The sequence below is a fragment of the Beta vulgaris genome, chromosome 4, assembly GCF_026745355.1.
Source record: "Beta vulgaris subsp. vulgaris cultivar EL10 chromosome 4, EL10.2, whole genome shotgun sequence".
NCBI classification, from domain to species: Eukaryota; Viridiplantae; Streptophyta; class Magnoliopsida; order Caryophyllales; family Amaranthaceae; genus Beta; species Beta vulgaris.
In genome coordinates, this window is record NC_079205.1 from 19,020,252 (window position 1) to 19,092,340 (window position 72,089).

At 35.5% G+C, this 72,089-nt stretch overlaps 3 protein-coding genes and 1 long non-coding RNA gene across 6 annotated transcripts; 1 reads left to right on the forward strand and 3 right to left on the reverse strand.

The window, feature by feature from the left end:
• Window positions 1-6,916: 6,916 nt before the first annotated feature.
• Window positions 6,917-8,262, reverse strand: LOC125496359 (uncharacterized). The gene is made up of 2 exons (XR_007273025.2): window positions 7,274-8,262; window positions 6,917-7,128 (listed from the first exon to the last, which is right to left on the reverse strand). It is a non-coding gene; the product is annotated as an uncharacterized LOC125496359 (long non-coding RNA).
• A 14,219-nt stretch (window positions 8,263-22,481) lies between these two features.
• LOC104891292 (trifunctional UDP-glucose 4,6-dehydratase/UDP-4-keto-6-deoxy-D-glucose 3,5-epimerase/UDP-4-keto-L-rhamnose-reductase RHM1) lies at window positions 22,482-48,263 on the reverse strand. Its single transcript, XM_048642883.2, is given in 11 exon segments — window positions 22,482-23,126; window positions 23,241-23,720; window positions 23,723-24,054; window positions 24,057-24,182; window positions 24,185-24,271; window positions 24,274-24,311; window positions 24,313-24,370; window positions 24,373-24,399; window positions 24,402-24,506; window positions 24,509-24,813; window positions 48,174-48,263. Coding segments are annotated over 10 exon segments (2,010 nt in total). The 5' UTR covers window positions 24,801-24,813; window positions 48,174-48,263; the 3' UTR covers window positions 22,482-22,661.
• On the reverse strand, window positions 42,937-48,326 carry LOC104885103 (prefoldin subunit 2). Of its 3 annotated transcripts, none has more exons than XM_010669807.4 (2): window positions 48,185-48,326; window positions 42,937-43,685 (listed from the first exon to the last, which is right to left on the reverse strand). In XM_010669807.4, exon 2 carries the CDS (start codon window positions 43,677-43,679, stop codon window positions 43,230-43,232), a length of 450 nt encoding a protein of 149 aa, XP_010668109.1. In that variant the 5' UTR covers window positions 43,680-43,685; window positions 48,185-48,326; the 3' UTR covers window positions 42,937-43,229. The 3 variants fall into 3 exon arrangements, with proteins under 3 accessions (XP_010668109.1, XP_010668110.1, XP_048498845.1); XM_010669808.4 differs by having other exon boundaries at window positions 48,174-48,314; XM_048642888.2 differs by lacking the exon at window positions 48,185-48,326 and adding an exon at window positions 46,443-47,830.
• Window positions 48,327-65,639: 17,313 nt separating this feature from the next.
• Window positions 65,640-68,491, forward strand: LOC104891354 (uncharacterized). The gene is made up of 3 exons (XM_010677038.1): window positions 65,640-65,942; window positions 67,713-67,844; window positions 68,060-68,491. Exons 1-3 carry the CDS (start codon window positions 65,640-65,642, stop codon window positions 68,489-68,491), a joined length of 867 nt encoding a protein of 288 aa, XP_010675340.1.
• Window positions 68,492-72,089: the final 3,598 nt, after the last annotated feature.

Genomic DNA, 72,089 nt, shown 5'->3' on the forward strand with positions numbered 1-72,089 from the left:
CCCACTCCTTCCTTCATTTTTATACTTTTGTATCCAACTCACTGGATCAGGAAGTTTTGTTCTTGAAGATTCCATTTTCTCTTTAAGTACCAGATACTTATTTAAAACCTTTTCATGTTCGAATTTTAATTTCTCAAACTCAGATCTGGTATTTATAGAGGGTCTAGTTCCTTCAGGAACAAATAGTTTCAATTCAGACATCTCCATATTCAAGAAATAATTTTCATTTTTAGCATTTTCAAAAGCTTCTCGAATACGTCGGTTTTCATCAAAAACTTCAAAGAATCTTTCCTCAATATTAGCATTTACTGTTTTAAACCAATTTGAATGTCCTTTGGTGACTTCTAAGGCTTTTTCTAAATTTTCTTCTCTAACGCAAATGGCCTTGTAGTCATCCAGAGTTTCCAAAAGAAGTTTTATTAATTGATTCTTTGAAAGTTCTTTTAACTCTTCTACAATAACATTAATGCGTACCTTATTGTTTGGCAAGTCTTCTTCCTCGTCTGTCATTGCCATTAGACACAAATGAGCTGTTTCCTCTTCTGGTTGTTCCTACTCCTCGTCTGAATCCGATTCTCCCCAGGCAACAACCATGGCCCTTCTCATATCAACTTTTGAGAACGGTTTTTGTTGTTCCTTTCCCTTCTCCTTGTATTTTCCTTTGCCCTTGTCATTTTCCCAGAGTGGACATTCCTTTATGAAGTGTTCAGGACTTCCACATTTGTGACAGCTTAGCTTCCCTGGTTTTTTCAAGTTCTTTCCTTTGTAATTCTTGTTGAAGAATGATGTGTCCAAGTTATCCGCCAATCTTAGGCGGATTTCGGGGCGTTTTTGGTGTCGGTACGAGCTTAGTTTCGGGATTTAGGAGAGATTTGACGTTAGGAGGTGTTGCCGGAGGATGTTGTGATTTGAGGAGTCTAGGGAGTAGTTTACATGGTGGCACACTCGAGGGCCGATCTTAGCCCTCCGATCACTTTTTGTATCCCGGAGTCCTTGTTCGTAGTCCTTTATGATGCATCTTCATTCGAGTTTTCCGAGCTTTGCCCGAGTTCCGAGTTTCGAGGTCCGTGGTTCGAGCTTCATTGTTATTCGTCGCCCGAGGATTGATCACACTTCAGTTCTACAGCTCCATGGCTTCCTCAGAAGCCAAGTTACTCCACAGTGGTGTTGGCCCTAGGATGCTTACACCCATGGTATGCAGATATAGTCAATTTTCTTGTTTCTAACTGTTTTCCTCCTCATTTTTCCAAGGCACAGAAAGATAAGCTCAAGAGCGATGCCCTATCTCTGGAAGCACTGTGCAGATCAAAATAAGGAGATGTATTCCTGATGAAGAGGTAGCTTCTATCCTTACCTTTTGTCATTCCCATGCATGTGGGGGTCATTTTGGAGCAAAAAGGACAGCACGAAAGGTATTGGAATGTGGTTTTTATTGGCCGAGTCTTCATAGGGATGCATTTCATTTCTGTAAATCTTGTGATAATTGTCAAAGGGTCGGGAATATATCCCAAAGAAATGAAATGCCTCAAAGTGCGGTTTTGTATTGTGAAATCTTTGATGTATGGGGTATTGACTTTATGGGACCTTTCCCGAGCTCTTTTGGTTTCATGTATATTCTTTTAGCAGTGGATTATGTATCAAATGGGTGGAGGCTAAGGCCACTCGTACTGACGATGCTAAGGTGGTTGCAGATTTTGTGAAATCTCACATATTTTGCAGGTTTGGAATTCCAAGGGCATTGATCAGTGACAAGGGAACCCATTTTTGCAATCGAACTATAGGTGCGCTGCTGAAGAAGTATCATGTCACTCACAAGACCTCAACGGCCTACCATCCACAAACAAATGGCCAAGCAGAGATATCTAATCGTGAGATCAAATCAATCTTGGAGAAAACGGTGAATCCAAGTAGGAAGGATTGGAGCTTGCGATTAGAAGACGCACTATGGGCATATAGGACAGCTTACAAAACCCCCATTGGTATGTCACCATACCGATTGTTGTTTGGAAAGCCGTGTCACCTTCCAGTAGAGCTTGAGCATAAAGCATACTGGGCCGTCAAAAACTTCAACATGGCCTTGGATGAAGTTGGATTGCATTGGAAGTTACAATTGCAAGAATTGGAGGAGATAAGGAACGAGGCTTATGAAAACGCAGCAATTTACAAAGCAAAGACTAAGGCATGGCATGACAAGCTAATTATAAGAAAAGAGTTTAAGGTGGGCCAAAAGGTCCTCTTGTTTCAGTCCCGCCTAAGTCTTTTTCCAGGAAAATTGCGTTCTAGGTGGATCAGGCCATTCATTGTCGTGAAAGTGTTTCCACATGGAGCTGTGGAAATCCAAAGTGAAGCCACATCAAAAATTTTGAAGGTAAATGGGCAGCGGCTTAAGCCATACTTTGAAGGATTCAAGCAAGTTGGAGCCGAGGATGTTCCTCTCGGTGACCCGGACTATGGTTAGGCCATATGGTTACAAGTCGTGTCGACGACGGTAAATAAACGAGCTTGTTGTATATAGTGTATAAAATTAGTGTTCGTTTGGTTTTTGGAAGATATTATGATTTTGGTTTTTCGTTTTGCAGGGAATAGAAGAAAAGTTCGTAGCTTGTGAAGTTGTTATGTGTAAAAATGTGGATGCGTGAATTGGTTATGATGTGTGAGAAAAAGCATGAAAGAGTAATGCGAGTCATAGGTGGACAAGAGTGAAGAGGGAGCACAGGAAAAATGAGGGACGTTCTTTAGTTAGGAAGAAAATCAAAGAAGGAAAAGAAGCACACATAAAAAAAAAAAAAAACAGCAAATGCTCACGAGCCGCAATGAACATCGCAGGTCGAGACTGTGCAGGTCGCGACCCGCGACAATGATCGCGACTCGCGATATCCCCAGGTCGCGACTCGCGACAGGAGCCTGTTTTTTTTAGCCGGCAGCTCACTTAAACCCTCCTTTTCTCCCTTAACCCCATTCATTCGAGCCCCCCCCCCTTCCTCTCAACATTCTCTCACACTCAAACTCCTCTTCTCATCTCCCACACTCCAATCTTCACCTCCAATCACTTCTCCTTTTTCTCTCTCAACACAAATTCTACACATTCTACTCTCCTTCACATCATAATCACTCCAAAATTTCTGAAAATTCACACCTTCTACCAAACCCTAAAATTTGGGGGTTTTTGATTTTGAGCACCACCATCCGAATTCAACCTTGGAGGATCATTCTACATACTTAAGGAAGCTATTCACAAGTTCTAATCATCCTACACAACACTACTTGACCTACATTTTGGTATAACATTCTCTTTTCTACTTCTCTTTGATTTTGCTTGAAATATCTCATTCTTGCTTAATTGTAGAGTTGTAGTTTGATTAAGTCATTGTTTGTAGTGATTGATTGAAATTGTTGAGTTGTTTGGTGTTGTTGGTGTGATTGTTGAACTCATTTGGGAATTGGTGGTTGGTTATTGTTGTGTGGAGGGTGTTTGGAGTGTAAGAGTGTCATTGTTGGTATTCTTGTGTTTAACCCCTGCTGTTGATAGTTCTCCTAAGTTGAAAGAACAATGAGCAAAAGAAGCCGAACCGAATCCGTCTCCCACATTAACTCCCGTGGCCTTAAAAAGCTTAGTGACCAAGCTAAGAGGCGTTGGGACCGCCTTGATAGACCGGGGAGGACAATACAAGAAACTAAGTTTGCGGATTATCCTACCCTAGAAAAATTGGGGTTAGCTAGCTCAGTTGAATTTCTTCTTAACAAAGTTGGCCTCAAAAACTTTCTATGGAAGAGGCCCCAAACTTACGAGAGGTACACCCTGGAGTTCCTTTCAACCCTTCAAAAAATCCCGAAACTGAAGATGAATCTGCATTAATCACTTTTTCTCTTAATGATCACCCATATAAGATGACTTTTGATGAGATAGAACGTGCTTTTGATTGGGATTTTTTGGCCGAGGATGATTTTTTGGAGACGGAGAGCTATAATCCTGCTGTGTTTTGGTATAAAATCACTGGTGGTGCACGTGGCATAGCCACTTGAAGAGCAGCGCCATTCCCCCCCCGCCTTACGCTACGTGCACCGTCTTTTGTCCATGACGGTCTTTTGTGCAGGTGAGCCCACCAATTTACCGGAATTTGATCTGAAATGTCTTTGGGCTATGACACCACAAGGGGAGGGGTGTCCAGATTGGGTCAAAATTTTGGGTGGATAAGTGCTTAGCTCAGTCGGCAGAGGGGAAGACATCCGGGAAGTTGAGTATCGGGGGCATGATCACCCTTTTAGCATCCCACTTAGGCGTCCAAGTGCCTGTGGACAGGAAGGGCGACCCCATATTGACCCCCTTAGGGACTGCTAGTGGTCGGTTTTCTCGTGATTCCAACTGTTATTATACCATTGCCTTGAAGAGTATAACCATGCTTAATTTCACAACTATAGGCAATGAGACGAGATATGTGTGGCTCTTTGGGGCAAGGAATGTTAGGTATATGGCTTTACCGCAGGCGCGGATGGCCATTAAGGATCAGACTACCCATGAGGAGCTCTTCCTTTCCCCTGATGAGAAGTATGCCACCGTGGTGGCGGAGGAGTTAGGTCAGAGGGGCCCTGAAGGGGCACAACCCGAGCCACAGCCACAGCCACAGCCACAACCCGAGCCACAGCCACAGCCACAACCTCAGCCACAGCAGTTCCAATACCAGCAGTTTCAGCAGTACCACCAGCAGTATCAGCAGGAGCAGGGTTACCTCCCTCACGCCCAATTTCAGGCTCAGGTGACTGAGCAACTATCCAGTGTCAGGGGAGATTTGGGGGAGATGCAGGATAGGATGTACGGGATGGAGGACCAGATTTATTCAGTTGGTTCCATGGTTTCGGCCATGAACAACTTCTTTGTGTCCCGTTATCCACCTCAGGGACCGGAGAACCAGGACTCCTGGTACTCCGATCCCACATCCGAGATTGAGGCGGCGCGCATTATACGCCGCCAGGAGAGAGAGAGGCTCGTAGGGTTGCCCGCAGGTTTGAGCACGGGGGCTCCTCGGGATCTTAGAGCTTTTCCTTTTCCCTTTCCCTCTTATTTGTATTTGTCCTTTCCACATTGGGGACAATGTGCATAATCAGCTTGGGGGAGAGATTGATTAAATGTGGTGATATTTTAGTTTTTTCTGTTTTGGTTTGTTTTGTTTATAATGTGGTAAATTGATGTAAATTTGAAAAAAAAAAGTGACACAAAGAAAAATGAAGAATCCCGCTGAGTTGAAAACCCGCAAGGGCGGGCGACTCGGGCAAAATTGGGGGCTCGGATAGGTCGAAAACCTGAAAGGGCGGCCTATGCAAAAAAGAGCTAGTTGAGCGGGTGAGTTTTGTGAGCCAAAAGAAGAAGAGAGATGAAAAAAAAAAAAAACAAAAATGAGAAGCTAGGATGAAAACCCGAAAGGGCCCCTAGGCAAAATGAGAGAAAAAAAAAGATAGAAAAGAAAACTTGCTTTGATTCTCATTTGTCGGTGGCGGCGTCATAAGGTGGCGGCATTTGGAGTCGTGTTTTCGGGTTAGCTTAGGTTCTTGTTTTGTGTCCTTTGAAGGCGGGTTAGACATCTCTTTTTGGCTTGTTTTTCTTTTGTTGCTTATGGTATGTTTTGGACGGAGTAAGAAGCTAAGCGTGGGGGAATCACTCACCCTCGTGCTTTAGTTTCCTTGCATTTTGGGTTGGTTGGAGTAGGAGGTCATTGTTGATGATCGTGTCCCGATACCTTTTGGGATTCGAGGGTCATTTGTATAGGATGATTCTTTTGGGGTAGATTTTGTCGTTTGGCTTTTGTGTCTTGTGGAGAGCAAATCCGGAGGTTGGCGAGGTATGGCGTATTTTGGGGCTTGGGTGTGTCGAGTTCTCTTTTTCTTTTACTCGAGATCGAGTAAGGTTTAAGCGTGGGGGAATTTGATGTGTCCAAGTTATCCGCCAATCTTAGGCGGATTTCGGGGCGTTTTTGGTGTCAGTACGAGCTTAGTTTCGGGATTTAGGAGAGATTTGACGTCAGGAGGTGTTGCCGGAGGATGTTGTGATTTGAGGAGTCTAGGGAGTAGTTTACATGGTGGCACACTCGAGGGCCGATCTTAGCCCTCCGATCACTTTTTGTATCCCGGAGTCCTTGTTCGTAGTCCTTTATGATGCATCTTCCGAGGTTTTCCGAGCTTTGCCCGAGTTCCGAGTTTCGAGGTCCGTGGTTCGAGCTTCATTGTTATTCGTCGCCCGAGGATTGATCACACTTCAGTTCTACAGCTCCATGGCTTCCTCAAAAGCCAAGTTATTTCTTCTCTCCTTGTATTTTTGGTGTTTTGGTGCGATTTGAGGTAGAGAGCTCGTCGCGACCCGCGATCAGTGTCGCGAGTCGCGACCTGCCTATTGTCGCGAGTCGCGACCCCTGCCGCATCACTTTTTATTTTCTGTTCCTCCCTTGGAGGGCAAGCAAGTTAAGTTAGCTTTTAGTTTAGCTTTAACTACGAAAGAAAGGTAGAGAGAGAGAGGTATCTATAGGTTTCTCTACTCTTCCTTATTAGATTTGTAATGGATTTTATCACTACAACAAAACTTACATATAGAGGCAATCATAATTTGCATCTAAATGTATGTTTGTTGCCTCTAAAGGTCTTTAGAAGCAATTTTCTCGCTGCCTCTAATAACTCCGTCGCTAATTGTAGGTTGCCCCTAATGCAGCCTTTTGGAGGCAAACAAGTTGTGGTGCTGCTAAAGACACTTATGTTTAGAGACCACCATATGTCTGTCGCTAATTATTGGTTGCTCCTAATGCCACCTTTTTGAGGCAAACAAGTTAGCGCAGAATATTATCATCACTGAAATTTTTATTCACTAACACAAATGAGTTTGATAACCAAATTGAAGTAATAAACTTAAAAAAAAAAAGATATAATTAACACATTTATATAAACTAAATTTTTATTAATGATTTCTAAATAATTAAACATACATACAATTAATAAAACCACAAAAAATACATAACAACTAAAATTTACAAGACTACAACTAAGGAAAGTTCATCAAATTACAAAATTAATAAAAGGGAAAAAAACAACATCATCTACATAATCTTCATGCCAAATCTTCATCACCCAAAATCTTCAAAACAGATCCTGAAAACACCAAAACAAAATAACCAAGAATTAAAGACATTAAAAGACATTGTTTAATTAATAGAATCAACAGTCCAATTCAAAACTAAAAAATCAAAAAATAAAACCCGAAAAAAAAGTGATAAAAAGAAAAGAATAATCATACAGCCTCAATCCAATGCTGAAATGCCAACTTCTGCGCTTTAAATATAACCCTTTGCCCACCTGTATTACACCATAAAAAATCCAAATGAAAAACAGGAAATTTTTCCGAGAAAATGAAAACAAACAAACAAAGAACATCATCTCAAAAGACAAATAAGAACACAGTTAAGAACACAACTGACAGTTGGGAAAAAGAAAGGAGGAGAAGAAGAAAACCTTGGAAACAATTAAGCTAATTCAAATAAATGAGAATTAGAGTCTGACTCAAGACTTTTGTAACTAGCAATGAACAAGTAACAGAAAACATTAATACCAGAAATGACAAAATAAATCGAGCAAATTCATCAAAACTTCCAACCAAATTCATCACATTCGAACCAAATTCATCAATAAACTCTAGTATAACTAATCTGGATCAAAAATTCGAACCAAATTCATCAAAAAATCAACTTCCAAAATACTAAAATGCATAAGAAATTGAACGAAAATCAAAACAAAGGTAGGAATGAAGATGCACAGAAAATTTAAACCAACAAACCCAGAATTGAACAAAATTCACCAAACTTCGACCAAAATTTAATCCAAATTCGACCAATATCACCTAAATTCAACCAAATTTACAAAATCTTACACAAAAAAAACCCTGAAAATCGAGAAAAAAACCATAAATAATCAACTCAAACCCTAACCACCTCCAAAAACCACTTAACCGAACCCAAATATCCCCCATTAACTCGAACAAATCACTCCAAAAAAAAAATTCGAATCTCCCAGAAATTGAACCTACAATCAAAAACTATGAGAATAACAAAAACGAACCCAATTAAACCCCCAAAATCATAGATTCGAACGGTAAAAACCCCAAATCAACGAATTGAACCCAGAAATACCCTAAATAATGAATCTAATAACCCAAAAAATCATAGATTTCAACCGAAAAATCAAATAGATGAACCGTAAAAATCAATGAAACCGAAACTAAAAACCTAAAAAATTTATTCCAGCAAAATTATAGACCGATTCCAGCAAAATTCCAGACTAACAAAAATGCTATACTAAATTTAGCACTAAGATGAATAGAAAAAAACTATACTTCCTCCGTTCCGTTTTAAATGAAACGTTTGCTTTTTCACGCAACCCAACACGCTTCTTTAGTCATTAATATCTTTAGTTGTGTAAACGTAAAAAATATAAAAAAGTTATAATTTGATAGTATACATCGAGACGAATCTAACAAGATCCCACTTGACTATGTTTTTCTTTATATAATAGCGATAAATTGGAGTTAAAATTGATTAGTGAATAGTGTCATTTCATCCAATGTTTCATTTAAAACAGAACGGAGGAAGTATATTGAAAAAAGCAGAATCTAAAAGTAGAAAAAAGAGGATTTCAGTGAAATCAAAGATCTGAATCATACCCGACCCCTGGCAATTGCGTTTGAAGGAATACAATCCCAAAGATTGGAAGAAAAGAAAGAGAGATGCGAGGGCGACGATAGGCATGGTGGTGTCGGCGAGATGGTGGTGCGGTGGTGCAGTGGGGCGATGGTGTCGGCGGGATAATGGTATTGTGGTGTCTGCGAAGTGAAACAGAGGTGCGAGATCGAGAAGAGAGAGTAGTGAGATGTGGTGAGTCTAGTGTTTTCTTTCCTTTTTTTTTTATACAAGAGTCTAGGGTTTTAATGGATAGATAAGAAAATTTAAAATAAAGAGGGAAAATAAAATATTTTTAGTGACATGTGAAATTTTCAAAAACTTTTTGCCAATACACAAAATGGAAAAATTTCGAGTATATCATTGAGATATACCAAAATGGTATATCTAGTGGCAGATTTGTAAATAAGTGTACAAGTTGATGTATGTGTGTGAAAATTCTATTGTGCTTCCAGGAGCACGGTGCACACCATGCACCCGGTAAATTTGTTCCAATCGATAAGTAAATGTTCTATTTCAACAAATGTTCATTTTAAGCAAATTCATGTGACTCTAAATACATGGCTTTAGAGACAACTAACTACAGTTGATGCTAAAAAAAATGGCTTTAGAAACAACTAAATTCATGTGATGCTAAAAATATGGATTTAGGGACAACCAATATTCATGTGATGCTAAAAACATGGTTTTAGGGGCAACCAACATACATCTGATTCTGAAATGTATCTTTAGAGGCACCATAATATACTTGACGCTAAAAACTATTTAATTTAGAGGCAGTTATGTTTATGTGATGCTAAAAGGGGGTTTCAAAGGCAACTCAGCCAGATGATGTGCCTCTATAGCCAATTTTTTTTGTAGTGTATGGCTTTGCTAGCTTAAACTTCCATATTAGATTTGGTTATTGAAGCTCTAATCTACTTGTGAGAACTTCTTACTCTCTATTTTCTTATGGTCATTGTGACGCTTCTTGTATGTATTTCCATGATATTTGCATAATCTTTGCTAGGAACGTTACTAGTATTGTTGTGTGAATCATCTAATGCTAGTTTTAGGTGCATAATCGGATTGTTGTGTTCCTAGATCCATGTAGCATACTAGGTGTTTGATTAAATGCTGAACATTAATCTTGTGCACTTAGAGAAGCATAGCTTATTACTTGAATGTTGTTGCTTTAATAACATTAGTAATCCTATTGTGTTCCTCGTTTTTAATGCTACTTTGGTTTGAACTTAAGTGCGATTCATTTGAGTTAATTCATAGTAAGAGCGGTTCAAACCACGCAAATCGTGTGTTAAACCACGATCTAGGAGGATAGAAGTATCGACTTCTCGATAGGTGACCATAGGAAAGGTTGAGGGTTAAGGTTTCATGATCACAAAGTAGGTTAGGGTGGATGCTAACCGAGTCCAAGGCCTTTTATATTGTAATCCCTTCGTGTTTTAATATCGTATGTAGTTTAGTTTACTGACATCATTCCAAATCCCCCCGATTCGGTTGCTTTGGCCTTAGTACATACTAGGGTTCTTAATTTGATAATTTCCAATCAAGTTCATTTGCTCCCTGTGGATACGATCCTTGCTTCCATTATACTTACTTAGTGTGCATGAAAGTAGGTTAACTATATTTGCTTAGGAGTACACTGCAAACACCTACCAAAGAACTTCTTGAATTTTTTCACGATCAGTGCTGCCTCTTCATCATCAGTTTCTGAATCCTCTTGCTCATCGGACTTGAGAGCCAAAGCTTTAGGTCTACTAGAGTCAACTTCATAAGTTCCTAGATGTATTTCATGAGTCAACAAGGAACCGAAAAGTTGCTCGATATTAAATGTGGTGAAATCTTTTGTTTCAAGCAAAGCAGTCACCTTTACCATCCATTTGTCATCCTGAGGTAGGCTTCGTAGTACTTTTCGTGCTTGTTCCTCTGGAGTAATGACCTTCCTAGGGATTCAAGCTCATTTATTATGTTGGAGAACCTATTTCTTGGACAGACTCCTTAGGCTTCATTTGAAATAGCTCATATTTGTGCATGAGCATGTCAATTTTTGATCTCTTGACTTCGTTTGTTCTTTCGTGAGTAACTTGAAGAAGTTCCCACATTTGCTTGGCAGATTTGCATCCCATGATTCGATTGTGTTCATGGGGACCAAGACCACAGTGGAGAATCTTTTTGGCCAAGTTGTTCATCTCCATTTTATCGAAGTCATCTTTATCATATTTGGAGAGAGGTTTGCGAATGTCTTCACCTTTTTCATTTTTCTCTGTGACTTCGAAGTCACCTATCTCTATCACTCTCCAAACTTAATAATTTTCAGCCTTAATGAAAATTTCCATACGATTCTTCCAGTATGGATAATACTTGCCATTAAACATAGGTGGACGCTGAGTTGAGTAACCTTCTTCCAATCTTTCTCCCGATGTGTTCATCATTTCCAGGAACTAGCTCCTCAGTGTTAACTGATTTTTGGAGGAACCAAGCTTTGATACCAAATGTTAGTCTAGTACAAACACTTAAGCAACTACAAGAGGGGGGTTGAATTGTAGTTGGGGAGATTTTCTAACTTTTTGTGAAAATAAAAGAATGATTGATTAATAAAGAGATAAATGCATAAACAAGAAAGAAATAAGAACACGGGATTTTTACAAGGAAAAATTCCTAGGCCCAATAGGAAGAAAAACCTTGACCACGAGGGATTTTGACTCAATTCTCTTTAATAACTTTAGGCCAAAATACTCTCTTTTGTACAACCTAAACTCGGACCTACTCTGTTCCTCTAGGAACTGGTTCCCAGGCAACTTGTTCCCCCTGAACAATTGACTTTCTCTCTTGACTTTACTCGAAGTCTTTTCTCTTTCTCTCTTCTCTTTCTCTTTCTCTTTTTCTCTCAAAATTATTACAGATTTAGATTCACTCAACCCAATCTATAATACACTAAGTAATAATGAAAGAAGAGTAAAACCGAATACACTTTCACTAAGATATTACACTTAAAATTCTGAAAGCATACATTAAAAGATTATTACACAAAACTATTTGTAGAAGACAATCTTCCCGTGATCTTCTCCACGATCTTCTCCACGATCATAATGGAGCTTGTATTCAGCCACACTCCTTCCATGATCTCCGTTTTAAGTTACCGTTGGGAGTTAGGCGGTTAGTTTCCACAACTTCAGCCACTAACACATGCGTCTCCATTTTCCCACGCCTTGAAAGTAGGTGGGTTGTTGTGGTTCCTAAAATCTAGGAACTACCTCAACTCATCCACATTAGGCGCTTCTTAGGTTAGTTTTTGACGGCTCTTCTTCAAGAATTCTATCCAAAAAGCTGCGCACAAACTAACTTCACATAATATTATGGAATCACAAAATATAACAATTTTTACAACCATAATATAAACGGTTTGTCACAAATAAAGTTTAACAAATTAATTTTTGATTAATCTCCTAATCAATTCTCCATAAGTTAGTTAACATATTATTTGTGATATCTAAAGGATAATAAGCTAAAAAGAATAAATCTAGATTATAAACAAGGAAAAATTGTCAAGAATAAGTCAACCTTTGCGTTGACCGCTTTTAACATGTCAACCTTAATTTATTCCAGTAGCAAGTAAAGCTTGTAACTGAATTAGCTTTTAACGAGTTTTTTTACTTATGACCTGAATAACCCCTACAATTTTGTTCAGTTTTAAGTTTCTCTCACGGAACTTTTATCAAATTCAAGCAGTGCAAATATGTTCTAGAGAACAATTTAATGAGTTCTAGAATACACACCTGTTAAAACTGAACAAAATTGTAGGGATTGTTCAGGTCATAAGTAAAAAAACTTGTTAAAAGCTAATTCATGTACAAGCTTGACTTGCTACTGGAATAAATGAAGGTTGACTTGTTAAAAGCGGTCAACGCAAAGGTTGACTTATTCTTGACAATTTTTCCTATAAACAAAGCAAAAACAAAAATGACTAAATCTAATAACATAGAATTAAACTAATAACACACGAATAAAAAAGAAATTAAATTAAACAAAGTTAATTATTTGTCATTATCAAAATAGTGAAACAACATAATCTCTTGATATTAATCAAGTGGAAATAATAATAATATGACTTGTAAGTCATGAATAAATCTCCTTTCCTCATAAACAACTTTTTGAACATTCAAAGTTCATAAAAACCAATCAACCTTTCCTTGTAAAAATAATTTAATTTTCCAAAAAGGATAACAAAACTTCTATACAAAAACAATTGATAAAATCATTCCTTCTTTTTACTTCCAAGAGTGTATAATAAAATATTGTAACCATTTCAAACCAAATTTCTAAACCAATCCAACCATTAAATTAATAAAAACTTATATATATAAAACATACATATTTCAAAAGATCTAGCTACATAACGTACCTTGATCTTGACAAAAAGTATACTAGTATTTTCACTTAGTCTTAACCTTGAACGATCTCCTAACAAATCAATAATATAAAAATCTAATAAGTAACTTATCACATGAACTTAATCATGAATGTAAACATGAATAACCTATCATGAGCATAATATTTTTGAGTAATAAACATGGAAAATATTTTTCTTTTCTTAACCCAAAGAAAATTAGAACTTGAATAAGAAATATAAAACTAGAATAGATAAGAAGAGAAAGAAGAATCTTGAAGTAAGAGAGTATGAATTCTCCAAAGTTTTTGTGTGGAAAAGATGGCTTAAGGTATGGGGTATTTATAGGAGTAGAATAAGTAGTACTTAATTTTTAAAATTAAAGAGTTTGTAACCCTCACCATAAATTAGGAGATTGAACCAAGATTTGTAGCTTTCATCATAAATTTGAAAGTTCTAGGAAAAAAAACTGGCCCATTTACTTCACAATCCCGTCAAAAATAATGGCCTAAAATATCTTTTTTTTTGGTTTTTTGAATAATTTTGACAAGGATTTAAAACCAAGAGCTTAACAAATCAAATTTTGGCGCCATCTTCCGCCAAAATAATTTAAAACGAGTGAAATTGCTAAAATACCCTTTTTAAAATATTATTTTAGAAAATAAATATTTAATTATTAAATAAATACTCGAAAATACGGGGTATTACAGTCTACCCCCCTAAAAGAAGTTTCGACCTCGAAACATAAGACAAAAAGTCATAATTACTTTCCAAAAACGGATTTAAAATTCAAAATTGCAGTTTCTAACTCAAATGCTCATAACGACTCAAAATTATGCTAAAATGCAATAACTATAGTAAAAGCGCGAAACTCTATCGCATTCTACCCCCTTAAAAGGAGTTACGACCTCGTAAATCGACAACTAACCTCGAAAAACAATGCCGGATGTTTCTTGCGCATATCCGCTTTTCCGCTTCTGTTGCTTCCTCAGTCTGATTGATGTTTGACCATAATACTTTGACTAATCTTAATCCTTAGTCCGAGTACTTCTAACTTTACTATCAAGGATTCTTACAGGTCTTTCCTCGTAAGTCAAACTATCATCTAATTCAATGGTCTCAGGTTGCAGCACATGAGACACATCGGAATATACTTCCTTAACTAAGATATATGGAAAACATCATGGACTTGACTTAAATCATTTGGCAAATCCAACTTATATGCCACTTTTCCGATCTTTTTAACACCTCATATGGCCCGATATACTTTGGGCTTAACTTTCCCTTCTTCCCAAATCGCATCACCCCTTTCATTGGAGATATTTTCAACAATACCTTCTCCCCAACCTGAAACTCTTCATCCCTTCGCTTCAAATCAGCATAATTTCTGCCATCTTGAGCTGCTTGATCTTTTCTTGGATTACTTTCACATGCTTCACCGTCTCTCCGAGGAACTCGGTCCAAGCACCACAGTTTCACTAATATCATTCCAGCAGACTGGACTTCTACACTTCCGACCATTAAAGCCTCAAACAGAGCCATACCAATACTTGCATGATGCTGTTGTTTTAGGAAAATTCTATCAAATCCAAGAAATCCTCCCACGAACCCTGATACTCCATAACACAAGATCGCAACATATCTTCTAAAGTCTGAATTGTTCGTTCTGTTTTCCCATCTGTAGCCGGATGAAAAGTTGTACTCATTAACAAATTAGTACCCAAAGCCTTCTGCAAACTCTGCCAAAAGTTGGACAAGAACCGTGAATCACGATCGGAAACAATGTCCTTAGGCACACCATGATATTTCACCACCCACTTCACATATGCTTTAGCCAATTGATCCATCGACCAAGTATTCTTCATAGGTATGAAAGTTGCGATTTAGTTAAACGATCTACCACTACCCAAATTGTATCATTTCCAGCCTTAGTTCTTGGTAATGCAGACACAAAATCCATTGATATATAATCCCATTTCCAACTCGGAATATCTAGAGACTGGACCTTCCCTTGCAGCCTCTTGTGCTCAAACTTGACCTTTTGGCATGTGAGACACTTAGCCACGAACTCTGATACCTCTCGCTTCATGTTTGGCCACCAGAACTTTTTTTCATGTCCTTATACAACTTATCACCACCTGGGTTCTGAATAAGGTGAGCTATGAGCTTCTTCCATTAATTTCCGCTTCAACTCTTCTCTATTACTTGGTGTACACCACCTCCCCTTGAACCGAATACTTCCATCATCGGCTATCTGGAAATCTGATACCTGACCATCCTGGATCTTCTCTCGAATTTTTTTCTAACTTTTCATCCTTTCATTGACCCTCCCTAATCTCATCATAGATTGAGGGTTGAATCGACAAAGAACCCAATTTCTTCAAACTCCTTCTTCTAGTACCTCCAATGACATTTTTTGAAACTCGACACATAACTGACTTGGCAGCACCATTGCATTAACTGAATGACTCGACTTTTGACTCAATGCATCAGCAACAACATTAGCTTTCCCTTCATGATACTGGATCTCAAATCATAATCCTTGATCAACTCCAACCACCTCCTCTGCCTCATGTTCAACTCCTTCTGAGTGAAAATATACTTTAAGCTCTTATGATCCGTGTACAACTTACACGTTGCCCCATACAAGTAGTGTCGCCATATCTTCAAAGCAAACACTATTGCAGCTAATTCAAGATCATGGGTTGGATAATTCACCTCATATGGTTTTAACTGCCTAGAAGCATAAGCGATGACCTTCCGGTTCTGCATCAATACACACCCTAACCCAAATTTCGAAGCATCACTATAAACATCATACTGCTGCTTTCATCAGGTAGAGCCAAAAAGGTGTTGTAGTCAACCTTTCCTTCAAGCGAAAAAGCTTCCTCACACTCTGGAGTCCAACAAACTTACATTCTTTCTTCATCAGGCTAGTCATTGGTCTCGAATCTTGAGAAATCCTTTACAAATCTTCGATAGTAACCGCTAAACCGAAGGAAACTCCTTATATCAGACACTGTCTTCGGGGTTGGCCACTCACGCACCGCTTGAATCTTAGAAGGATCCACCGAAACTCCTTCCTTTGAGATAACATGTCCTAAAAATGCAACCTCATCCAACCAAAACTCACACTTAGAGAGCTTGGCGTACAACTTATGCTCTCTTAGGGTGGACAAAACTTCCTCAAATGCAGCTCATGCACAGCTCCTATCCTTTGAATATATCAAAATATCATCTATAAACACAACCACATATTTATCCAAGTATGGCCTGAAAATCCTATGCATCAAATCCATGAACACTGCAGGTGCATTGGTCAGACCAAACGGCATCACGTGTAAACTCATAATGACCATACTGCGTCCTAAACGTAATCTTAGGAATATCACCCTCAGCAATCCTCAATTGGTGATAACCTGACCTAAATCTATCTTCGAGAAAATCCCGCTCCTTTCAACTGACAAATAAATCATCAATTCTCGAAGAGATACTTATTCTTGATCGTCACATTGTTCAACTCCCGATAATCAATGCACAACCTCAAACTACCATCCTTCTTTTTCACAAATAATACAGGTGCACCCCAAGGAGACGAACTAGGTCTTATATACCTTTTCCAAAAAACTCCTCCAACTGAAGTTTTAACTCTTTCATCTTAGTTGGAGCCATTCTATACGGAGCCTTTGAAATAGGTCCGGTTCCTGGCATCAAGTCTACGGTGAACTCAAGATCCCTAACGGTGGCACACCGGTATCTCTTCAGGAAACACATCAGGAAACTCAATACGACGGATCTCCCTATTCTCATCTTCCTTTTCAATCCTCTGAACTCCACATAAGAATAACGGACACCCCTTCTTCACATAAGATTGAATTCTCATCGCAGACACTATCTTCATTCCCTTCTCCTTCCCAAGCTTCCTATAAGTCACCCTTTCTTTCTTAGGACCGACTAAGGACACCTTCTGGCCTCACAATCAATTGAGCCTTGAATCTTCCACCAATCCATCCCCAAAACTACATCGAGGTCTGACAAGTCAAACTCAACTAAGTCGGATGGAAAGTTCACCCCAACTATCACTAAAGGTACTTGACTATGCAACCTAGTACAATTAAACATTTCCCCTGATGGCAATGCAATTTCTAATGAAATAGACATGGACTGCTTAACTGGAGCTTTTCTACTAAAGTGCTAGAAATAAATGAATGAGATGCTCCTGAATCAAATAACACTTTGACAGACAAGGAATTAATGAAAAAGGTTCCAACTACTACCTCAGAAACATTCTGAGCCTCACGGCGTTCATGACGAAAACTCTGCCTTTAGACTGATTCCCATCCCTGGTTTAACACCAGCATTGGAAGAAGCTAACTTTGTTGATCATTCTGAGGGTCCCTTACTACTTAGGTCAGGTTTGACTGTAGGTTCTCCACCAGCTTTTCTAAAGCACTCATACTCCCGGTGCCCCAATTTTGACAATAATGGCATGTCACCAAGTTGCCTTGACAATCTTTTCCAGGGTGGTTCTTATCACACCTTTTGCAGAAAAAGGTTCTCTCAGCTTTCTTCCCATTCCCTTGGTTCCCATTAGGCTTCCGACTAGGATACCTATTGTCTTTCTCAGTTTGGTTAAATCCACCATTGGGCTTAGGCTTCTTATCTCCAATTTGTTGGTTCCCATTGTTGTTATACTTCCTCTTTTCCCCAGAGGAAGTCCCTTCATCTCTCTTCCTTTAATCCCATATAAGTGAGCAGCTCTACCATAAATTTCATCAAGAGTCTCAAAAGTTACTCCTCCCAGCTTACTTTGGAGAGTTAAGGTTAACCCTTGCTCAAACCTTTGGGCCTTCAAAGTCTCAGATGGTACTATCTCAGGTGCGAACCTCATTAACTCCAAAAATTTGCTATAATACTCATTAACAGACATAGTCCCCATCCTCAGATTGGTGAACTCCATAGCCTTTTGCTTCCTTAAGTACGTAGGATAAAACTTATCCTCAAGGCATCTTTAAACTCGTCCCACCCAAAGTCCCGATCCTCTAAAAGATCATCTTTTCTTTATTGCACCATAAGTCTGCCTCATCTCTCAAATAATAAACAGCATTATTAACTCTAAGGTTTTCAGGGCACATTATGGCATCAAAAAGCTTATCAATTCTCGGATCCAGTTTTCTAAACTAGTTGGGTCCTCTTTTCCATGGTAAGTAGGATGTTTGACTGATGTTACCTCTTAAAGACCTCACCAAAACTATCAGTCTCACTCTGCTTGGTTTCTTGATTAGCTATCACTCGAGTGATGTTTTCAGTTATCTTTGCTAGCCTTCTAACCATAGAACTCATACTCCTTCTCCTTCTTTCTGCCATTTTACTAGAAGTAAAAGTGTGTGAGTAAAGATATTATATAAAGACATTCATAGAATAATTGCATATCTACCAAACAATTCAATAACTATGTCAGTATAACTAGTTCAAAACATAGCAATCACATATTTCATATATCACGGCCAAATATGAGGCCTTATTTATATCAACTACTAGAACATTTGAGTGTAACAAAATATTCTTAAGACAACTAGGTTGTTTCATGGTTGAAACAAAACTATATATTCCTTTGGTTACTGGAGACTTCAAACTCTGGGTAGCTCGCCTCAATAACATTCTCCAACTCATCAATAGCCATATAATCATATTGGTCTGGGTATTCTCGAGGCGTATATTCTGGACTATCAAGCTCATATGAACCTTCATATCCCATGCTATTAACTGAAAAAATTGTAGATACTGGGCTAGGAAGGTCAATATCAATGGCATCTCCACCCGTTTGGGCTCCATCTATTTCTATATACATTAATTCGGTGCCAAAATGAAGAATAGTGGCAAACTAAACTCCCTGAAATTCATGATTATCTCTGTTCCACTCCCCAGTTGGTAAGACTACATTAGCGTACTTATCATGGAGAATTTGGTATTTGGGTGTCTGAGGAAGGTGAATTAAGGCTAACAGAATTTGGTAGGGTTCCTCACTAACCCATGACTCCCAATCAAATGCATTGATACCACTGGCCTCAACAATATCATCTATAAAATCGGTGACCGTTTTTCCTTCCAAAAGAAGTTCTTCAGAGTAATACATGTCCCTCTTATGGTTAATCATCTGCTAACAAAATTACTCATTAAAAGAAATATAATACACATAATATTGATATTTGCTTGCCAATGCAGCATGACCTCATTGCTTATCCCATACATAGGGAATAACATAAACTTTCTCCTCTACTTCCAACAACAATCATATAAAAGTAAGAAGAATTGAGAAATTACAAGAAATCATAAGAGTAATAATAATATATAAGAACTAAATATAGTTCAAGATTTGTACTAGATGCACCACTATGGCTTAAAATATTTATTTCAATTTTTTTTTAAGTGAACTTGATTTCAAGATATAGAATAGCCAAGGTGATTATAGCTCCCAGGTAAGGAAGTTACCCACAGCGTCGGGGAGAGCCTTCCTAATCCTAGGCAGAGCTTGTCACCACAACATATCTACACCCTTGATCTATATATATATATATAGGGGCAAGATCACATGAGAAATGAGAATGAATCTCAACCATGTGATTGGATTAGAGTTACAACACTTGTTCATTAGAGTTATACCCCCTTAAAAAAATTTGAGCCCAAAAAAAAAAAAAAATTTGAATTTTTTTTCTTCTAATATTCATTTTTTGGAGTTACATCACTTATTCATAAGAGTTATATTGCGTAAAATTCATTCTCATTTCTCATGTAAGTATGCATTCTCATATGAACTCACTTCTATATATATATATATACACCTTTTTGTGGCACTAGTAAGATGCATTTATAAAATCGTTAAAAGAAAACAATAAAACTTACGGTTTTTTCACCATATACCCCTGATTAAAATTTTTTTGCACCGTATACCCTTTCAACTTTCCAAATTCATCATATACCCCTCACATTTCGAAAAATACATCAACTTACCCTTTTGACTAACGGTGTTAGACTTCCGTTAGTCATTAACCCCTAATTCCCCTTAAATCCTAATTAACTAACCTAACTAACCATGACACTAACACTAACCCTAAACCTAACTAATCAAACAACCTAACCCTAAAAGCCCACCAACCCAACCACCCACACCCACCACCCCACCCCCAACTCCAGCCCCACCAGCCCCCTCCCACCACCCCAACCTGTCGCGCCACCCACCAGCCCACCAGCCGCGTCGCGCCTCCCCTTCCCACCACCCAACCTGTCGCGCCACCCACCAGCCCACCTGCCGCGTCGCGCCTCCCCTTCCCACACCCCAACCTGTTGCGCCTCCCACCAAACCCCCAGCCTACCAGCCTCCCCCTCCCCTTCGAATCCCATAGACCCCATCCCCTTCGAACCCCCTCAGCGCATCACCGGCGAAAACCTGTGGCGCCTCCTTTCTCAATCGCGCCTCGTCACTCAGTCGCACCTCCTCAGTCGCAAATCCTGACTCAGTCGCACACCGCTGTGGTGAATCTCGTGTGGCGCCTCCTCAGTCGCGACTGTTGTGCGGGAAAGGGGGAGGGGGATGCGGGTCTACGGGGGAGTCAGGGGAAAGGGGAGTTGCGCGACAACGGGGAAAGGGGAGGGGGCTGTGCGACGACGGAAGAAGGAAGGGGGATGCGGGGAGGGTGGAGGGGGGGTGGGGTTGCAGGGGAGTGGGGAGGGGGGTTACCGGGATTTGATGGTGTTTATAAGTAAATAGAGTATAATAATTTGGTTTCGTAGTGGAGAGTTTAGATGAATTTACTAGATGGTAAAGGAGTAAATGGTATATGGTTTAGTTGTGCTTAACAATTAGTAGCTAGAAGGAACAAGGTGAGAATTAACAATAGTAGTTTTCTTTAACCTTTTTAGCGGAATGTCTAGATGGAAATTAATGGTAGAAATGAGACATAAGAAATGAGAAGTATTGCTGCTATGTTTCATGCCTCTCATAGGTTGATGAAATAATATATAGTGGTGGAGGATGGAAATATAGTGTTGCACTTGGTGGGAATATGTCGTGGAGTTCTCCCCAGATTCAAGGATATCACTCCTCTTTTATAGAGGTATAGTGGGTAGTTACTATCTTCTTGCTAGTGGCCACCTTATGCTCTTTGTTTTTCTCCAACTACTCCTTGATACTCTCAACTTCTTTGACCTTGCTTACCAAGTATTATATTTCACATGTGCTCATTGACTTTGCTAAGTAAATGAAGATAATTATTCCCCAACATAATAAACTACCTTACATTGACCACATTGCCTTTTATCACGTAAAATGAGCCACAACAGGCATTATGGCCCAAAATAGAAAAGAAGGATTAAAGTTTTGTGAAATGTACTAAAAAGTAAATATTTGTAAAAACAAATAGAGTAATTGATCATGGTGGTTTGAGTATGTGAGACGTTAATTAGATAATGCGTCACTGAATGTGTTGGAAAGTTTAAAATTTTTGAAAGTCAAAAGGAAATAAAAAATAACTTGAATAAGGTAAAGAATTTATGTGTACAACAACCCAATATAGAATCTCGAATCATGTAGTCAACCTCTTTTTATTGGAATTTTGAATTTGCCGTTGTTATACATACCCCCATAGACCAAACAACATACCCCCATAGACCATAGTGGCCCATGGCACCACAGGGAGTCGGACCATGCTGTTTTAAGAAAGGTATAAGAGGGCATTGTAGCTAATGTAATAGTAGAAAGTTTTGCACCAGCTCGGTACGGCACGAATTTTCCTAGGCCAGTGCCAACCGTCCCACTACAGCACAGCACAGACTATATATTCCGCTTTGGCATGGAGGGTAGCAGGATAACATTCAGAATGCTGCATTTTATGGCCTTATGGCTAGTAGTATAGTAATAATTCGATACTTAATTCAGTGTATGCTTAGTTGCTAGTTCTAATAGAAAGAATGACAGATCCTTTCCACCTTCTAAAATGAATTTCTACAAAGTAATTAACAATCATTTCCATCAAGAAGTCACGACTACAACAGTAATCTTCAAACTGCAGATTCTATGATCCAAAGGGAGTAAAAGAATGTATGTGCAACCAGAACAAACAATAGTTCTAATCCAAACACATAATACTTCAAATTTGCGAATAGAGGGTTCAATTGAGTGAATGATGATGGGATCAAAACAATGAACAGATGCAACATATTCTTTCGAAACAATTCGACAATAGGTTTATGAAAATTACATATGGGTGGGCAAAGTACAGAATTTTTATATGTAAAACAATCTCGTCGTATTTCCTGAAATAGGACGAGGAAATGTAGTCGCGTTTAAACAGATGACGTTAAAAGAAAAGGGGGGAAAAGATCGAAAATTGAACACATAATAGAATAATTCTAGTGCAAATCTAGGTATTGGAAACAACAAGAAATGAAGCTAATAATGAATGCTTTCGTCCATAAACCACTCGATGTAGCTACTCGACAACATTGCCTACTGGTAAAAAATGCAATCTGTTTACTACAACAATTTTGAATAATGCATAGTTAAAAGATCACTCTCTCAAGCAGAATAGTTGGTTTTTCTTGTTTGGCTCAAAAACATACTTGATTAGCGAGTCCTTGATATGTAGCAACTCAGGGAATTCTTTATTCAACTTGGAGGCATCCATCTCATTGTTGCTTCTTGGGGCAACAATAACCTTGGCTTGCTCTTCAAGTGTGAAGTTCGCCCAGCTGAAGTTCGGGTCCATGTAATTCTTGTACATCTCAAGAATCTCATTGTGGCTAACCACCCCTGGGTTTGTGAAGTTCCAAATGCCCCTGAGATTCCGCTTGGCCATCTCAATGGAAATGGGTAAAAGCTCATCCAAAACTGTCATGCTGTTGGGAATGTTGACCACCTTGCTGTAGCGAGAGATCTTTGTGATGAAGTTCCGTGGGTTGTTGAGGTCTGAGGATATGGGCATTCGGACCCTGAGGGTACAAACATTATCGAAATCTTTCAGAAGCTCCTCCACCTGATAAAAAAGAATAGGTCAGATACAAGTCGAGTAGGTAGGGAATAAGAAAAGACTTCAGAAAGTATATAGTTATATAGTAGCTGCAAATCGATCAAGGACTAGAATAATTACCATAGCCTTGGTCTTTGAGTAGAAAGAACCAGTGAAGTTGGGTGTGTCCTCCTCCTTGAAGCCAATCCCGGAGCCCAAAGGATGTTTAGCATCATACTCGAAGATACAACCAGTGGCAAAATTCATCATAAGTAGCCCATTCTCTCTGCAGACATCAGCCAAGGTCAAAGTACCAGCAACATTGGCACGAATTGTCTCTGTTTTGTGAGATTCACACCAGTCAACATTAGGTCTACCAGTTACACCAGCAGCATTGAAGACATGAGTAGGCTTAAGATTCTGGATATCAGCAATAAGAGATGCTCGGTTTTCCAAACGGCCCTTTCCATACTCAAAAGCAATACCTTGCTTTTCACACAATTGGCCAAGTAGACCACCAATCCAGCCAGTTTTACCATAGATCAAGAACTTGAGAGACGGCTTACGAGGAGAATTGCAGTTCTTGGAAACAGGTACTACATCCGAGATTGGTTGTTGGGGAATTCTGAAGAAGCAGCATTCTCATTGTCAGATTCCTCAAAATGCCTCTCAATGCCACCAGGCATCATTAGCATTCTTGGATGAGGAAGCAATGCTCCTGAGACATCACCCCACCAATCAGGATTACTCGTATACCACTCCATCGTCTTCTTCAGACCCTCTTCCCAAGTGGTACGCTCTGACCACCCTAAGATCTTCAGTTTCTCATCATCAAGGAAGTACCTCTGATCGTTAAATGGTCGGTTCTCAACGAACTTGATGCTTGCTTCCGGATCCATTGAGAACAGTTTGCATACATCCGTGGCCACATCAATGACTCTCCTCTCCTTCTTCGTCCAATGTTGTACACATGGCCAACTTCTCCCTTGTGGAGAATGACCTCAAAGGCCTCTGCAACATCCTCACAGTAAAGATAGCTTCTCACATTAGATCCATCACCATGAATTGGAAGAGGCTTCCCCTCATGGCGAGAAGAATGAATTTCGGGATCAATTTCTCAGGAAACTGGTTGGGTCCATACACGTTGTTTCCTCGGGTTGTAATAACTGGCAACCATATGATCTTCCATAAGCCATAACAAGCATCTCAGCACAGTTTTGTAGCAGAGTAAGGGTTTGTAGGAAGAAGCTGAGAAGCCTCGTGATTACCACAACAGCATCCTCATCTGTCTCCCCATAAACTCGTCTGTACTAACATGGATGAACCTCCTAATCTGCCCAGTGACCTTACAGGCTTCTAGAAGGACATGAGTACCGTAAATGTTGTTCTTGGTAAACTCAAAGCTATACCAAAAGAATTATCAACATGGGTTTGTGCTGCAAAGTGCATGATCGTATCAATGGACTCGGTGATGAGAAGGTAGTTTACAAGATCGGCACTAGCAATGTCCCCCTTGACGAATTTAAAATTCGGGGATGATTGAGAAGGGCGTAGATTCTTAAGGTTTGAGCAGTAATCGAGCTTGTCAAGCACGACAATCTTGTAATCAGGGTAACTTCTAATAAGTCGATTCGCGACATGGGATGCAATGAATCCAGCCGCACCAGTAATTAGAATGTTCTTTGGGGTGTATGACGACATAATGCACCTCCTTCTATTACAAACATGTCAAAACATAATATAAGTTCAAAGAAAAAGCATGACATAACAAGAACACTTCTAAACAAATCTGACATTCAGATCACAGAACATAACTCATGTTTTACTTCATATAAACATCAATAAAAATCCAGATCCAATATTAAATATAATGAACAAATTCCAAAAACATAAAGATGAGCATAAAAAAACACAACAGCGATTAGAATATTAGATTAGCAACAATGCAACATCTATCTACATATGGAGGAAGTTTTCGTAGAAATATTAACTAACAAACCCAATGAAAGATCTAATTCCTACTCAAATTTAAACATCTTTACTTAATTTGAAAAAATGGCGGGGGAATTAAGATGATCAAACAAGCAAATCAAGCAAAACAAATGATTATCCAGATAATGAAACATCATAATTAATACAAATAAACTGAATGATCTTTTAATATAGCTCAAATTTTGAAGTTGAAGCGCAAATATCAGAAAAAACAAATGAAAGAAAACTTACTTCTTGACGACAGAAAAAACTTCCCGTCAAAAGTGGAGGAAATAATATAAATTTGAGGAAATTTTGGGATAATTTGACGACACCAAATTTTTTGGAGGTGAGAAGGAAGAGGAGCAAACCAAGAAGATTTGCGAGATTATACAGTGAAGTTAGGAAAATGGGAGGAAGCCATATATAGAGGTTAAGACAACAAATAACTTTGAGGTGGTAGCTTTGGAGTGTGGTGGTGAGGAAATTTAATCATTTGATGTAAAACATACATATAAATTCAATAAATGTGAGCAATGCTACCTACTTTCATTTCATAAAAAAAAACTATCAACTTTTCATGAGGAATGGCTTGGACAATGTTGTAGTAAATTAAACGGTTTTTTCACCAAATACCCCTGACAAAAAAATTTATTCACCAAATATCCCAACTTTTTTCAAAATTCACCAGATACCCCTAACTTTTAAAAAAATTCACCAGATACCCCAAATTTTTAAAAAAAATGACAAATAATGCCCTTAATGACTAACGGCAGTTAACTCCGTTAGTCATTAGTGTTAATTAACCCTAAAAAACCTAAAAAACCTAAAAAAACTCTAATTAACCTAAAACAAACCTTAAAAACCCTAACTAACCTAACCCCCTCTCTCTCCTCTAACCCACCACCCCCAACAACCAGTCGCGCCGCCCCCTCCCCTTCCCCACAAACAGTCGCGCCGCCCCCTCCCCTTCCCCGTCCTTCGCGCAACCACCGGCACTTCCTCCCTCCCTCACGCACCGAAACTTCCTCCCTCCCTCACGCACCGGGACTTCCTCCTCCTCGTCGCAACGGAACTTCCTCCTCCTCGTCGCAAGACTCGATCGACGCAACATCCACCGGCGATGCTTCAGATCTCCATCAACACCGACGAAGAAAGAACGAGTGCTTCAGATCTGGGGTTTGGCGGCGTTTGCGGGAGAAGGGGAGGGGAGGGGGTGTTGCGCAGTTGCAGGGGGAAGGGGCTGCGGGGGTGGGGAAAGGGGGGAGGGGGTGCTGTGCAGTTGCAGGGGGAAGGGGAAGGGGCTGCGGGGGGTGGGGAAATGGGGGAGGGGTGCTGCGGTAGGGGAAGGGGAGGGGAGGGGAGGTGGGGGTGGGTGGTCGGGAGGGCTGGTGGGGGAAGAGGTGGGATGGGGGAGGGGAGGGGTGGTGGGGGAAGAGGTGGGGTGGGGGAGGGGAGGTGGGTGGGTGGGTGGTGGGGGAAGAGGTGGGGTGGTGGGTTAGGGTTAGTTAGGGTTAATTAGGTTGACTTAGGTTTAATTAGGTTGACTTAGGGTTAATTAGTTTGACTTAGGGCTAATTAGTTTGACTTAGAGCAAACTTGTAAATAAACACTAACGGTGACTAACGTCCGTTAACTTTTGGGGTATCTGGTGAATTTTTTAAAAAGTTAGGGGTATCTGGTGAATTTTGAAAAAAGTTGGGGTATTTGGTGAATAAATTTTTTTGTCAGGGGTTGGTGAAAAAACCGTAAATTAAATGTTACTCTATTCGTCTTGTAATATTTATTCCTTTATTTTTTTTAAAGTTCAAGTTTATCGATTAGCTATAATTAATTCTTGATATATAAATGAAATTTTTGTATGAGATCTGAATAGACATATCTTGATAAAACAATTTTACAATGGTTACAATGAATTGTGTAGTTTAGACTATTTATTTTTAATCCTAGATCGACACTGTTTATATTAATCTTAAATCTCATCATTTATTAAGTTGATTTTATAATTAAACTATAATTAAAACTCATACATCAATTAATTTGTACATTGAAATTTGTATATATCATTTGACTTTATATTCCACAAATCTTTCTTATCGGTGATTTAAAAAATAGAAAGATATAAAGAAACAATAATCCAAAAGAAAGAAAATGTTTTTCTCTCGATTTTTCTATACCTTTTAAAGTTCAATTAACCAATGAATAGGATAAATCTATTAAGTAAAGGGTTCAATTTTCACTAGTTATAATGACTACAACTAGTTATTAAGCCCGGGCTATGCCCCGGGTAAGAAAAACTTTCATTTATTAATATAACACTTTATGATACAAACACTAAATACAACTTAGTCTAGTGGTTAAGACTTTAGTATATGTGTACTTGAGGTCTAGGGATCAAATCCTATACCATGCAATTTCTAAATTTTTTTAATGTAACATGGATTACATGAACTAATACCCTAGGGAAAGTGCCACGTGGTACATAAACATTTTTTTCGCACGCCTTTTAATATATTAGTATAGATTTTATTACAACCATTGAATAATTTAAGTTATCAATTTCTTTTCTTGTAGGAAATTAATCTAGGCAGCTGTAGCGCATTCAAAATAATTGATTCTTTGGAGATTACTTACGTATAATGCTGATATCCTATGTCAGTGAAGATTTTATGTCAATTAATCCATGCTTTTTAAGCACCTATCAAGGCCATATATATAGAATATGTTATATACTTCTTCTGTTTCAACATAGTTGCACCATTTGGCATTTGATCACTATTCATGAACCACCTTTCACAAGCCTTCCTCACCATTATATAAGAAAAAACATAGTCAAGTGGGACTTGTTAAATTCATCTCAATACAAGGATTTTTAATATCAACGTTTTATAATTCTTACTTATACGCAATTAGAGATAGCAACGTTTAAAAAAGTGTCTGGGCAAACATGAAAAAGCAAACGGTGCAACTATTTTGAAACAGATGAAGTTCTCTCTATTTTATAAGGCAAGGGAGGAGGTGTGGTGTCTCCCATTGATGTTACTAGAATACAGTCTAATAATTCAAAATAACGTTTTCTTTTTATACAAAATTAAAAAATGAGAATCAATGCAACTTTCCATATAAGTCAAAAATGAAACATGCAATCACTATTAATAACCTGGCAAAGTAGATTGACACAATCAATTCATGAAATTAATTAGAATCTTCAACCATGAAAAGTTAGTGATATATCGTGACAACATATTGCTTCGTATTTACAAAGTTCAAACAATATGGTTTATTAACATTTATAATTGTTAAAGAACTATACGAAAGTCTCTAAAAGGAATTATTAAATCATTGACTTAATTTTGCAGTGACGATATTAAACAGTTAAAAATCGGTCACCTTCAATTAAAAAGATAATAACATCTACAATATAGGCCATGTTTGGTAAATGGCTTTTTCATTGGCTTTTGGCTTTTGGCTTTTGGCTTTTGGCTTTTGGTCAAACAGCCAAAAAAAGTGTTTGGTTATTGGCTTTTTGGTTGGCTAAAAAGCTGGCTTTTAAACCAAAATGAAAAGGCTACCTAGAGCAGCTTTTTGGATTGGCTTTTGGCTTGTTGGCCCACAAACTCTCTAATAAACAGCCAACAGCCACACTTAATTTTGCCAAACACTTTTGCAAACAGCTGGCTTAAACAGCCAACTTAAAAAGCTAATACATACAGCCAATGCTTCCAGCCAGTCAAACAAGCCAATTGAACCAGCCAAAAGGCAACAGCCAACAGCCGATTGCCAAACAACCCTATAACCTCAAATTTACATCACTGCCAAAATAATTTTAGAATGAAAAAACATGTCAATTCGTATATATTGCTACATAAGGTTGTTGACGCACGCATCGCGTGCATATGCGACTAGTGTGTGTGTGTGTGTGTGTGTGTGTGTGTGTGTGTGTGTGTGTGTGTGTGTGTGTGTGTGTGTGTGTGTGTGTGTGTGTGTGTGTGTCTATATATATTTATATATATTATAGTGAGTTCATATGAGATGTGTGTGTGTGTGTGTGTGTGTGTGTGTGTGTGTGTGTGTGTGTGTGTGTGTGTGTGTGTGTGTGTGTGTGTGTGTGTGTGTTGTGTGTGTGTGTGTGTGTGTTGTGTGTGTGTGTGTTGTGTGTGGTGTGTGTGTGTGTGTGTGTGTGTGTGTGTGTGTGTGTGTGTTGTGTGTGTGTGTGTGTGTGTGTGTGTGTCTATATATATTTATATATATTATAGTGAGTTCATATGAGAATACATATACTTACATGAGAAATGAGAATGAATTTTACGCGCTATAACTCTTATGAATAAGTGATGTAACTCCAATGAAAAAGTGATATAACTCGAAAAAAAGAATATTACAGAAAAAAAACTCGAAATTCTTTTTTGAGGCTCAATTTTTTTTTAGGAAGGTATAACTCTAATGAACAAGTGTTGTAACTTTAATCCAATCGTGAGGTTGAGATTCATTCTCATTTCTCATGTAAGGAGCATTTTCATGTGATCTTGCCCCTATATATATATAAAAGAAGATTTAGGATTGTTAATAAAATTTGACCTTTAAAAGGTAATGCTACAAAATTAAAATGAAAGTATATATGGATTTTATCTTCCATAAAAGCCATAACTAGGCTGTATCTCATATGACTCACAATTTTCTAAACTTAACTTTTTTTTTGGAATTAGTCGATCTCACTAACTACTGCATGGATAATTAACGATGGAGTATGATTTTGCAGACAAAACAGAAATTGAATGTATAAATAGATGATTGTGTCCTTTTTAAAATTCTTCATTGTTATATATATATGATCACTTATTATATACTTACAAGAGTATTCCTTTAGAGCAGTAGAATAGGTGAGATAATTTTCAATCAAAGAATAAGTTTTTTAATGTTTAGATTTCAGATCATAGGTTTGAGCTTCCGAATTTGCAATATCATCATTTATGTTGATGTTAAGGATCATGGAAATGGTGTGGAGTTAGACCTATTGTATGAAGGAGGCTCTCATTCAGAGCTTGAGTGGGGTGATTTTCATGATAACGCTAATGATTCATGTTATTGTTATTTTGCATTTAGTAAGTGATGAAAAATAGTGTGATTAATTTCTATTTCTTGTCACTTAAGTGCGAAGTATAACGATAAAAAAAAAAAAAACAATTATGATCATATGTATAAATCACAAAATGATACTATTTAAATTATGTAGAAGTGTCGGGTATCATATAAATTATGAAATATTTCTCAAAATTTTATTTTCTAAGTTCTTACATCTTTTATACCCTTAAATATTCTATAATAGGGTTTGGCACAAATAATGAAAGATTATTGTAACATGTGCAGAAAGATTGTGGAAACAAGAGCAATGGTTGAGTACAATTTAAAAAGAAAATTGTGCCTGTAAAAAAAAATTGTGGAAATTATTAAGCAACGAAAGGAATATTCACAAAGCCATCGTTGTTTGTGTCGTAATCATCGAGTCAATCGCATGTTAAGTGCGAAAGTTCGTTGTAATTGTAAAAAATCATCAGGACATACGATTATTGGTTGGATCGTCGGAGAGATAAGTACGCAAACAATTAGAATTCATTTTGATAAAAAATACACCCCCTCGAAATCCAATTAGATGAGAACATGGTGTTAGCTTTTTGATGATATTTCAAAAGACTAAGAATGGTAAGATGGAAGAATTGTCCAATCTGTTGCTCGTGATCAGCCAACGAAACACACCGACGGTCAATTGCACCGAAACTAGCATTATTACATCCGCATTAGAGAACCATATTACTAAATTATAGAAATCCAACGTTAAGATGTGATAATGCATTATTGCTTCATCTTGTTTACCAGATTTGCATTTCATTTCCTTTCTTCTTTTGCAATATACTAAGGGGGCGTTTGGTTAGGGGGTTACAAGAAAGGGTAAGGGAATAAGTTGATTCCATTCCCTTAAAACTTGTTTGGATTGGGGGTTTTGTTTCCCCTCTTTTCCTCTCCATTACCCCAAATCCCTCTATTTTGATTCCCCACTACCCCCTCCACTTAGAAATGGGGGAATGGAAAACCCTTGACCATCATATTTGACCACAACCACTTTGCCATGGGAACCACCACCCTAGAACCCCTCCACCGGAAACCACCACTCCACCACCTAAAACCACCACCATCAACCTGAAACCACCACCCCACCGCCGCTCCACACCCGAAACCACCACCCCACCACCAATCCACACCCAAAACCACCACCTAAAACCACCACCATCAACCCAAAACCACCACCGCTCCACACCTGAAACCACCACCCCACCACCAATCCACACCCAAAGCCACCACCTAAAAGCACCACCATCAACCCGAAATTAACCACCACAACCCGAAAAACCACCACCCCACCACGAAAACCACCACAATCCACACAAAAACCACCACCATGCCTCGAAAAACACCTCTTCCTTGCCGAAAAACTCTAGATCTACAAGAGAGGAGGAAAGAGAAAAGATGATTTACCGCAAAAAACAGTGGCCGCGAAGGGAAGGAGAAGGGGCGACGGAGGAGGGAAAGGGGGGCCGCCGGCGACGGAGGAGGGAAAGGGCGCGCGCGGCGGAGGGAAGGTGGAGGAGGGGAAAGTTAGTAGTTTTACATGGTGGTGGTAGTTTTAGGGGAAAAGTTGTGGTGTGGGAAATACTAGGGTTTCCTTTGATAATATCTAAACAAACAACTTTGAAAATCAAAGGGTAAACCTTTCCATTCTCCTTGTAACCCTTTCTCAAACCCTTTCCCTTTCCACTCAACCAACCAAACGCCCCCTAAGTGTATTTGGACCACAATGTTGATAATAAAAATATTGATTTGACTTGGGTCCAAACGATGGCTCAAAAATTTAACAAAAAAAGGTAAATTATAATTTAAAGTTGACATTTTGCCACAAGCATGAGATATAGTTTAGTTGTTAGATACAAAAAGCTAGAGGAGCAAATGGGTTGTACGGATCAAGTCATTCTAGGTCGGGTCAACTTTGCGTTCGGGTTACAATTCTGACGAGTTCATTCAGGTACGAATTCATCTCGCGTCCATGAAATTTTGGGGCAGGTGCGAATTTGATGACTCGGTGAACATTTGGTCGGGTTAACCCAGGTCAGTTTGATTTGCGTATGGTCGCTTACTTTGTGAAACAAACAAATAAAATACATAGTAATCAGTATAAAGTAAGTCAAGTAACAAGAATAGTTCCACTTTCTTCAAAAAAAGAAAAAATAATTTGGATCAATGGCGTCACACATTCATGTTATATTCAGACTTTAATTACTCTGAATTAGAAATTTTCATGTTTCACTATTTATTTCTATTTGCTTGTTGAACTTAATTTCCAAGAAAGTTTAAGTTCAGTTTTTTTAATGTTCGTGAAAAATATTGCTTTGTTATTTTCTTGTTGAGTTCGGGTCATAATTATCGATTCACTTCGGGTTGGGTAGGTTCAGTTCGGGTTGTTTACATGTATAGGTCATATTCGGGTATGGGTTCTTATGGGTGGGGTCGGGTTGTTTCGGGTTTTTATTCTGTTTTGGGTTGTTGTTTTCGAGTGAAAATGGTCTTCATGTCGGGTATTTTGGTTCAAGTATCGAGTACAGATCTGTTTTGCCACATCTATAAAACACGAAGGGGCATAGGACTTTGATTACATAGTTGAAATTTAGGATAGATAAAATTGTAAAAGTTGGCCAATACTACAAAGGCAACAATAGTAGGAAAAATTAACAAGAGCCCTACTTTGAATGTTTTGCCATTTTGGTCCCAACTTGTGATTATCACTCAGTAGTCTCAACTATTGTTCATGATTTTCAAAAATGGTCCAAGTTGAATTAAAAAGATTTTAACATTGGATTAGTGGAGCCTAAACCTTATAGTTTTTCCTATGAACATTTTCATTAAACTAACCAATTAAAACCCAACTCATTATGGGTCCCTTAAGGGGGGAACCTATAAATACCCTTTATTACACAATTTCCAACACATTAAACACACTTTTTATTTTCTATCTCTTCATCCCCAAAATTTCGCCCTTCTCATCCTTTTCTTCTCTATCACTTTTCTTCTTCCTCCAACCGGTTTTCTTATTTCTTTCTCGGACCAATGATGCTGCCGTCGCCGCGAACCGTTCCTCCTCCCTCTTTTTGACAACCGCCCCATTCCTCCTCTTCTTTTTTGGTTATTTTCTTCCTGCTCAAGTTATATTTAATGCAAAGTTTATATTTATAAGGATTGTTTCAATATGTTTATGTTTAAAGTCATGGTTTGATGATTTAAATATAAATCTAAGATTATGTAATTTATATAATGAATTAATTAAATTTTAGATTTATTTGTTATGTTTAAATGAAGATTTTAAGTATCAGATCATGGATTTTTAGGATTTTATGAGTTTGGAATATCATAGTAGTATATTATAGTTTATAAAATTGAGTATTATTATGATTTTCATTTTGTTTAAGTATGTCTAGAAAGGGTTTTATTATATTATAAGATGCTGAAAAATTTATAAATATGCTCATGATGGAAAGTATGAGTTTTTAAGGATTTTTTTACAACTAGTATATTAGTACTATACTAGGTAGCATTCAAACTTGAAATTTTAATGATAAGAAAGGTTTTTAAACACTTTTAAAGAGGGTTTAAGGTATCTTAATATTGCTGGAATTTTTAGAGTACTGATCGTGTTTATGTTGATTATTGTTAGGCGGACAATTCTCTTTAGGCGATTTTTGAGCTTGTGAAAGTGACCTCTTGTTTTGTCTACACAAGGTGCATACATACCTATGTGTTGGTTGTATTAGTATCATGTCCTAATGATGATATTTATGCAAAATCATGCATATGGAACTGTTATTAGTTCAAATCTGATTTATATTCAAATGGGATTTACATGTTTTATGAAGTTTGTTGAATTGATATGATGATATTACGTAATTTGTATGATGATTGATGCAAGTATATGAAATTTGGGAATTTTATTTTATTAATTCACATGAGGGATTAATATCTATGTTGGTATTGAATCGTAATTGAATCATGTTCCATTTGGATTATTTAATTACTTTATGAGTACATCGGACCTTATTTGGTAAGTTAATTATTTCACCAATGAAAGGTTGGTTGGTTGTTTAATTGGTGCAACAAATAAATAAAGTTTAAGATTTAATATTGGAGTTAATCTTGGGCAGTGAAGTTGATGATCACCTTATCTAATCCTAAGATAAAAATGGAAGTTTATGATTCTTTGATGATTATATTATTTGTCCTTCTTGTGAGTCATAACAAGTGAATAAATTACTAATCATGTAAAGTGAAACGTGAATAGCAATAGCTTTAGACTTGTGCATGTCTGAAGTGTTGGAATCGTAAGAGTTGGAGTACATCATGGTGGTAGCCCATGCCTTTTCTTGTGAACGAATTGATCACCATATCCTATTTTTATTTAAAAGGTTTCTCGATATTGTATGTCAGGGGAGTACGGAGAAACTCCCGTACGTACTTCTTCTTCTAGATTGAAGACTGATTTTGGTTTAGACAACTCGTTCTATTGACTATTCCATTTTAATTAATTAACTTATTAGTTGTGGAGTTTAGTTCAGTAAAAGTAGTTTGCTATGTTATTATATTATTATTTATCCCTACTTAATATTTATTAGAATCATGTTTGATTTTATATTTATTTACTATGTAGTACTCATCTTTGCTGGTTACGTGCTTTGTGTGTGTGGGGTGATCATAACTATACCTTATTGATCCTGTGATGACCTAATTGGTGAGCAGTCTCTCGGGATTAATATATCATAGTCGTTTACAGGTTTGAAGATGATGCATCATGGGTTCGGGATTTTGGAGAGCTTGTGTTGACTTTACATTTTATAGTTGAGGTTGACTTTTCTAGTTGCCTTTTACATTTGAGGTTGACTTTTGACTTGATCTTGGCTTGACTTTTGGAGTTGATTTTTTGGCAAAACTAAGTTTTATTTTGAAATTAATTTACTATTATTATTTTCGCTACAAAATTCTGAATAAGCCCATATGTTATCACACGGCCTTATACTTTGACTATTTCTAAGTTTTATATTAAAAAGGTATTTTGGAAAATAGAGAATTGTCGAGGTGTTACATTGGAACTTTAGGTTTTTGTTGGCTTTTCGTGCCACCTATAAATTTTTAGGCGCCGAACTAGTTAGTTACTTAAAATGAATTTTATAGAAATCGAGCTCCTAATTGTGTTCAAATTACTTTTCGAAACATTTTTCAATGTTTCAAGAATTTAATTATTTTTTTTATATGGGTTCGAAATATTTTATTAAGGTTCGATTTTTTTTTTTTACTATTTAGTTCGAATTTATTTTGTCAGAAAATTTTGTTTCATGAGAATTGTATGTTGATGCGATCAATATTGCCAAATCAAGTGTTGCCTTTATAGAGAATGACAAACTTTTTCTCACCATTATATAAGAAAAAACATAGTCAAGTGGGGTCTTATTAAATTCGTCTCAGTACGAGAATTTCAAATATCAACTTTTTATAATTTTTACTTATACGCAATTAGAGATATTATCAGCCAAAAAAGTGTCTCAAGAAACGTGAAAAAGCAAATGGTGCAACTATTTTGAAACGGGTGAAGTATTTGGGAATCGTTAGACTAATACTACCTCTTTTTTGTCATTCTCACTTTTCTATAATATGATGTACATACATCTTTGAACTTAAATATCTTTCAATATATATATATGTAATATCCCAAAATTTTAAACATGTCTAATAAAATAATTAAAAAAGTTAAATCGTTCACTTAATAACTGTTTTAGTTAAGTAAGTCTAACTATGATTTATTTATTTTTGAGCTTTTAAATAAATTAGCTAATTCTATGGAATATTGTAATTGAGGAGTAAGATTACTAATAACAACTAAGGCTATGTTTAGTTTACTTGAAATTTTATGATCTGAACTTATCTGATCTGATCTGATCTGAACTTATTTTTTCTGATCTGATCTGAACTGATCTGATTTACAAGATCTTATCTTTTATAAAATATATTATTATTATATTATTACTTTGTAATTCATTATTATGCAATACATTATAAGATCTTCTTTATAGTATTCCTATTATTATCATTTTATTTCTATTACGACTTTTACACAACTTTTATTATTATTATTAATAATAATAATTATCATTATTATAAGAGCAACAATAATAATTATAATCATAATAATATTATTAATACTAAAATAATTATATAACTCAAGTCATTAATTTATAAGAGCACTTATACAATGTTTCACACTTTCCCTTAAAAAAAATTATTTCACACTTGAGAAGTCGGCAGGCTCAACTCTTTTTTTTCATATAAAATAAAAATAAGATATACAAACAACTATGACTTGCGCAAAAAAAATAAATGCATGCAACTTCAAATAGCTAGAGAGATTTGGAATTCGGTAGGAAGAGGTTACCGAATCTAAATTTATAATTTGTATCTCACACTTAGCTTATTTTGAAATGTAATCCGAACTTAGTAGTTTCGTTGTCATGAATTTGAGTATCATATTTATATATTTCTTATTTTTGCGTCAATCTTATGTTCTTAACACGTGGCTTTTAATTTTCTATTATTTAATAACAACAAAATAACTTAATATAATGATAACAATGACATTTATAATGGTAACAACAAGATTAATAATAATTACCAATATTAATAATTAATAAGTAACAACAACAACAATAATAATCTTTTGAACAAATGTACTAGTAAATAATAATACTCCCTTTGTATTTTTTTATCTTTCTCACTTAGAATCTTGACACTATTCACAATTAGAGAGAATCTTTTAGATTTTTCTCAATATATAAGAAAAAATATAGTCATGTGGGTCTTGTTTGATTCGTCTCAATGAGTATTTATTAATATTCAATTATATAATTTTTACTAATATGTAATGAAAGATATTTAATAGTAATAATGAGTTTTTAAATATAAGCATGATCAGATCTGGTCTGATCTGATTTGATCTGATCTGAACTTATTTTTTCTGATCTGAACTTATTTTTTTTGATCTGATCTGATCATCTGATCTGATTAGATCTGAAATAAGAAAAAATAAGGTGAACTGAACATAGCCTAAGTGAGTAACCTATATTACAACAAAAAGGAAACCAACCAAATAAAAAAAATAAAAAAAGGAAGAAAAGGGAAGCAAAACTTCCCCTAAGAAAACTCACAGTCAACCGACCACCCACCCCCGCCCCTCTACTCCCTCTTTGTTCCCTACTCCAACCTCGCCTATTTGAACCACCATTCATCATCTACCACCTCCATTTTTATCTTTAAACACTTGTCTATAAATGTATAGAGGAAATGAGCTTTGAATCACAAACTCAAACCACAAAAGTCACAAAACTTTTCTCATCTCACTCCTCGCTGATGTTGCTTCTGCTTTCTGCCGCTGTCGGAGCTCCGAAGACCGACGGCCGATGCGGGTCTGCTGCTGTCGATGCAACCTTCCGTACCGCCGCCTGCGCCACTCGCCAGAGCTTCTACTCTGTTTGCTTTCGTCCCTACTTCAAGAGAGCAGAGGTATACCACCTCTTTTGATTTTCTTTTTCCCTCTAAAAATTCTGATTTCAAGTATTATAATGTTAGCCCACTTGTTAGTTGTTACCCATAGCTAATTAATCTAAGTTGGGCCTAGAAACTGATTTACATTTGTTAAACCAACTAAATCCAATTGTTGCATGTACATTAGTTGGGCTCAAATCTGATTTTCTTATAATGTTAGTGAAGCTCCTTACTAATTGTTGGGCTAATGGATTTGAAATAAAGCTGATTTAGTACTTTATTAAGTTATGTTAGTTCCTTTAATTTATCAAGTTAAACATAATGTTGGGCTTATAATCTGATTTACTTAGTTAAGTCACTTAAGTTAATTTTGTTGCTTTGATATATTGGGCTTAAGTGAATTGTTTTGTTGGATTTGATTAAATCATTTGGTTTAGATTAAACCCTTAACTAGTTGGATTGATAACTATACTAAGATTAAATTATAACAACGTTAGGTTAAACTAATTAACTCCTAGTTTATTTAATCTGAATTTATGTAAGAGAGTATTAAGAACACTAAACTTGTATAAATAACTTCATAAGTTTATTAACTACTAATGTAGGAGGTTAATGCTAATAGTTTAGATAACTAGAATAATATTAATAACCAACCTAGTTTAGTGATCATGCAAAAATCGATGGTTGTTCATGGAGGAGTAATTTGATAAGCTTTTATAATTAGTTTTAGCTTCTAAAGCATAGTAGGGGATAGAATTATAATATATTAGTGGTCATGAGATTAATGATAATAATAATTCAAATTTAATGATAACCACCTAAGCTTATAAATTAGTAACTCGATAGAAATAAATAAATATCACTCATTAGCGTCATTTGCAAACATATTAGAAATTAGGAATATTATGTTGTTATACTCCCTTCGTTTCCTAAAGATCTTCCCTCTTTCCGTTTAAGTGCGTTTCCAAAAGATCTTCCCGCTTTTACTTTATTCCTTATTTGGAATTTTTTCCCCTTTTTACCCTCTCATGTCCCTATCATATGGTCCACCATTACATTATTAATTCAATTTTACTCCCTTTATCTCTCCTACTTTAATCCTTTTTTATTTGTTTATTTATCTTAACCCCTTTCTCTCTCCTACTTTACCCACCCCATACCCCCACACAAATGGATTTTCCTTGGTATCTGTAAGAAAAATAACAAGGAAGATCTTTAGGAAATAAAGGGAGTACTTTGAGCATTGTTAAAATTAATCCATTTAGTAACATGTACTTATAGTTTATTAAAACATGAATTATAGGACAAGATTAATTATCATTAGAATCACCTCCCTATACCTTGCACATTTAAAAGATGTAAAACATAAGTTGAGCCTATTTATTAGAACCTCATTAAAGGAGAATAAGAATTAACATGAAGTATGAAATTTTCCTGAAACGCCACTTCGTTGGTAACAAACCCCGCTCCTTATTAGATTAAAAGAAGGATTATTACAAGCCGTCCCCGGCTCTCGAAAAAAAACGTAACTACGGTACTAGGTAACGTCTACTGCTAACACCCACAATCCCTTTCTAATGATGTTTTATAGTATTCGCACTACGTTGTTGATGTATGGATTGTGGGATATGAAAGGTTTTATGAATATGATGATTTTTGATGATATGAAATGATTTTGATGTTTATGAAATTATGAGTATGATGACAATATGATTTAATGATGTTTCATGATTATGATTACAGTGATGTAATGTAATTATGATATGTAAAAAGAGACGAAACATGATAAAGTACAGTGAAAGATGATTCTTGGCAGTATGATACGGGCACCGTAAGTGTCACCTATGTGTGACCGCCTGACTGTTTTATGATACGGGCACCGCAAGTGTCACCTATATTGTGACCGCCTGACTGTTTTATGATACGGGCACCGCAAGTGTCGCCTATGTTGTGACCGCCTGACTGTTTAAATGATACGGGCACCACAAATGTCACCTATGATGTGACCTTCTGACTGTTATGTAATGGGAGACGTCCCTTATGAGGTACTAGCCAAGTTACCAATGTAATAAAATAAGATGAAAAGATAATGAAGAAGATTATGACATATTATGAGATGATCTTATATGTTTATGAAATGGTTTTACTATTTCTCTCCTCCCTGTTTGCTAACAAAATGAATTGAAATGTTTTACGATGTTAGAGTAGTATGTTACTGAGCCTCGGCTCATGATGTTTTGTTTTCTGTTTTAGGTATTGATGATGATAACGGGATGGCGTAGCTGTGAGGAGTTGTTTAGTTTCTAAGCTTCCTTAAAAACACTTATGATTTAGTTTATGTCAAACTATGTTAGTTGCTAAGTTTCAACTTTAGTCTTTATGAAATGGACAATTATGATGCTTTAAGTTATAATATGTTTAAGTTATGATTTTATGTTAGCCTTGTGCTTTCCACTCGGGAAGTACGGCAGTAACGCACCGACCCTCTAGCTTCCGCCGCTAATGACTCTCTAATTAACCTAATAATGATGATTAGAGTTTGGGGCGTTATAATACATTAGCAAAAATTATAACGATAGAATATTAATAAAATATTAAATTGAGATTGGAGTATAATGATGTCTACCTTGAATCCGATGCTTTGAATCTTGTGAAAGCTGACCATTTGAAGAGGTTTGGGAAGGTTCCCATTGATCTCGTGTATGAAGATATTGGTGTTTTAGGGGCTAGTTCTCTTTTTTTATTCTAATGTGAAAAGGGACGGGAATATGATGGCTTACTTAATTGCTAGTTGGTTTCTTTCTAATGGTCGTGAAGAATTGTTTGTTGATTCTTTTCCGCAAGGTGTGCTAGTCTTGGCGGAAATTAATTATAATGCTTAATAATATTTCTCACCATTTACCTTAAAAAAGTACTAATCGAGACTAATTAAACCAATAACCCCACATGACTATATTTTTTCTTGTAAATTGAGAAAATTTGAGAAGATAATCTCTAAGTATAAATAGTGTCAAACGTCCAAGTGACAAAGATGAAGGAAAAAAAAAAGGGAAATTTCCTCAGGTACCCCTGAGGTTTGACGTAATTCCCAAATTAACCCTCACATTTGGGGAATTCCTCAAATACCCCTGAGGTTGGTGTTTGGGTCTAAAATACCCTTACTAATGACGGTAGGTTAACGCTGTTAATTTTTTTCCCCTCTCCCCTCTCCCCTCTCCCCTCTCCCCTCTCCATCTTCCTCTCCTTCATCTCTCCTCCCATCTTCTTCTTCACCACTCATCTTCTTCACAATCAAACTGTAATCAAACTATAGTTTTTTAAGTGCTTCAACAAGCTTAAAACCTTCAAAGCTTCAAAGACATAAAAAAAATCATTTACTGCTTCAAAACCCAAAATCATCCAACAACAACTAAATCAAACAACTTTCATATTAGAATTTCCAATATTTAGTTGATAGAAAAGTTCACGCCAAAATTGACCCACCATTGGAGCTTCAAAAAAACTCATTACTCCATTAAATTGACCCGCCATACTAAATTTATGCTATGAGTACTTCATATTTTGAAATTGAAGCAGAATTTTTATGACCCAGTTTGCTTATAAGATGGAAAATTCCTCTTCTTCTACTCTTTAACAAGAATGCAAAGTTTATAAGAATGGTGTTCACCCGTGGGGAGGCAGTCAGGTGGTGAATGGGGTTGTTTTGGGTACCGAAAAATAGAGAGGTAGAATGGTGGGAGGAGAGAGAGAAAATTCTGAGAAAATTTAGGGAAATTTGGAGGATGATGGGAAGATGGTGGAAGGAGAGAGAAAGCTTGGAGGTTCATCAATGGAGGGGGGTGGGAGGAAGGAGTGAAAACTAAAGAAAGAGAGAAAAAAAAGTTAACGGCATTAGGGTTCCGTCATTAGTAAGGGTATTTTAGACCCAAACACAAACCTCAGGGGTATCTGAGGAATTCCCCAAATGTGAGGGGTAATTACGTCAAATCTCAGAGGTACCTTAGGAAATTTCCCAAAAAAAAGGGAGTACCATTGTATCATACTAGTATTAAAATCTATACTAAGATATTAAACGGCGTGTCTGACAAAGTATTCACGCCGCATAACACCTCTCTTACTTCACTAGAATTGTCCAATGTGTACATATGTCATATCAACTAACAAAAGTAAATTGACATGCAACAAGATTTGAACTCATGACATGTAGACAAGCTTTTTGATCTTTAACCCTTTTATTAAGTAATAGCATTTATTTACGCAAATCACATTGAAATCGTTTTTTTTTATCCCCAATTCCTCATAAGTTTTTTTTTGAACAACTTATCATGTCATAACGTCCATTTTTCAATTTCGTACTAGACAAAATATTATGAAAATCTAATAGAATCAAATAAGAGATTTATAAATAATATATTAAATAATTATAACTAACTCGAGGCATCACCCGAGGATAGTTTAGATGATAAGTTGTTGTTTGGTTATCAATTATTATTTTATTGAAAAGTAAATGTAATATGTGGTAGTAGTTACTAAAAGTAGTATTATTTTCTTTTAAGAAGAGATAATGTGGGTCATGGTTAGCGTTGATAGATAATAAGAGTAGTACTCCCTCCGTCCCAAAATATAGTTCTCATTTCCATTTTGGGTGTCCCAAAATATAATTCCCATTTTCATATTTAGTTCCACAATTTTCCGCAATTTGTCTAGAAAAACGTATCCCATCATTTATTTGCTTCTTGAATTTTGTTTTTTCCTTTATTTATTCAACCAAAATGTTACAATTAATGCTATTTCACCAATTATTCTCCACTCTCTTTCCTAAAATCATCTTTTTCCATACAACATTTATTTAAATAAACAAAAAATCTTTATTATCCCTCTTATATTCTACTTGCATAAATTGCCGTGAAAAAAGGAAAATGGGAACTATATTTTGAGACGGATGGAGTATTATTTTATTTGGAAAAGAAACAGTGTGGGCCAAAAGTTAAAATGTAGAATGATTAAAATAATAATGAGTCATATTCGAAGTAACTGATTAGTCCTTCTATTCATAGGTATTATTTTTTTGTTTCTAAAAAAAAATTAAGAAAAACTCATGGTAATCATTCGAGCAGACGAAAAATAAAAGTGTAAAGAGTACTTTAGAGATGGAGTAGTTAAAATTTAAAAAGCGTATAAAGATATCTCCTGAGTAGTACGTGCACAAATTTACTTGCATGTTTAAATTCAGAAATAGTAAACCCAAAAAAGTTTCTTCCTCATTGAGCACCACCAAAATCTCACAGCGTGAAAAATTGTCAAAACATCAAGCACTCTCAAGCGCTAGACCATCCTAATAGAGTATTAGAGTAGAACACAGATACGACCAACACATCAAAGCTTGAGTAAACTAAGATAGACATTGCTAATAGAGTATTAAAAGAAATTATGTTGAGTTGGATTCCGTTACCACAACCCTCAACACTATATGAATTGTGGGTAGTCTATTCGGTGGGTAGACAGTTTTTTTCCAACTAACATCATATAAACCTATGATTCAACAGCACCAGCAGGACCTACGAGAACACCTTGCGCGTTACCTTCTTTTTTGCTACTTTCGTCCTTTACATCATTATCGGACTTTTTCATCCTAATTTTGTACTTCGCCTCAAACTCAGCAATGTCTTTCTTCTTTCTCTCCAAGGCCTCGTTAAGTCTGCCAATTACCTCTTCAATCCCCTCCTTGTTCCGCTGCACAGCTGGCAAGACTTCCTTGATTGTTCTTTCTACAAGCACACCTCCGATCATACGGTAGCATTTCCTTGAGGGATCAAGCGGCTGGATGGCGTTAACTACCAAGGAATGCTCACTCACTTCCATTTCTAGCTCTGTGATCTTCGAATATATTTGGTTTAGTTCTGTCCTCATTGAGGCATACAGGTTGGCAATTGCTTGCTCATTACCAGGCTCTCTTCTTTCAGCTTCAGATTTCATTGACATTTCAAACTGCAAAGATCAATATGGAACTTAAGTGGGATGTAAGAACAGAAAAAAAGATGTAACACAATCAATTCTTGACATAAGATCTTCGCATGAAACCGACTTCAGTCAATCATTGAAATTAGAGCCAAATTTCCAGTTGCAAATTTCTCATTTGGGAAGGACTGGATGGATAACACACTTTAACACGCAGCATTGCACGATGCCTGCCTAATCCCCAGTGAGGTCTGAACCTAACAGTTCTCAAGGTCACTTCACCCATTTCAAAAGCCAAGTATAAACTTTCGAAAATCAAGTCATCTGTAAAGTTGTTGTAGTTCTATGTGCTTCGAATATGAAACTACATAAGCAATAACATGAATGCCTGTGTAATCAGAAATGGGAATATGGATTTTGCAACTAGCATCATTATTAATTTAGTAATTTGCAATCATCACAGAGTTCGGTAAACAAATGGCATATGTAAAAATAAAAGGAGCAAAGCACCAGCAAAACAGTCTCTCAAACAGCTATATATCAGTTTTGTTTGAATTCATATCTGAATGTTAAGGAAAAATGAATCAATAGTGAAGTGCATCCTTCAGATACAAAATAAGATCCTTTTAACAGATTACCAATGGAAAGAGTTAAAGTCTCCCAAGTAAGCATTTGCAATCACAAATAGGCCAAACCAAATCCCAATAAAGGTAACTTCATGAAGATACCAAACCCTCATAGAACATCCAAAAGAAATCAAATATCAGAAACCCAAAAGCAAACTAATAATAGTCATGGTATTCTTATACATCTATTATCAGACCGATCCTTACATTATGAAAGCCAGGGGCTGTTCAAAATAGGTTTCCAGACCTGAAGTTATTTTTCAAACGGAAAAGAAACATTCCACAACTGAACCAAAAGAGAATATCCTGCTAAGATAAGATACAGTAAACAGATGTCCAGTACCCATTCCAATTGGAGCTAGTGAGTTGTTGACCATGACCAACTGGATCTTATTACCAAGTTATCACCTCATCTAGTCAATTAGCAGTTCAACGGAACAGCACAAACAGATTTCAACATAATAGCAAAAACCTATATCTTTCTCAGTTCTCATAACCAGTTCCACACACTCACATAGAAGTCAACAGATGCGTGCTGCGTGAAAGAAGAACTACTTCACATTTGAGCATAAAGGATTCATCCGAACAATAAACCTTCCCACACATCATGGAGCTATGCTGACCATCATTCATCATCACTTGACAAATATTATTATAAACAACCACAAAGTCTTAATTGCAAAAGCTGTGGTTGGCTACATGAACCAATAAGTTATCTCCTCTGGTTGTCCACAAAGTTTATCTTCCTCCATTTATTTCTGCCTAGTGCTATATGCTCCTGCAAACCATTTCCTTTGTATCATTTGTAAACCCCCTCAACCAAGTCAACTTCGGCCTCCCCTGACTTCTTTTAAAATTCCATATCCCAACTTTCCATTATTCTCATCAACGCATCTTCAAATCCATGTCATACATGCCTAAACCAATGTATTCGATTCTCCCTTATCTTATACTTCACATTTGCAACTCCAACCGTCCTCCAAATCTCTACATTCAAATTCTATTCCTTGATGTATTCTCACACATCATGTCGGTATAAGCACCTCTGTTATGCTCATCTCCTTAGCAAGATCTTTCCTAAATGTCCAGTATTCCGACCCATATAATAATATTGGTCTACCAATCATCCTACATGGTTATTACTTACTTTAGAGATACACTAAGGTCCAATATTGGGTCATAATTGTAATGCATCAATCAATTAGGTGAGATGCTATATTTATATGATAATCGGGTCAAGTTGGCTTTGAATCGGGTAATCGTGTCTTGTCCGAATTGCCAATTTTAATGCTTTACTTTGACTTAGCCTAAACCCTCAAGATTCTAACTATTGTCTCAATAACTCAATCCTAATGTTAATCCTAGCTCTAATGTCATCCACCAACAATGTATCATCCGCAAACAACATACACTATGGTATCCCATCCATCCTCAATAGACCATGTTAAATCATCTATCATTATTCCGAGAAAAGGACATAATACAAAACTTTCGTTGTTACTCCTCATATCCTGACATCTGTTTTGACTTACTCGGAGATATCCTTAATTAGTTCAATATAGTTACATAGTTACTTATCATAAGCCAGTTGTCATAAGTCCAATCTAAGACAAATGATTATAAAACACCTACCAATTGTATAGACGGTGAAGAAGGGTTTTAGAGAAAGAGGATGCACAGCAATGTAAAGTGCGTTAGAACTCTATTAACTATGTCACTTTGTTTTCTTCTTAAAATATTAGACGAAGAAGATGATCCTCAACACCAATTGACATCAAACCAGAAATTTGATAATCTTATGGGTAGAAATTCATGTTTCACAAGAACCCATTCGATACCATTCATGCTTCAAGATTTGCGCCTCAGAGAAGAAAAGAACATAAGCCACAAGGGCCAAGAATAACAGAAGGTCAGTACAGCTAAGAAATTAGCTTCAAAGATTTGAAAGAAAAGTTCTGTCAGAATTGCAACAGCAAGACATGGCATAAACAATACTTGTTCTTCAGGACCAGAAACATTATAGCTTCTCATCATGATATAAGAAAGGGGAAGCCCATTGCAGACGGCTGGAAAAACTAGAAAAAGAAGTATTAAGAAAGAAAAGATAATATTAGCATGTAACTATCAAGATAAAAGCAAAGTTGACCTCAAACTTCCATACCTCATATTATGGTGTTTAGACCTTTTGTGGGTAAGGCATCATTGCTTCATTTTAGTCATTTTTCTTAGTCATCAAGTAAGAATCCTTCTAATTCTTTGAAATTCCAACACAGCTAAGCCACAAATAACGTATTAACAATTGATATGTCATAGTAGAGGTAGAGATTGGCATTTAAGTATCAAGATAAAAGCAAATTTGACCTCAAACTCCCATACCTCTTACGATTTTTAGACCTTTTGTGGGTAAAGCATCATTGGTCATTTTAGTCGTTTTTCTTAATCTTCAAGTAAGAATCCTTCGAATTCTTTTAAATTCCAACACAACTAAGCCACATATAATGTATTTCTGGAATTGATATCTCATAGCAGAGGTAGTGATGGAGCCATTAGACAAAAAAGAATAATCAAAGTTTAAAAATTAGGGCAACAAACATATCTAAATGATGGTAATCAAGCATGTTGAACAAGCTAGAGGGAGTGAGGGAGGCAAATGTTGAGATAATATAAATTTGCCATTGTGTTTTATCATTTTCTTGAAAGAAAAGGAAGAATGCAGGTGGAGTAAAGACCAAAATGTAACGAAAACCTCGAATCTTGCGCTTTGTTATGAAGTGACCAACTGGGATGGGTAACTAGGAATATCATCATTACTCTGATGGGTGTTTGCTTGTAATAAAAGTACTTAGACAGAAAAGAGGAAAAGGGGAATGGCTTCAATCTTTCAATACGACAGAGATGTCAATCAAATTTTTTTCTTTAATAAGACCACGCCCCCGGACTTCCGATAACATACAGGCAGAAGAGGACTCTGGAAGCATGGTCTACCATTAGGTGCCTGACTTTTGGGTTTAAACAGGTGCACTGGAGAGATCATTGAAGCTAAGGGCCAGAGTAAGAATGCAGGGTCTGGCTTAGAAGCACTATAATAAAAAGAGATGAGCAATCCTCTCGAAAGCTTGTGTTTAACAAGTCTTAGTTATGCTTCCCGAAATTCTCAATCAAAATCATCTTTTTATTCTTTAAATTCTGCCTTAGCTATGTCAATTTATAGTAAGCTTAATAATTACTCCTTGTCATACAAATACTTTTAAAATATATTTCTTGGTTTTCTTCATAATAATCATATGTGGGATGCCTTTAAACCATAAATTCCCACGGAAACCACATGAATATAAATTTTCAGGTCCAATACCAAAATACCAGAACTAGGTATCACATCGTTCTTGCTGGAAGTTTTCCAGACAGCCCCAAATCAAACATTAACAACAGTAAACAGGAAAAATTACGCAAAAATAAAACAAAGACACTAGTAGGGCATGAACAGGCCCGTCCCTGAGCCAGGGCAGGAGGGGCAGCCGCCTTGGGCCCGGGGATGAGATCATTCATTACTGATTTCCAGCCACAACACTTGAAAAATTAATCTGATGAAATTAAACAAGAACAAGTGAACACAAATATGCGCATCTACAAATTGTAACATAAATTTTATTATCATTTACTTCCATGAAACAAAGATGAAATAAGAAGTTATACCATAAGTTTATAACATGGAAAGTATCACTAAAAACATGAGATAACATATATGAGAAAGAAAAAATAAGCTGAATTTATGAAACAAACAGCATAAAACCAATCGCATGAATAATCACATGAAGTAAATCTCAAAAATCGCATATCCACACCAAAATCCGCAGCAAAACAAGTAGATTCATCTAAGAAACAAAACAAGAACCTGGAACGAACCTCTGCAATTCGAGCTTTGCGTATGACTTATGAGAGGTTCTAAAGGAATTCAATTTGCGTATGAGTTGGGCACCGGAACTGTGAGCGTCTTTTGGATTGTTACTCGCATACAGCTCAGGCAGAAGAACGGGGGAAGTTTAGAATGAGGAGTGATAAAACGCTAGCAGCTAGCGTTTTAATTTGTCAATAGGACTCAAAAGCAAATAGAGGAGTGGGAAGGAATTTGGCAGAGAAAAAAAAAAAGGCAGCATTTATGTGTCAACATGTAATTAGCACACATGTCATAAGATTGTTTATCCAAAATAAATTACTTTTTGTAATTTTTAAACTTGTATATCTCAAGAAATATATTTTAGAAAAAAATAAAAAAAATATACTAATATTCATATATTTTTATTCTCTACAAATAGACATCCATTTTGATATAATTTCATCATATATCAGTTTTAAAATTTATATCAGTTTTAATTACCTTACGTCAAACAAGTTTATTGTTATAAGAAACAAGTGTATTTTAACAAGCAACAAGTGTATTGTATGGGGAAACAAGTGTATGTTAACAAGAAACAAGTGTATGTTAATGAGAAACAGGTGTATTGTAATAATAAGAAACAAGTGTATGTTAACAAGAAACAAGTGTATGTTAATGAGAAATAGGTGTATTGTAATAATAAGAAACAAGTGTGTTATAAAAAACAATTGTATTTCAACAAGAAACAAGTGTATTGTATTAATAAACAAGTGTATGGTAATAAGAAACAAGTGTATGTTAACATAAAACAGGTGCATGCATTGTAACAAGTGAGTTATAAGGATAAGAGTAAAATAAATATTGTATGAAATTATATCAAAATGGATGTCTATTTGTAGAGAATAAAAATATATAAATATTGGTATATTTTTTATTTTTTTCTAAAATATATTTCTTGAGATATACAAGTTTAAATTGCAAAAAGTAATTTGTTTTGGATAAACAATATTGTGACATGTGTGCTAATTACATGTTGACACATGGATGCTAGCTTTTTTTTTTCTCTGCCAAATTCCTTCCCACTCCTCTATTTACTTTTGAGTCCTCCTATTGACAAATTAAAACGGTAGCTGCTAGCGTTTTATCACAGCTCAGTTTAGAATAGATAAGGAAACCTATTATCCAAGCTACGGGATGAGCTACGGTGTCCTCTTGTTTCATTATTTTTCTACCTTTCACTTATTAGAAAAATGCTAATTATAAAATATTCAATTTCTTTTTTATCTATATTTATGTGTAATAACTAAAAAGAAAATTTAAGATTGCCTAATTTATAATAAGATATAATATACACATAAAATATTTTTCAAAATAATATGCTTAAAAAGAGATATTTTTGATTGAAAACTAAACTAATCTAACTAAAGCAATTTCAAACAATGAAAAAGTAAGAACTTATACATTAACATAAACGTGCATATGAGACTAGTAATAGCTTATTGTACATCGAGGTTCGAGGATTTGTAAGGAGTCTAAATATTATCATATAAATAGGATTATTATTCCTAGCGTGTTCTCTCCATCTTATTTTCAATTCAGTTACAATTAGTTGGATTCATGCTCCGTTTGGTAGGGTGTAAAATATTTTCCATGAAAATTAGTTTTCCTTTTCCTCTCATTTTCCGTTGTTTGGTATGCTAAGAGTTGTAAAACAGGCTTTCCATCAAAGTAGCTATAAGTGGAAATTATTTTCCTTTAAAAAAGAAGGAAAACACATTTTTCTCCCTTCTTCTTAGCAACCTTTTAGGGTCTGTTCTCTTCGGCATAGAACAGCTGAAGTGAACTGAGCTGAAGTGAACTGAACTGCACTGAGCTGAACTGAACTAAACTAAACTGAGCTGAACTGAACTGAACCGAACTGAATTGAATTGAATTAAACTGAATTGAATTAAATTAAATGTAATAAATATATAAATAATATTTAAACAATAATAATATGAATATTAAATAATAATTATAATGATAAGTAATAATAATGACTAATTAATAATGAATAATAATAGTATTTTGGATATTTTTAAATGATAGTTAAAAATAAATAATATTAATAATAATAAATTATTAATGATAATAATTAATGATAATAATGATAATTAATAATACGGTTTTTTCACCAAATACCCCGAGTTTTCACGAAATTCACCGGGTACCCCCGCACTTTTAAAAATACACAGGGTACCCCTAAGTTTCAACATAATACACCCCAATACCCCTAATGACTAACGGTGTTAACTGCCGCTAGTGTTAACCCTAATTAAACTCTAATCAGCCCTAATTAACCTAACTTAACCCTAATTAAACTCTAATTAGCCCTAATTAATCTAACTTAACCCCAAACACTAACACTAAACCCTAACCACCCTCCCCACCACCCCATCCACCCACCACCCTCCCCAACCACACCCTACCCACCACCCCAACAGACCCCCCCGTCCCCCGACCCCCAGCCGCCGACCCTCCTACCCTCCGCAGCACCCCCTCCCCTCCACCGCCGAGGCCCCCTTCCCCTCCCTCGCCAGCCGCAACCCCCATTTTCGCAATCTCTCTTTCCTCTGTTTTTCCCAAATCCCAAATTCATATTGAAGAAGATCGAAATTTTCGCAAACTCTCTCTCCTCTCTATTCTTCGTCAATTCGATCTTCTTCCTAGTCTATTTCGTCGGTTTTCGATTTCGACGGGGTGGGGGAGGGGTGGGGTTTTGGGCATCGATTTGACGGGGTGGGGTACGTGGGGTTTCGAGCGTCAATATCGACGGGATAGGGGGAGGGGTAGGGTTCTCACGACGGGGTGGGGGAGAGGTGCGGTTCTCGCGACGTGGTGGGGGAGGGCCTGCTATGGTGGGGTTTGAAAGGGGGGCTGCGAGCTGGGGGTGGGGAAGGGCTGCTGGAAGGGAAGTGGCTGCTGGGGCGGTCGTGGTTAGGGAGGGGGCGGCGCCGGTGGTTGGGGGAGGAGGGTCTGCTGGGTGGTGGGTAGGGTGGGGTTGGGGAGGGGGGTCTGCTGGGGGTGGTGGGAAGGGTGGTTAGGGCTTAGGGTTATGGTTATGGTTAGGGTTTAGAGTTAGGATTAGGGTTAGGTTAGTGCTTAATTAGGGTTAAAAACAACAAAATAAGGGATAATGACTAACGGCAGTTAACGCTGTTAGTCATTAGGGGTATTGGGGTGTATTATGTTGAAACTGAGGGGTACCCCGTGTATTTTCAAAAGTGCGGGGGTACCCGGTGAATTTTGTGAAAACTCGGGGGCATTTGGTGAAAAAAACGTTAATAATAATTATTTTATATTATTTGTATTAATATTTTAATACTTGATGATGATTATATAATAACAATAATATCTAAGAAGTAAATTAATATTACTATTTTAATAATTAGATTTAATAATATAATAATATTTAGTAATAAAAATAATAATTGGGTTGGACCACGCAAAATTACATTATAAATCGTTTTGACGCGATTTGATTGGTTTATGGGCTAAAAAACGTGGGTTTATTTGTGTTTTTGACCTAAATCATGTTCCTCCTAATAATAATAGTAATAATAATGAGTAAAGCTATAATAAACAATAATATATTGAAATAATAATAATAATAATAATGATATAAAAATAAATAATAATTATAAGGGTAATTAGTAAAATAAATTAGACCAATATAATAATAATACTTAACAAAATAGTTGTAAAAGAATGGAGTTGAACTGAACTGAATTGAATTGAGGAGAACTAAACTGAGCTGAACTGAACTGAACTAGACTGAAAATAAGCTGGGGAGAACAGGCCTTGAGGGTCTGTTCTGCCCAACTTATTTTCAGTTCAGTTCACTCAGTCAGTGCAGTTCAGTTCAGCTCCAATCAGTTCAGTTCAGTTCAGTTCAGCTCCAATCAGTTCAGTTCAGCTCCATTCTTTTATAACCATTTTGTTAAATATTATTATTATGTTAGACCAATATAATAATAATACTTAACAAAATAGTTATAAAAGAATGGAGTTGAACTGAACTGAATTGAATTGAGGTGAACTAAACTGAGCTGAACTGAACTGAACTGGACTGAAAATAAGCAGGGGAGAACAGGCCTTAAGGGTTTGTTCTCCCCAACTTATTTTCAGTTCAGTTCACCTTAGTTCAGTGCAGTTCAGTTCAGCTCCAATCAGTTCAGTTCAACTCCATTCTTTTATAACCATTTTGTTAAATATTATTATTATGTTAGTATAATTTATTTTACTAACTACTCTTATTATTATTATTATTATTATTATTATTATTATTATTATTATTATTATTATTATTATTATTATTATATATCATTACTATTAAGTATTATTATTATTATCATTATTATCATTATTATTATTATTATTATTATTATTATTATTATTATTATTATTATTATTATTATTATTGTTTCTATATATTATTTGTTTATTATAGCTTTACTAATTATTATTACTATTATTATTCTCCCTTCTTCTTAGCAACCTTTTACTCTCCTCTTATCTATCCTCTTCCTCCTCCTTCTATATTTCTCATTTCCATAACTTTTTTTGGATTGAACCAAACAAAAGAAAATTAGCTTCAGAATTGATTTTTTCATGTAAAATGTTCTACATTGAAAATGTTTTACATCCAACCAACAGAGCCTCGGTTCCAATCACTTTTATTCAGCTCCTAATTTATTTCTCTAATAATAAAATAATATAATTTATTATTAATAATTACAATTACGATTATATTTTTATCATCATCATCATCATCATCATCATCATCATCATCATCATCATCATCATCATCATCATCATCATCATCATCATCATCTTCATCATCATCATCATATCATCATCATCATCATCATCACTATTACTATTACTATTACTATTAAAATTACTATTATTATTATTATTATTATAATAATAATAATAATAATAATAATAATAATAATAATAATAATAATAATAATAATAATAATAATAATTATTATTATTATTATTATTATTATTATTATTATTATTATTATTATTATTATTATTATTATATATTATTATATTATTATCTACCATCTACTAGAAGTTGTTGTGCTCTAAGCATATTAGCAAGACTTACAAATATTTCTCTACTTAGCCGAAGTTATTCTTTACACATGTTATGATGATTTGTCAACAGTTAAGATCCTAGGTATAAATGATGCCACCATTCTCCCCCCGAATGCAAAGACGTCTGTTCAACTTGGGCTGTCAATCTCCTAAACTCATGCAATGCTATACGCGTCAAACGAACTTTGTTGCACCAAATCTCCATCCATTCTACATAGGCACACATACATTTGATGCAATTTGATTTAGACAAACATATAAAATCCGATAATAACTAAAAGTTCCACAATAAGTTCCACATGTATAATACGATAATAACAATAAGTTCCACATATAAAAACATCATAAACATAAAATAAGTAAAAGTTCTAACTTAAAAACAATCCACCATCAATTCACACAATTTTAACTAGATTATCTTTCGCAACCATCTAAGTCATAAAACATATTATTATCATTTATAGGCATCTCTGGCCTACTCCATCCGTTTCCTAAAGATCTTTCCTCTTTCCGTTTAAGTGCGTTTCCAAAAGATCTTCCCTCTTTTACTTTATTCCTTATTTGGAATTTATTTTTCGCTTTTTACCCTCTCATGTCTCTATTAGATGGTCTACCATTACATTATTAATTCCATTTTACTCCCTTTCTCTCTCCTATTTAAACCCCTTTTTATTTGTTTATTCATTTTAACCCCTTTCTCTCTCCTACTTTACCCAACCCACGCCCCCCACACAATTGATTCTCATTGGTATATATAATAACAGTAACAAGGAAGATCTTTAGGAAACGGAGGGAGTATTAACATAATCATTTGAAAGTGCACAATGCTTCCTCAAGAAATGAAGTCTGCTGCCATCATTACGCAATGAGACGAAAATATATTATATTATTAAAAACTATTATTATCATCAATTATATCATATTATATTACACTACATTATATTATATTATATTATATTATATTATATTATATTATATTATATTATATTATATTATATTATATTATATTATATTATATTATATTATATTATATTATATTATATTATATTATATTATATTATATTATATTATACTCCCTCCGTTTCCTAAAGATCTTTCCTCTTTCCGTTTACGTGCGTTTCCAAAAGATCTTCCCTCTTTTACTTTATTCCTTATTTGGAATCCCCCCCCCCCTTTTACCCTCTCATGTCCCAATCATATGGTCCACCATTACATTATTAATTCAATTTTACTCCCTTTCTCTCTCCTACTTTAACCCCTTTTTATTTGTTTATTTATCTTAACCCCTTTCTCTCTCCTACTTTACCCACTTCACACCGCACACAAGTGGATTCTCCTTGGTATCTGTAGGAATAGTAACAAGGAAGATCTTTAGGAAACGGAGGGAGTATTATGTTATGTTATGTTATGTTATGTTATGTTATGTTATGTTATGTTGTATTGCATTGTATTGTATTGTATTGTATTGTATTGTATTGTATTGTATTGTATTGTATTGTATTGTATTGTATTGTATTGTATTGTATTGTATTGTATTGTATTGTATTGTATTGTATTGTATTGTATTGTATTGTATTGTATTGTATTGTATTGTATTGTATTGTATTGTATTGTATTGTATTGTATTATACTGTATTGTACTGTAATGTACTGTATTGTACTGTAATGTACTGTATTGTACTGTAATGTACTGTATTGTACTGTATTGTACTGTATTGTATTGTATTGTATTGTATTGTATTGTATTGTATTGTATTGTATTGTATTCTATTGTACTGTACTGTACTGTATTGTATTGTATTCTATTGTACTCCTTCTGTTTCCTAAAGATCTTCCCTCTTCCCGTTTAAGTGCGTTTCCAAAAGATCTTCCCTCTTTTACTTTATTCTTCATTTGAATTTTTTTTTTTCCGTTTTTACACTCTCATGTCCCTATCATATGGTCCACCATTACATTATTAAGTCAATTTTACTCCCTTTCTTTCTCCTACTTTATCTCCTTTTTATTTATTTATTTATCATAACCCCTTTTCTCTCTCCTACTTTACTCACCCCATACCCCACACAAATGGATCCTTCTTGGTATCTGTAGAAACAGAAACAAGGAAGATCTTTAGGAAACAGAGGGAGTATTATGTTTATATTATGTTGTATTATGTTATATTATGTTATATTATATTATATTATGTTATGCTCCCTCCGTTTCCTAAAGATCTTCCCTCTTTCCGTTAAAGTGCGTTTCCAAAAGATCTTCCCTCTTTTACTTTATTCCTTATTTGGAATTTGTTTTCCCCTTTTTACCCTCTCATGTCCCTATCATATGGTCCACTATTACATTATTAATTCAATTTTACTCCCTTTCTCTCTCCTACTTTAACCCCTTTTAATTTGTTTATTTATCTTAACCTCTTTCTCTCTCCTACTTTACCCACCCCACACCCCACACAAGTGGATCCTCCTTGGTATCTGTAAGAACAGTAACAAGAAAGATCTTTAGGAACGAAGGGAGTATTATACATATTATATTATATTATATTATATTATATTATATTATATTATATTATATTATATTATATTATATTATATTATATTATATTATATTATATTATATTATATATATTATATTATATTATATTATATTATATTATATTATATTATATTATATTATATTATATTATATTATATTATATTATATTATATTATATTATATTATATTATATTATATTATATTATGTTATGTTATATTATGTTATATTATGTTATATTATATTATCTTATATTATATTATATTATATTATATTATATTATATTATGTTATGTTATGTTATGTTATGTTATGTTATGTTATGTTATGTTATGTTATGTTATGTTATGTTATGTTATGTTATGTTATGTTATGTTATGTTATATTATGTTATATTATATTGTATTGTATTGTATTACTACCTCCGTTTCCTAAAGATCTTCCCTCTTTCCGTTTAAGGGTGTTTCCAAAAGATCTTCCCTCTTTTGCTTTATTCCTTATTTGGCAAAACAAATTTCCCTATTTACCTTCTCATGTCACTATCATATGGTCCGCCATTACATTATTAATTCAATTTTACTCCCTTTCTCTCTCCTACTTTAACCCCTTTTTATTTGTTTATTTATCTTAACCCCTTTCTCTCTCCTACTTTACTCACACCATGCCCCACACAACTTGATTTTCCTTGGTATCTGTAGGAATAGTAAGTGGGAAGATCTTTAGGAAACGGAGGGAGTATATCATATTATATTGTATTGTATTATATTGTATTATATTACATTATATTACATTATATTGTATTGTATTGTATTACATTACATTACATTACATTACATTACATTACATTACATTACATTACATTTCATTACATTACATTATATTATATTATATTATATTATATTATATTATATTATATTATATTATATTATATTATATTATATTATATTATATTATATTATATTATATTATATTATATTATATTATATATTATATTATATTATATTATATTATATTATATTATATTATATTATATTATATTATATTATATTATATTATATTATATTATATTATATTATATTATATTATATTATATTATGTTATGTTATATTATATTATATTATTTTATTTTATTTATATTAATATTGTTATAGTGTGTGAGAGAGAATGAGAGGAGCATGAGAGAGAGAAAAAGAGATAGAGGAGAGAGAGGAATGATTGAATAAAATCTCGTGTCTTGGCCTTGTTGCGATCCCATCACATTTTTTTAAGCTGCTTTTTTTTTTTTAAAAAAATTGGGGATACAACTGTAGCGAATGTATTTAACCATGTACATTGAATCTTGGAAAGAATTGAACAAACAAACTTGCATATGCTATTCTTGGAATTACATTTACTTTGTGAAGTATTTTATATATAGTTTGAAACTAAAATTATGATAGTAAATCATATGTTAATACTAATTATATATGTACAACGTCACATCTATACATATCTGACAAATGGTAAGATAAAGAGATCTTCATATTAAGTGGGAAAAAAGAGTATGATAAAACTCTTTCCAATGGAGGGATCATCAACAATTTGGATTGCTATCGACATAGCTTTGCAACTGTAAACGAGTTAAACTCCATAAAGTTGATGAATTTTAATTTGGTTACTTTCTAATATATTCAATGATCAACATCCAATTTCACTACAGTCTACATAAGGGAGTCTGCTTAATCCGACAAGCTCAAAATCTATGACAATTGGGAGAAGATAGTACCTTTAATTTGGTACCCGTATATTTAGATCGGTCCACCACTGCCTTCATATTCTAAACCAAATCTATATCTCTCTATCACCTCTCCATTATCTCTAATACATAAAAAATATAACTATTAATAATATAAAAATAATTTTTTGATATAATATCCATAAAAAATGCATAAAAATATTGTAAAACTAATTTTTCCATAAAAATTATGTAAAAGCCAAAAAAGAAACTTATTCGCGATTTGGATAAAAATCAAAATTTTAAAAAATGCGGACCATATATTTTTATCGGCCTGGACCAAACATCAAACATTCAAAAATCTTGGACCTAATTAGGGTCCTAATATGTAGGTTCGCCCTTAGGCCTCCAAAATCTCATAAACGACCTGGGCATGAAAAGGTTTGATTAGAAAAATCAGGAACTACGGATTAAATAGATGGCAATATTGTGGAATTCTGAAGCAGTAATGTAATAGCCCTGTTTTTAAGAGCCTTTATTAAAATGCTAATCATAATTATTAAGTTAATTATGTTTCGAAAATTCTTATTTTATTTGAGTTGGAGTATGAATTATTTTGTCGTGCTGTAATGTATTTATTTATTTAATTATATGAGATTATTTTTTATTATATATATTATTATTAAAATTATTTTGGGTCTTATGTGCGACTAAGTTGAGTGGTATTTGGCCAAACAGGAAACCAAAGTCGGTTTTCCTTCCTTCCATTTATTTTAGTCGGCTAAAGGGTTTAATAAACCCACCTTCCTTCTTTCTCTCGTCATTTCCCAAACCCCAATTGATGAAAACCCAAACCCCAGTGAAACCCCAACCCCATTTCGTGCCTCTCTCCTCTGTTCGCCTGTTCTATTCGTCGGCACCTTAAGTTCACCGGAATCCCGCCGTTTCCTCGCCGGAGATCTGTGCTGCAGTTTCCCCCCCCCTCGCGATGCTGCTGCTGTGGTTCTTCTTCCCTCGCGTGCTTCGTCCGCTGCTCGGCTTCGCCACCGCACCGGAGCGTTGATACCGGCGACGTCCCTGCATCACTGCGCCCTGCCTTCTGCGTTATCTCGCCGGAGTTCAGCTTGTCCTTTTCTGTCTTCTGTACTCGTGGTGGTGGTGCTGCCACGGGGCAGCCCTCTTGTCGGTACTAAACCCCCCTCTTTTGTTCTTTATTCCTTTTCTTTTTGTTTGTCAATAGTGAGTGATGATTTATGTGTTGATAATAGTGATTATAGTTGATGATACTTCATGTTGTTGGGTGTGAATTCTTATTTTCAATCGATTGTGTTGTGTGGTGGTTTTGCTTCATGATGTTAGTGTTGATTTTATCAAAATCTGATTTAATAGCACCTGCCTAATCTTTTCTTTGTTAGATGAAAATTCACATAAGGATGGATTGATTGTTTTGGTGGTTTATGTTGTGAAATCTGATTCATTTTCTATGTTGCTAATGATTTTCGGTTTATGGTTTCACTTGGTGAAGTTGTTTATAAAACCAGTTTATAATTTAAATTTTAATTGGTATTACTTGTAAGATATTGTGATTGAAGGCTATAACTTTGTCGATTAGTTCAGTTTCAAAATCTCAGAATATCTTTAGTTTAATGTTGATAGAAAATTTCCAATAAATGTGGTAGTAGTCCAAGTTTATGGTTGAAGTATAAGTTAAAAGAATAGTAATTAAGAAGTGTATGATGCCAGTGTTTTTAATTAGTTTTCTCCTATTAAGTTCAGAAAGAGAATTAATTAGTCCTTATTAGTAATGTGAAGAGTACTTGAGTTAGTTTTATTAATATTTCGATTAATGAACTTGTGGTTAATAAAGTATTTTAGTTTGATAACTATAAATGAAATAAGATAATAAAGTCGGCTTATTTGACTAGTGATTCACTAAAGTAAGTTAGTGTGTGTGTTTAACTACATAAATCAAAGTGAGTTTAGAATTACCTTAAAGAAGTCCCACTTAGACAATGACATTGTTTTAATGAGATAAACTCGCTATGTATGACCATGAGTATGATCTGACTTGGTTTTATTACTGTTATGTTAATAAGAACTCAGCTAATGGTATAATGGATTATATTTGTTACTTATAATAACCTATGATCGATGAAACTGAGTCGTGTGTTTTTGGTTAACTCTCGTTAGTTAATTCTAACTGAGAGACTTAGTAATATTGTTGTGGGATTTGTTGACATGATTAATTACTACTAGTTGTGGCTCACAATCTTTATGCTGATAATTGGAATTTGAAAAGCATATATGTATCGATTTCAAATATGTATTTATAAGAGTTATATGTTAGACGATTATGGTTATCTACGGGGGAAATGACTAGGTTGGATACAAGTTGCTAATTACTTTAATAGTCTTGATTATTGGAGGATGATTTTGGATGGAGTATCATTCGGAATTATGAAGGAGATTATAATGTTGGAATTGTTATTCGATTGTTAAGGATTTGAATGCAAGATAGAAATCAATTCATTGAGGTTTATTTACGAGTCGAGCTAGCTTTATATTCTAATATAATTGTTGGTAGACAAATTAGGGCTTTTGTTAGGTACGGTTGTGAGTTATGTTTAGTTTGTGTTAGTTTTATAATTTGGAATTGTGATTATGAATTGGGATGCAAGTCGATGTAGCTAATATCATCGAAGTTATAGATATTAATTAAGGATTAAGGAAATTAGAATGTTAAGGTTGATAATTTTTCTAATGGGAATTAGTTATGATTATGTTTCTGTTTGATTAGTCTAATTTGGTTATTGATTATCGAAGTTATTTTGAGGTGTTGTTGGAGGATGGCTATGTAGACGTATATAATTCAAGATGATATGGGAAATCAAGTCATCATGCTTGGAGGTTTCGCATAATTGTTATAGAGTGGATGTAACCTTTATGTTCAGCAATATATTTAAATGCTCCTGTGTGCGTTATATGAATATTAGATATCATATATCGTTTATAGTAATGCCCATGATTATAGATCCTTCTATGAGTTAGTTGTGAATTGCTATTGGTTATTATAAAAGTATTCTTTTTGTTCACATTGGAGTTTTTTCGAAAATACTATGTTTCTGAAATATGATTTGGTATGAAATGAGGAAATGATTCAAATATGAGTTTAAGACCAGATAAGGTCGAATATGGTGTTATGTTATGAGTATTGAGGTTTAAAGTATAAACATTAAATATCTTATTTTATAAATAGAAAGTGAGGCATGAATAGGCACCCCGAGTTAGGGCGGGTAGATCCCTAGTTGTTGCCTTCCAGGAGGGGCGAATTCCTGGCGTTATAGGACATGTCCGGGTAAGTCTTGCAAGCATAAATAATAAAAGGCTGGGTGACGACCCTCACTAGTTTGGAGACAGCTGGTACTGCGTGGTACCCCTCTCCACTCGCGTTCATGCCAAACGATCGGATTTTGTGAAAATATAGTAACTGAGTTGAAAGGTTGATTAAATGAGAATATAGAAACATGTCATGTTGAGAGTCACCTTATTGTGTTTGTTACTATGTAATTGTAGTGTATTATGGAACGTGGAATTTGGAAAGTATATATGTTTTCAACAAGAATATTGCTGCTAAGTATGCTATGATTGGTGTGATTGTTGAACTTATATTGATTGTGTGAGAGTCGTTTTCAAGTAAAAACCACCAAAGCATGTGTTACTCTTGTTTACGGGTTAGTACTCAGCTTTGCTGATGTGTATGTTGTTTTGTCATTTCTGTGGCCTGTCACTTGGTGGGTGGCAGTTTTCCTAAATGTTTCAGGTTGAAGCCGAAAGTTAACCTTTGCAAGTTGAAGCTGATACAAGCTGGAGTAGTATTATAGTTGCTATCGAAGTGAGGACGCTTACTTTGTAATAGTTAGTTGTTTTTTTCTATAATCTATTTCTACATTTAAGAGTCGCTAGTTAGTGCTCCTGATTCTCTATTGGTTGTTGCTCCGCGAAAGCGTTGAGATTGTTGAGCTTTGGTTTGGAAATATTTTATAAATTGAATTTGCAACAGGTTCATATTGTTTCTCGCTTTAGCGTTGTCCTATTTTTAAAGGAAACTCTGCCGGATTTTCTGTAGAAATTCATGGGAATAGAGTCTGAGAATCAGAGCGTAGTTATAATAGTTAATTTATTTGAAGAGAGTTGGGATTGAGTTCCACACTCTCCGATTTAGTTCGGTGAGTGTGATGGTAATAGTCCGAATTACCTCGACTAGAGTCTCTTTCGCTGTGCTTAATCCTTTGTAAGCTGGTGGGGAAATTCGGGCAGTTACAAGTAATATTGGGCTACAGGAGAAAACAAATGCTCGAGGAAAAGATTAAAGCAACGAATAAATGAGTCGCATATAAACCTTATAGAAGTCCAACTCAAATGTAAGCAAGATAGTCAAGGTATGTCATATATAGAGGTGATTTGAAGGTGCTTACCAGCTACTACGTTGTTGTGCAGTCCGGTTTCGGCAGCGGAAGTCGCACATTCACCACCTTAGAAGCCATGGAAGAAAGACCCTAGTAATAGCCTACTAGGAATAAGTTGTGTCTTGCTGAGGAGTATGGACTCACTTGTATTCAATTTCTCAAGGGAGAGATGAGAAATCCAGAAATAGTTTCTTAAACCATTAGTGGTGGGACGGTGGGTTCGTAGACTAATAACTTGTTAAGACTCCTTCTCACTTACCATCTTAATGATATTTATATTTAGAGATAATTTTTTCAATTTTTTTTCAATTTATCAATTTATAAGAAAAAGATATAATAATATCAGATCTTGTTTGATTTGTCTCAATTAGTAAATTATTAATATTCAATGATTATTATTTTCACTAATATATAAATAAAGATATTTAAGTTTATATGTGTATTGATAGACGCACACGAGAGTATTAAGTAAATATAGTAACTCTAGTAGATGAAAAAGGTATTGGAAACATAAATATCCCATATAGTAAGTCTAACATTATATTGATATGCATGTGATTTTGTAGTGAATGACATTGAATGAATGAAAATATGTTCCAAATTTCAAGTCATGTGACTTATCTCAATTCAAGTGCCTAGATGTTCTATATATATGTAAATTACTTGTAGATTATGAAAGACACGCATGAAGCCGGTGAAATGGATTGGAGAAGCGTATAATAATATTGAAATATTGTCCTTTTTTTTATAAAAAAAATAAGGTTAAAGAGACCATATTTTTCTTTCAGGTGGTGTTTTCAAGAATGGTTAAAAAGACCACCTATTTATTAAAAATGGTTTCTTTGTAAGATAAAAAAGACCACCTATCTGTAAAATATGGTGCCTTATCCTTCTTTCTTTTCCCTATTTAAATTCATAAATAACCACTTATTTTAAGGAAGTGGCCTCTTCTATCAAATTAAGAAACAACCTGCAATAAGTGGTTATTCATCCTGAAAGACCTATGAGCTGAGACCACCTCTCATGTGGTCTCTAAATGAGATTTTAGGGGGTCTCTTTAGGCTTTTTTGAAGTAGTGGTGCATGAAAATTATTATATATGGTTGTTCTTCTGCATAAAACTTGTTGTGAATCGTATTAAGTAAAGGTAGCAACGGACGACATGGTTATTGACCATGTCCGTACCCTTACCCTCGACCTTAATTTTTGGTTCATTGACCATCTATGGAGTCACGACGGGGAAATTTACATTGGATAAGTCCCTAAGATGTTCCTACAGTTTCCCAAATATCCAATTCAGGTTTATAAGTCTTGCTCTAAAGTCTTGCTCTAAAGACTTGTTGGCGACTTCAAAACGTATTTTAATAAAACCTTAATAATGGGGTAGTCAAATATGCGCTCACGCCGCGCAAATAAAATAAAATCACGCCTACAATTTGGCGACTCCACTGGAGAGGATTTTAAAAAATTAATTTTTTTTAAATGAGTGGGTGAAACTGGAAATATACGATTCATCTCTTTTTATGACTTAGAATAGCATATTGTTTTATTTGCATATGCATGGCTATTATTTCAGCCACCATAAGGGCAATCTACCTTGCTTCATTAGCACATGTTTTTTGTGTGAGGTCACCCCCGTGGGGTTTTCGTTTTGTCCTTGCAAAAAGCATCCTGAGCGATAGTGTTGGATATTAGTTATTAGCAAACATAACCAACCATGGCATTGTTCTCTTCAACCTAACTTGAGAACTGGATTACGTCTTACACGTGGCCATCTCTTTAAGCAGGGGTACGAAGCGCGGGATCAATCTCTTAGTCATAGACCCTTTTCAGCCTTAATCTAAACCTGACCATAGTTGAATGTAGAACTGGACTTTAGGTTGAGAACTCTTACATCCGTGTTACTTGACATTTTTGCTTGTGATTGCAATTTTTGCATGTTGCTAATCTGTTGACATATTGATATGTCGTGCACCTAAAGCTCACGTCTAAAATAGATCTAACTATAGTTCGAACTTTCGCCAAATTGCCAATATGCATGCCGGGCAGCAGTGCACCAAACACATTAAATTGCGCATGGCGCACCACTCTTGCACCAGACACAAAGCCCGCGTGCCACGTGCGAAAATTGTTGTGTGGCGTGCAGTCTATTCGTCTCATGTTTATTGCAGTTTGGTTATTATATCAAGTCTAAAATTTTTTTATCTATTCGCGAGTTTGTATTGGTCTGTCAAAATTGATGTCATCATATTCTGTCAGTTGCAGCGCCGTGAAATTTTATAGAATCAACTAAAACACGCCTAAATTTCCAAAAGAATATGTCTAAGAACAGTGCACCAGACGCATGGGGATGCGCCTGACGCACTGCACCTGCGCCAGACGCACAGACCTACTCCTGCGCACATCTTTGCTGCGTTGCACGCTTCCTGTGTGTCTCATGTTTAATTTTTTTTTACCAAATTTGTCAATGTGGTGACTGATTTTGCATTCAATTCCATCTGCATGCATGGAGAGTTATTGACCGTTTAGTGCGTCTTTTGGTTTAAAATTAATTTCACCTAATTACAGAAAACATTAATCCATTTCCTTATTTTGAGTCTCACTACTATTTGGTCTCATTTAGGTGAACGATCATACTTAGCATTTTCATCTTATCTTTTCATGTGCACATCATTTAGAATTTTTTTTAGTGTTCATCTTGTTGTAAAAGTCTTATCCCCTTAGGAATTATAAGAAAATAATCTATCCCAATAATCTAGCCCATATGTTTATGTTCATCCAGTTTCAATTCACTCCATTTAGAGTCCTTAACCTCATCTAACTCCATTCGTATTAGAAGTCTTAACCCCATCTCGGTTAATCCATCTACGAAGTCTAAATCAATTATAATTCTGTCTCTAATTATAGGAGTCTAAATCTGTCAAAGTCTAGCGTCTTAGGAGTCACAAATCCATTTGAATTCCGTCCGTTTTTGGAGTTTAGTTCCACTAGAGTCTCATGCATATTAGGAGTCTGGCATCCTTAAAAGTTAAAATTCTAAGGTTATTGGAAGTATATCAAGTCTAGGATTCTAAAGTCGTTATATTTTCATATCAATTAGGACACACATTCATACTGGAGTCCCTCTGCATTGCATAGTCCATCGTTTATACAACTCATGCATAATTAGAGTTCATAAGAATTTAGGAGTCTCATTGCATCCATACTCTCCATTTCATTTCATGCATTCCGCATTTAGTAGTCCTAAACTACAAGCGATCTGATTCCCTATTCGGTATATGTAGGCAACCTTTACAGGTTCGAACACATAGAATGAGTCACGCATACAAGCATTAGGTCTTGGTGCATTCGAAAAATTAATACATACATGCATTATGTCTAGGTGCATCCAATGTATACATGCATTAGGTCTAGGTGTACCCAAGAAAAAAAGAGTCATGCATTTAGGATATGCTAGTTTGTTTCTAAAGGCTCAACTTTTATACAGAAATCTATTTTCAAGATATCTATTCCTTCGTTCTATTTCTCTCTCTTCATCATCACTCTCTCTCTAAATCTCTATTGATGATCCATGCAGAAATCAAGCGACATTGAAATGGACAGTCCATCGAATACCGAGCAACAGTTTGCTTAAATGGCTAGAGCTTTAGCCAAGTTGTCTTGTATAATGGAAGAACTAGCTATAACACTTGAGAAGGCTGAGTCTTGTGAATCTCCTAGATTCAACAAGAAACTGGAGAGTGTTGTTCATAGGGTAACCAAGACAAATTCCAATTTTGAGCCTCTTGCTAACACCAAACTGAATGGGAAACTTCCTGCAAATTTCTCTACAATTGACATCCCTAAATTCAGACCAACTGATAATCCAAAGTATCATTTAAGGAACTTTCGTTCAACCATGATCATCCAATCAGTTGAGCCTAAACACTACCCAATGGTATTCTCGATGTCGTTGGACCCAATTTACCAAAATTGGTTTTGATTGTTTTGAGTAATAAAAGTAATTAATTATGAATATTATTATGATCTTTTTGAGGAATAAAAGTAATTATTTAGTTATATGAGTTAAGTAAGAACTTATTTTGGTATACGAATAGGAAATATTTTATTTAATTTTTGTAATTGATTTTATTTGATCCTTATGTGATTATTGATGTGAATGATTATGCATAAGTGAAAATACGATTGTTTATGGTTTATAGTGGTAAAATCATCACTATTATAATTCTATGGAATTTTATTTTGATGTGATCTTGTATGATCAAATCGATTTGATGCCTTTGTAGTAAATGACAAGTAATTCTGAATCGAAACCTAAAATAGACCTACATTAAATTTTAGGTCACAAAGTAGAATGTTGAACAACCATACCGCTATAGCTTATGCTATCCGCCTTTTGGCTGAAAAATTGATTCAAGAAAGGACTGGGCGTCCTAATCCTGCGGGAGACATGTTCGTTAGGTTAGCAAGATTAAGTCGCCATTATTTAAGACACAAGCTGACACTACGTTTTTAAAGAGCTAGATTAGATAGTTCGATAAGATATTTGGGGCTATGTATTGCCCTGAGGCGATGAAAGTAGGTTAAGTTGAGTTGTACGTGAAGGATGAAGCTGATTTTTGGTGGAAGGAAAATAGGATTAGTGCCATAGAAGGTTTCAATTGGGATTCCTTTACTACTACTTTGAGAGGAAAGTTTTACCCTGCTTTTATAAGGAAGCCGTATGAGTCGAATTATCCTACGCATGATCTAGAGTTCGCTGCTATTATCTTTGCATTGAAAATCACAAAGACATTATATGTATGGAGAGACTTGTTAGATCTTTACTGATCACAAGAGTCTGAAGTATATTTCCACCCAGAAGGATCTCAATATGAGGCAAAGAAGATAGTTGGAATTGATTAAGGAATATGACCTAGATATTCAGTACCATGAGGGGAAGGCAAACGTAGTCGCCGATAGTTTGAGTAGGAAGTCGAGCCATAGCGTGAATGCGTTGGGAGTTCCTAATGAATTGTGCCGAGATATGCAAAGGCTTAGCCTTAAAATTATGAATCCTGGAGAGATTGAAGCAAGATTGAGTGCCTTGTCGTTAGGATCATCGATTTTCGTTCAGATCAAAGAGTCAAGTTGGAGACGAGCACCTATATAAGATCAAGGAGAAGATAAAGCAAGAAAAGAAAGTTAATTTTAAGGTTAATGATGATGGAAGCTTGAGATTTAATAGAAGGTGGTGTATACCACAGAAGTGTGAAGAGCTTAAGAGAAAGCTTATGGAAGAAGGGATCAATACTCCATATTTTGTGCACCATGGTGGTGATAAGTTGTATAAGGATCTAAGGAGATTTATTGGTGGCCAAATATGAAGCGTGAAGTCGCCGAGTTTGTGTCAAAATGTATGACATGTCAGAAAGTAAAGATCGATCATAAGAGACCAATGGAGAAGGTCCAATCATTAGAAGTCCCCGGATAGAAGTGGGATTCGATATCAATGGACTTGTGATAGCTTTGCCAAAGACGAAAAATGACAATGATACTATTTGTATTTTCGTGGACCGTACGAAATCTGCTGTGTTTCATTCTGATTAAAGAAACATGGAGGAAGAAGCAACTTACTAAGACGTATATCAAGCATGTGGCAAGACCGCATGGAGTCCTAAAGGACATTATTTCAGATCTTGATTCGAGATTCCTCTCAAAATTTTAGCAAAAGGTCCAGCTTAATCTTGGAACGACATTGAAGATGAATACTGCGTTTCATCTTGCGATAGATGGTCAGACAGAAAAGACCAATCAGACAATGGAAGACATGTTGAGAGCGTGCACAATTGATTTCTATGTAAGTTGGGAAGACCACTTGGATTTGATCGAATTTTCGTATAATACTAGTTACCATGCAAGCATTAAGATGGCTCCATTGGAGGCGTTTATGAGAGAAATTGTAGAAGTCCCATTTGTTGGAATGATTTTAGTTAGAATGTAGTATTGAGGACTAAATTTTTTGAGGAAATGTTCAAGAATGTGAAGTTGATTCAAGCTGCCCAAGATAGGTAGAAAAGCAATGCTGATTTGAAGCGAAGGGAGGATGAATTCGCTATTGGTGATAAGGTGTTCTCGAAGGTATTACCGACGAAAGGGGTCATCAGATTTGATAAGAAGGGAAAATTAAGTGCTAAGCACATTGGCCCATATGAGATTTTGCAAAGAGTTGGGAAGGTAGCCTATAAGTTGACTTTACCAATGGAATTTGAGAAGATGCATGATGCATTTCACATTTTTCAACTTAAGAGATATATCCTTGATGAGAATCATGTTTTGGAACCCGAAAGAATTGAGATAGATAGTAGCCTCACGCATGAGGAAAGACCTGTGAAAATCTTGGATAGGAAGATGCATAGTACACACAATAAGGATGTGAGTACCGTAAAAGTGCTTTGGTCTAACGATGAGTCCGAAGAGGCAACGTGGGAACCAAAGATGAAATGAAGAAGAAGTATCCTGATTGAAAGATAGAATGCGATAGGATTTCGTACTTTTTGCCTTATTTTATGGTATATTTATGCTTATTTTGGCGATTTGCACATGTTGGTGGAAAATAAATTGATTCCCCGCTTCGAAAAAAGGTGTCTATGTAGCGACACAAGTGGTTTTAGGGTCGGCAAAGTTTGCACGTTGTGACACAAGTATTTTCCAAATGAAAGATTTGAGTCAAAATTTCGAAATTGTGAGGGTTTTCGTATCAAGTTTCGGAAGGAAACATCTTTTAAGAGGGTTAAACTGTAATCCCCTATAATTTTATCAATTTTATATATATTTATATTTATAAATATTTTAGTATTTACATAATTAATTTCTTGAGTATTGACTATTTTAAAGTCAGTGATTATTTAATGTTTTAAATAGTCAAAGTATTTAAAATTATTTTAAGGCGGACTTTCGGAGTTAACAATGATTTTAAATAAGTTGAGTAGTAATAGTAAAAAGAAATTTAATATTGGGTTAGAGGATCCCAAACTTTTGTAGCCTTTTCATATGATCATCTTTCATTAAATTTAGCCAACTAGCGCATTTTTCTATTGGATTCTAATGGGAACCTATAAATACCCTCCTACTTCACAAATTTTACCACATTAAACAAAGTCCTAATTTATCTCCCCTCTTCCCCCTCGCACGACACTCTTTCTCCTCCACTTCGATCTCCACCCGATTTTCTTTCCCTCTTTCCTTCGTCCCTCAGCTGCTGCTGCACTACCGCCGGACCGCCGCAGCCCAGTGCCGTCTCCCCCTCTCGGTTTTGTGTCTTTCTCTCTCTCCTCTTTGGTTTATTTCTCTCTTCTTTCTCTATATTATTTTAATGATTAGTTTTGATGTTTTGAATATTGTTTTGGTGGTTTAATAATTAATATTTGTATCTTAAGCTATTTTAATATTAATTTCAGATTATATAGTTAGTTTAGTGGAGTAAGTAAATTTAAGATTTAATATATATACTTAAATTAGGTTTTAAGCATGAAATCATAGATTTTTAGTGATTTTGAGAATTAGAGCTATAGTACTATATTATAGTTTATGAAATTGAGTACTTTAAAACAGTTTTAAAGAAGTTATACCTTGCTGGAATTTTTTTATTAATGTACTTATTATGGATCTTAAATGTTAAATAATGATTTTTAAGGGTTTTAAATGACCAGTTTGATAGTACTATATTAAGGGACACTAAAGGTTGAAATTTTAGTGTTTAAAAAGAGTTTCAAAATACTTTTTAAGAAAATTTAAAGTATTCTAAAGCTGCTTAAATCTTATTAGAGTATTACTACTTGAATGTTTTCATAATTGGTAGGCGACGACTTCACTTTGAGTGATTCCTAAGGTTGAGAAAGTGGCGTCTCATATTGTTTATACAAGGTACGTACGCACCTATGTTTTATTAGACTGGTATCATGTCCTAAGATTAGGATTGATGTAGTATCATGTATAGGGAACTTTTATATAGTTCATATGTGGCTTATATTCAACCTTTATTTGTTGACTTAAATCAACAATCAGCCAACCTGTCAATAGGTGAATATCCAACTTTACCAAACGGGGCCCACAATCCATATAAAGTAAAATATAATAATAATCCAAGGGAACAACATGGTACAATTCATGATCTAATAAATAATATATTTATTAATCCCTCATGTGAATTAATAAAAGACACGTTCCCAACCCACGTGCTTGCATCAATCATCCATACAAAATATAATATTCATCATAGGCAACATGCTTCACACAACGGCATACAACATGCAAATTCACTTGAATATGAGCCACATATGAACTATATAAAAGTTCCCTATACATGATACTACATCAATCCTGATCTTATGACATGATACACATAGGTAGGTACTTATCTTATGTAGACAATATGAGAGACCACTTTCTCAATCTTAGAAATCACTCAAAGTAAATTAAAGCCTTCACCTACCAAATACCAAATACCAAATCATTCAAGTATTAATACTCTAATAAATATAATTTCCAGTCTCGCGGTGCACGATAAGAACACCCTTTCTTATCCTACACCGTCAGCCATGGCAGGACGATCAAAGGCAAAAGTGAAGAAATCAGGAGGAAAAAACAGCAATAAAGAGAAGAAGAAAGGCCCGGTAAGTCCAATTACTGGACAAAAGCACAAAATCAATGGCGGAATTGCACGGAATTGAAGATTTGGTTGTTCAAACCCCTGAATTTGAAAAACCATTATCCCCTGTCAGTTCTTTGAAGGAGTTGCAGAATCAATCAAGAGAGAAGGCTACACTCTCTGAATGGCTTACGATCATGAAGAAGACTCAAGGTCGACTGGAAGCCATTAATGGAGGTAAAACTCAAGCTCGAACTTTATTGAATGATTTTGAAAAGGTGCAAAATGATGATCATAGTATTGTTAAAGAACCTTTGGCAATCAAAATTGAATTTGAAGATGTTAAGGAGGAAATTGAATATTGGGAGAGTGCTGTTGTTTGTTATGTTGTGGGTGCAAATCCTCCTTACCCTGTTATGGAAGGTTTTTTGCGTAGAGTTTGGGCAAAGAAAGGGATAGAGAAAGTTGTAGCTGTAAATAAGGGGGTCTTTCTTGTGCGATTTCATAATATTGATCAAAGAGATGAGGTCTTGAATTCTGGATTCCAATTTTTTGACAAGAAACCTCTCATTGTTAAACAATGGCACGCTGAGATGGATTTCCAAAAGGAGGATATCAAAACTGTTCCAATTTGGATTCAATTGCCAGCACTAGATTTGAAATATTGGGGTGAAAGATGTTTATTCAAATTAGTGGCTGGTATTGGAAAACCTCTCAAACTGGACCAATCCACCGTTAACAAGGATAGATTGCAATATGCTAGAATTATGATTGAAACAAGGATGAATCAAGATCTTCCAGAAGAAATAGTGTTTGAAAATGAGAAAGGGGTGATGATGACACAAAAGGTGCACTATGAGTGGAGGCCTATTAGATGTGATACATGTGCTGGTATTGGACATTCTCATAAGGAATGTGTAAAGCAGAAGCAGAAGAAAATAGGAGAGAAAGTATGGGTGAAGAAAGGCAATGATGGAAAGAAGGATGCAGATGGGTTCCAGAAGGTGAAGGGGTACATTCCAAAGGAGCCACTTGTAGTTGAGTCAATTGACACAACTAATACTTTTGCTGTATTGAGGAATGAGGAGGAAGGAGAACTAATGGAGGTTCAGGAGGGTGAATTAATAGGGGTAGTACATGGTGAGGGGGAGGAGAGCCCCCTACCATGGATGGATAACATCCTTGTGTGGAATGTGAGGGGGCTAAATAGTCACAAAAAGCAATTAGAAGTGAGAAACTTTATTGGGACTCATAACATCAGACTATTTAGCCTCCTAGAAACAAAGATAAAAGCCCCAGCATTGGGGGACTTTTATCTTAAAGTGTGTCCTGGGTGGTGTATCACCACAAATAACATATGGCATGGAAATGGGAGAATTATCCTAGGATGGCATCCCACTGCAGTTCATGTTAATGTACCGTTTAGTTCAAGCCAAATGATTCATGCTGAAATTC

Bases quoted from the DNA above. Each gene is read 5' to 3' on its own strand.
- LOC104885103 (XM_010669807.4), bottom strand. From the start codon at position 43,679: ATGTCAATGAAATCTGAAGCTGAAAGAAGAGAGCCTGGTAATGAGCAA.
- LOC104891354 (XM_010677038.1), top strand. From the start codon at position 65,640: ATGGCTAGAGCTTTAGCCAAGTTGTCTTGTATAATGGAAGAACTAGCT. The intron at 65,943-67,712 runs GTATTCTCGATG...TCAAAATTTTAG, and splicing joins AGCCTAAACACTACCCAATG to CAAAAGGTCCAGCTTAATCT. The intron at 67,845-68,059 runs GTAAGTTGGGAA...CAAGATAGGTAG, and splicing joins CGTGCACAATTGATTTCTAT to AAAAGCAATGCTGATTTGAA.